General features: G+C 33.9%; 1 pseudogene across 1 annotated transcript; it reads right to left on the bottom strand.

The window, feature by feature from the left end:
* Positions 1-220: 220 nt before the first annotated feature.
* On the bottom strand, positions 221-31,451 carry LOC143233684 (solute carrier family 35 member F3-like; annotated as a pseudogene). Its single transcript, XR_013018273.1, has 8 exons — positions 31,270-31,451; positions 28,000-28,384; positions 17,741-18,119; positions 14,261-14,480; positions 11,524-11,650; positions 4,680-4,869; positions 3,375-3,464; positions 221-2,480 (listed from the first exon to the last, which is right to left on the bottom strand). The product of XR_013018273.1 is annotated as a solute carrier family 35 member F3-like (transcript).
* Between the last annotated feature and the right edge of the window lie 19,305 nt (positions 31,452-50,756).

The raw sequence follows: 50,756 nt of genomic DNA, 5'->3' as shown, positions 1-50,756 counted from the left end.
ATCTCATAGGTACAGCGGATTTAACTTCTGACGGGTTTCTTTCCATAGCATAAAAAGTTATTCCTCAGTCTAAAAATACAAAATTAAGGTGTGATGTTTTATGATTTTTTAAAATTTCAAAAATTAAATCATGTCTTGAGGTGAAAATTATAAACTAAACACTTCATTAAAATTTAAACTGAAAACTGATTTCAAATACTATTTTTGTAATAAAGGGTCTTAGAATTTCTAAAATTTATACTTCCTAAAATTTATTAATGGAAATACATATAAATAAAAATAAATATCTTATACTAAACTGAAATGAATTACATAAATCTTAACTTGTCATTGGTCAACAACATTTATAAAACTCCACCGGTAAATGTAAGGACTTACAACGCTAAAATCTGGGGTTTGATACCCGTAGTAAACAGAGCATATATAGCCCATTGCGTCCCTTTGTGCTTAATTACAAACATACACTAGAAGCAATGTTTTTTTAGGCTTAGTTTAATTAAAAGTAACTTCTAGTGCCACCTAAAAAATACAGAGCATATATAGCCCATTGTGTACCTTTGTGCTTAATTACAAACATACACTAGAAGCAATGTTTTTTAGGCTTAGTTTAATTAAAAGTAACTCCTAGTGCCACCTAAAAAATACAACAATTTAATATTAACAATTTCAATTAAATTCACCATTCAGCATTAAGTTCTGAAATATCCTGTGTTGTTCATTTTCACAAGTTCAGAATAAGAAAGCATAAAAATATAGTACAAGATTTTCGTGGAATTTTCGTTTTAAATACCAAACTGGGAGAGAATGCGGGATCAAATGCTACCCCTAAACTAAACATTACAGCCATACAGTCTGATTTTATCAAAAAAATCAGTTAACGTACATTGTTGGATAGTGTGTTTGTTTCTTGTCGGATTTGAGGATATGTTAGAAGACGACTACTTGCACTCACTGTCAGTAATTTTGAGGTGGTAGATTTGTTTGTTTGTTTTTGAATTTCGAGCAAAGCTACATGAGGGCTATCTGCGCTAGCCGTCCTTAATTTAGCAGTGTAAGACTAATGGAAAGGCAGATGGTCATCAACACCTACCGACATCTCTGGGGTTACATTTTTACCAACGAACAGTGAAATCAACTGACACATTATAACGTCTCTCACGGGTGAAAGGACGAGTATGTTTGATGTGACTGGGATTCGAACCCTCAGATTACGAGTCCACCACCCTAATCACCTAGCCAAGCCGGGCCAAAAACTTAAGTAAATAAGACAGACGTTACCTCTGTAAAATATGGTACAATATTTTCTGATATATATGCAATATATTATAGGTCATATCTGAACAGACCTGGTCGTCAGTACAGCTATGTTGATCGCTTAAACCTCCCAACGAAATTTCAGTTAAAACTGACTCAAGAAAAATCAACCTTTGACATTCTGTTAAGTATGATATTATTAAATATTTTAAAACATATTTCGTAAGGTATAAACCACAGTTCTTATTTTAGTACGAGAACAACTCATTTTCATAAGTATAAAACATGGACACCACTCACACATAACTCAGTTTATCAAAACGACAATGAAATTAAATATATATAAGTGTTCTAAGTTTAGCTGATTTCATTATTGGATACACTGGAATATAAAATGTACAAGGAGAAAAGGACATGGTTTGTTTACGTCCAGTATCCTTCAAGGTTACACAGAGGTTAATTGCACAAGCAATTTCATAAAAGGAAAAGTAGAAGGAACACAGAAATCAACATCATTTTGGGGCTACGATAATGAAAAAGTGAAATTTGACTGTCACTCTTATAACGTAGTCGTAGCCACAGAGTAGAGATTGCTCTATTTTTATTCTTCTTTTTTCCTCTCGCCAACGAGACGCAACGATGGACATCCGTATCGTCAATCCGGAACGTTAGTCATTAGACTACTTGCAAATGGGATATATAAGATTTAGCTAAATGAAATCTCGAATTAAATTTTGTGTAAAACACGAATATTCTCTAAACTGCGATGTGTTACGTCGAGCCTTCCAAAAGCACATCCAAAGACAAGGAGTTTCACACATTTGTCTAGATCGAATTATATTATGAGATATACAAAACCTGTCTTAATCGGCAACTCCTTCCAAGTTTTCCTCTTCGACTTTTATATATTTCTTTAAATAACAACGTGATTTTTGTTGTTTCTTTCAGTATGATAGTAATTTCAAGAACTCTTACATAACGATCTATTTTCTACTTAACCATACCACTAGCAGTTCTAAGTCTGGATTTTTGTCCACTTGAAGATTCAGTGTCTTTTAGTCTCTTGTTGTTCCTTTTCTGATACCTTCCACGCACTTTTAATAGGATGGTGATGTAATCTGGCCAATCATCGGGCAGTAGGACTAGTAAGAAGCCAATAACAATCAATGATATTCCAGCCAATTCCATTCCTTTAAAGACGACTCCGTATATATATATATCGATGACTAAAAACGAAACAAAATGAAATGTACATTATTTTATAATAAGACGTGAGTTTTTATTTCAACAAAATTTAGCATTTTTCTGAAGATTAAAGCACTTCTAAAATGCATGTGCCTTAAAACTAGAATCTTAAGAGAACCGAATTCAGCTAACAATTTACTTATCACAAACTTTTCAAAGGCTTTTCAAGGATAATTACATCTTCATTTTGCTTCTGAACATATATGTTTGTTTTTATAAGACTATTTTTTTATCTACTAGATGCCTAGTACCAATGCATAATTTGTATTTAAACTGTAAATACAGATAAAGATCTTATTAGATGGTTATATCGTGCAACATGTGAGGAATTGTTTCATCCAATATTTTTCTTATTCTTTGATAAATTGTTTAGTGGAAAAAAAATTCTTGTTCAGTAGCTCTAATTAATTATTTATAAATCTTCTAGCCGCTAATTATATATTATATAATTTACGAAAGATTACTAAGAAATTGTTGGCCGTGGTCGATAAGGGCTCGCCTTTCAAGCGCTTAATCAAGTGTTCGCTATTTCACTTGCTGTGTTTACGTTTTGGTGCGACGAATGAGGGCGAAATACAAGGTACTTTAAAAGCTATTTTACAGCAGATTTTACATTTCTTAAATATCATGTTTTAAAAATATTTGCACACCGAACCATCTTCTTCACATTCATAGCACTTAAAAATTACGCCAATTTTGTATACAGTTGGACAAAGTTTCGGTACTTACAATTTTAAGATTTTCTGGAAAATGTCATGCAGCTATAGAATTTAAGGTAGGCAAAGCTAGTGAATGGTATTTTATAAACGTGTATAATATTCAGAATAAACGAAAACATTCACCATTTTTAATTCTGAAATGTGGTAACTTATTACCTGATGAAGCTGGTATCGAGAGGACGAGACCAAACGAAAGAAACACTTCATATGTACAGACTATTCCAAAACTGCCAATTAAGTTGGTCACTGCAAAAACAGAGACAGACTTTAACTTTCTCTACTCATGAGAAGAAACGACTGTCGAAGAAAAAGCAGATGTTTTCTCATTTTAGATATAAGCCCACAAACAGAGAGTATTGATTCGTTTGTTTGCTTTTTAATTTCGCGCAAAGCTACACGAGGGATATTTAAGCTAGCCGTCCATAATTTAGCAGTGTAAGGCTAGAGGGAAGGCAGCTTATCATCACCACCTACCGCCAACTCTTGGGCTACTCTTTTACCAACAAATAGTGGGATTGACCGCACATTTTGACGTCCCACAACTGAAAGGGCGAACATTTTTGGTGTGACGGAAATTCGTCAGCTAATTACAAAATCAATTATTAATTACAAAAAACATAAGTCATAGTTAACTGAGGCATGGATAGATAATAATTAAGATTTTATACTAATTACCAATAATTGCAAAAAAAAGGACAAAATCTTTGAGTGTGTAATACTAGATAAATTAGTTAACTAACAAAAACACGTCAAAATGCATCAAAACATGCGTAATAAAGTAAATAAAGCAGATTCTCTCAAACAATAGGTAGCAACCTGACTCCAAGAAAAGTTCAAAAGAGCTCCAAACGATGGGCGTGAAAGAGGTTGAAACAAAGTTACTTGACCTTCGTTATATGACGGATTATGACTAATATCATTTCTTATAACAGTTAACATGTTTATAATGGAGTATTTTAAGGTTTTCGATTAGATGAAAAATAAACTATACTGTCTGGAATTCTATTACCATATTATTTTTAAGTGGTATTTGCATTTAGTAACGTGTAACCTGAGAAAAAGGGAATCTTAACTGTTAACTCATAAAAACAAGGCCTCGCAGTGGCACAGCGGTACTTCTGCGGACCTATAATGATAGAAACAGGTTTCAATACCCGCGGTAGACTGAGCACAGATATCCCTTTGCGTAGCTTTGTGCTTAATAATAAACTAGAACTCATAAAAAAAGATTTCTGAAGGAAGAGTTTCGAAAACATTTGATAGAAACCACTGAAAATATAACAAATAGTTCCTTTGTTTATAAATAAATGTACTGAATTAGGCAGTTGACAATAACTTAAAATAATTTAAAACATTATTGAATGGAATAGTAAAGATGGCGCCACACTTGTGAAGATTAACGTAAACGAGCACTTACAATCATATTGCTGTTGTTTGTTTGTTTTTTAGTTTCATCATTACCTAAAGACAATATTGCAGCTGCGACTAGTGGCACCCACGGTAACTGGCTCCAATTTATAGCTTCAATATGAGTCAGGTGGAGAAATATAAAAAATGGCCATATAACCAGTAGATTTAAAAGAGCAATCATCGTAAAAAATATGGAAAGCTGTCCGGAAGTGACGTTTCCAATCAATTTCTTGAAGAATACCTGTTAATAAAAAGAACCAAGAAAGTTATCCCTTCATGGAAATATGTCTGCCAAAATCAACCTGTATGGTAATATAGATTAAAAGGGTGATAAAGGTATAGTTTTGTTCGTATAATCAAAGAAGTATAAAACCAATTGCTCCTGGAAATTTCATAGGCAACGAAATATGCAGACTCGGTTTAATAGAAATATTTTTTTTTTAAACCAAACCTTAGGATTTGATTTATCAGATTACCGAGTTACTATCTAATAACACAAAGTAGTGTTGTTATGTGTATAAGCATGAAGGGGTGTGTTTATATGTTTGTTTTATTGTTGTTGTATTTTGTAAGTTTCCTAAGTCTTTTTTCTGTTTTATCTATTCACTTATCTTTTTTTCAAATTTCGGAATATAGATATGTTAAGAAGCAAAGTCCAATGTTAATTTGAGTCATTAAATAAGAAAAAAGAAGATTTTATAGAAAATACAAGTGAGGAATAAGCTACATTTTTTTAATTTCCAGTGATTTCCATGTTAATTCTTTAGATCTAATCTACACAACTGGCTATCTTTATGCTGTCCGACACAGATATGAAACCCGTGTTCGAGCGATACAAGCTATAAGACTCACTGTTAAGTTCCTAGAATGCACACATGCCTTTGTTATTATTGATCAACATTATTTTAAAAAAGATATTTTGTTTTAAAGCTTAATCTCCTAGTAACTAACTATGATACTTTATTTTTTTAAATCTAGCACTTAGCTCTATTTATTTTCAGGTTTGTAGTATATTGTAGTATTAACACAAATTTTGTGAACATAATAACGAATTATTCAGTTTACGAAGTTAAAGCCATAAAATCAGAGGTCAGATTATCCACGATTACGGTCTTCCAATGATATACAGTGTGTCTGTAGACTTATAACGCTAAAAACCGAATGTCGATACCTGCGATGGGCAAAGTACAAAGAGCCCATTATGTATCTTTGCACCAAAACAGCAGCTATAATTTTATTAAATCTTAGCTCTATTTATTTTCAGGTTTGTAGTATATTGTAGTATTAACACAAATTTTGTGAACATAATAACGAATTATTCAGTTTACGAAGTTAAAGCCATAAAATCAGAGGTCAGATTATCCACGATTACGGTCTTCCAATGATATACAGTGTGTCTGTAGACTTATAACGCTAAAAACCGAATGTCGATACCTGCGATGGGCAAAGTACAAAGAGCCCATTATGTATCTTTGCACCAAAACAGCAGCTATAATTTTATTAAATCTTAGCTCTATTTATTTTCAGGTTTGTAGTATATTGTAGTATTAACACAAATTTTGTGAACATAATAACGAATTATTCAGTTTACGAAGTTAAAGCCATAAAATCAGAGGTCAGATTATCCACGATTACGGTCTTCCAATGATATACAGTGTGTCTGTAGACTTATAACGCTAAAAACCGAATGTCGATACCTGCGATGGGCAAAGTACAAAGAGCCCATTATGTATCTTTGCACCAAAACAGCAGCTATAATTATATTAAATCAATCAAATATTATCACAGATACAGTTATCAATGGTGTACTCTAGGATCTACTGGATTAAATCGTCGTGGACTGACTGGGGAGTAAGGTGCCTTTGACAAAGGTGTAAATTGGAAATCGAAAATATTGAAAATTCACCAAACATCCCCCTAACGTCAGTCGTTATATTTTTTTTTTTTTTTCAGTGCTGTATTTATTTTGATATTATACGGGTATGAAAATGGGTCAGCTATTCGGCTGAACAAATGCGGAAGGTAATTAACTTCATGTAGAACAAAATAATAAAAAAGCAAAATTCCATTGTGAATCACTCTTACCTGTATCAACTCGAACGACAAAGGTACCGCGAAATTTCCATTAAAGGAATATCCCTAACAGGACCGCGTTATGATTGTTTTTCGCTCTTCCATTAGAGTCATGCAGTTGACCCGTGTCTTAAGAGAGTATTTTAAATACACAAGCAACAATTGTTCATATAAGCGTTAAACCTTTAAGTATATAATTGTAAAAGAAAACTTCAAGTTAATTTTACATTAATATTTTAGACTACTTTCTTTTAAATCTTAGATATAGCATTTATCGTGAATTAAAGCTAATTGTCTTGAACTCAATAGCACAATTTTATGCGGAAGATGAAAAAGCATTTTGACATATATGTACTTAAAACAGCTTTTTTTAATATATTGAATATTATTATTAATATTATCAGACTTAACAAGAGAATATCATGACATTACATTCCTGTAAAAAAAACACTTTATATTGCCTTTGTGTTACGAGCCTTCTGTCAACACTCTAAATGGTTTTGTAAATGGAATAAAAACCTGTTGTATAAGAAATGTACAATAACTTTAACTTCGAGATTATGGAAATACATTGAACAGAATAAATATGAATAAACTCCCAAACTAAGTTAATCAAATTACTAAGATTGTTACCTTTAACATATATATTTTACCTACAACTTAAATACCTTATACACTACTATTTCATCTGGATTGGCATGGCTAGGTGGTTTGGGGTTCTCAATTCGAAATCTGAGGGTTACGGGATCAAATCCCCGTCACACCAAATATGATCGCCCATTCAGCTGTGGAAGCGTTATAATGTTATTTTCGTTGGTAAAAGAGTAACCCGAGGGTTGGCTGTGGGTGGTTATGGTCAGCTGCCTTCACTCTAGCCTCTCACTTCTAAGTTACTGATAGGTAATGTATATAGCCCTCGTGTAACTTGCACGAAATTAAAAAAACAAACAAAAAACACTGTTATAATCCATTTTCCCATTTATCTTGGAATATATACATTGCTGGCCAAAAAACCTTAAGACCAATGAACTTAAAGAAAAAATATGCATTTTGCTTTGTTAGACTCAACCACTTATTTGAGTAGAGCTTAGGAAGATGAAAATAAGAAAAGGGAAAATAAACAACTTTTTTAGCATTAAATAGGGAAAATGTAAACACAATGAAATTAGCCTCAGTACTAGCTAGTCAAAAGTTTAAGACCATACCAAAAATAAGTCCTAAACAGGATAGGAAGTGCCCAACAAGATATTTCAGTAGTGAGTTGCACGGCCGTCATTGCGAAAAACTTCAAACATTTGCTTTGGCATGGTCGATATAAGCGTTTGCAGAAGGCTGGCTGGACATGGTATTCAATTTGTGAAGATGGCTTCACGAAGATCATGTACTGTTTGGAATTGACGTCCATTTCTATAGACTTCCCTTGCCATCCACTCCCAAACATTTTCAATGGGGTTCAGTTCGGGCGAACACGCTGGATCGTCCAAAAGAATCACGTTATTCGCCATGAAAACGTCCTTTGTCCTGCGGGCTTTGTGGATTGCAGCGTTGTCCTGCTAAATGATCCAGTCATTTCCAAACAAGCAAGGACCTTCAGTCGGGTGTAAAGAGCACATGTGTAGCTTTATGCTTCCTTACAAACAACCACAGCCATGTCTTTTGAACTGAAATATCCCCAAATGTCCAAAGCTAATTCGTGTAAGAAAATCTATGTCCTATTTCAGTACATTAATATAAATTAGTTATGATGTTACATTAGTTCTTATCAGAATGTTATTTTCTTTTACTTAATTAAAGGGATTTAAGTGTGGCCTAGTGTAACTACATAAAAAAATATATGGTAAAAAACAGCTATATTTACCCAAGTGTTTTCGCTGAATTATCTTAGTGAAAATTATACGTTAACCTACTTTCAAAGAGTGGATAAATTGCTCGTTTAAGATTCTCATCTCGTATGTCTCTCGTCCTTTATAAGAAAAGTCACGTATTTCTTTACTTTAATAACCCATCAAAGTGAACTTAACTGTGATACCTGGGTATAATCTTCAAACACCCTGAATTAATCAATTACGGATTTCACAGTGTTCTTGTACCAAATGTGGCTAGCGAAGATAACCCTTGCGTAGCTTTGCGAAAAGTTAAAAAAACAAAACAAAAACACTACTATAACCCATTTTCTCATTTATCTTAGTATATATGTCTTTGTCCTCCAGTGGCGCAGCAGTATGTGTACAGGCTTATAACGCTTGAAACCGGGTTTCGATACCCGTAGTGGACAGAGCACAGATAGCCCATGTGTTGCTCTTACCAATACGTTGTAGTAAAGCCACACATAGCTTTATGAGCATATAAAACTTAAAACTTTCAAAATATTCCTAAGTTTTGTAAAGATATTTCTAATGTAATTTTACCACATTTAATATTCTATATTATTGGTCCTTAAGCGTGCAGAGAACACTAATTATTATTAATACATTAGTATATACTAGTTAAGAACATGTCATATTATTGCCTTATTAGAAAGTTCTAGTCTTTTACTTATTTAATTGGATTAAGCGTAGCCTAGTGGTTAGTGTGCCCGACTGTGAATTTGAAAAACAGTTTTTTCGACTCGTTGCTGCAAAAAGCAATCAGAACTTTAAATCGTGGGTGCGCTATAAATGTGACAGTTAAATTTCTATAATTCGGACAGACAAGAGAAACTTAAACGTCGGCGATGCCTGTCTCTTAAACCTAGTATTTCAACTCAGAATGAGGTGTGTTGGTTATTAGCAGATAGCCCTTGTATAACTTTACGAAAAAGACTTTATAAAAGTACTCATATAATTCATGATATGTTAACGATTGTATGACTGTTATCGCTTTTATAAGTTTTTTTTTATATTCTTAATGGGGTGAGGTATTTATAATTCTTCTTCCATAATTAGGAGTTTGAGACATGTATGGCATAACCTTATGGTTATAGCATTCAATTTGCAATCTTTGTGTCAAAACCTTCCGTCAAATGTGCTCGACCTTGCAGTAGTGAGGACGTTATACTGTTACGGGTAATATAACTATTCAGTCAGGAATGAGTAGCCTAACAGTTGGCGGTGGGCGATCTCGAGTAACTGCCTTTCCTCTACTCTATCACTTCAAAATGAAGTCGGCTAGCACAGGTAGCTATCTATCAAGTAGATTTAAGCGAAACTTGAACAACAAAAACATAAAAAGATGTTCATGGTGTAAGTTGTTATATAGAATATAATAAAAAACAACAGGCGACCACATCGATTGTATCCGACTGATTAACCTATACATCCTAATCATCACAGATATATGATATTACATATTTTTGCTTTGTTTGATACATCAAATTAGTTACATTATTTATCGGGTTCTTAAGTGTCGGTAGTTAAGTTTTATCAGAAATATTATTGATACTGCATGTTGCTGAACTATCAAGTTTGTCTGTTTTGTTTGTTTGTGTATTGAATTTTGCGCAAAACTACACGAGGACTATCTGCGCTAGTCATTTCTAATGGAGCAGTGTAAAACTAGAGGGTAGGGAGCTAGTCATCACCACCCACAGCCAACAACTGGGCTACAATTTTACCAACGAATAATGGTATTAACCGGGACTTTATAACGACCCCACGAATGAAAACGCGAGCATGATTGGTGTGACGGAGATTCGAACTCGTGATCCTAAGATTTTTTGTTTTTAAATGTCATGCAAAGCTACACAAGGGCTATCTGCGCTAGCCGTCCCTAATTTTGCGGTATAAGACTAGAGGGAAGGCAGCTAGTCATCACCACCCACCGCCAACTCTTGGGGTACTCTTTTACCAACGAATAGTGGGATTGACCATTACAATATAACGCCCTCACGCCTAATAGGGCGAGCATGTTTGGTACGAGGGAATTCGAACCCGCGGCCTCGAATTACAGGCACCTGATCATGCCGGGCCGATCCTACGATTACGAGTTCAACGCCCTAACTAGTTGGCCATACAGGTCATCAAGTTTGTCCCTGAAGAAAATAGGCCCATCTTTCGAAAGCTCTAGGGTTATGGGTTTTTACCATATTGTATTAAGACTTATTGAACCAACATACATTTCATACATCATGAATATACACGTTATAATTGTTTGTCTAATTATAAGTTTTCACCAAAATCAGAAAGTTTATTTTTAGTACCATTCCTTTCCACACACATATATATATATATTTATTATTTGTGACTGTTCGTTCACTATCCCGTATTAGTGTTAATCACCATATCAGCCAAAGAAGTGTTTCAGTTCTAGTAGCCGTAACGCCGAAATGTTTTTCTTCAAAGATTGTCTTTTCTTTCTGTTGCAGCAAATTGGTCGTAGAAATATTTGAGTTAAAAATATATGTTATCAATATTTTTCATCTTTACTTTAACAAAGACAAAACAAAAGTTCGCAAAATATTAACGTATATTTTCAAATACTGATCATTAAAGAACGTCATCTGTGACTGAAACAGTTTGAATGTGTCTGTTTTAGGTAAAGATTTAAGTATTTTAGGGTACAAATATATCTGAGATTCAAGACACTATTTTTATCAAGCTAGAAAAATACATTTAACGAATAAACTGGAACAAACATTCATTACTTTCACTATGGCTGGTTGTTTTTGTGACGTAATCTGAAACATTTATCACCTAGACACAACAGTGTCCTCTGCCTTATAATGCTGCGTTAAGTTTTTATATTCCGTGTTTAGAAATTTTCAAATCGTGTAATAACAGATTAGAATTACTGCTGTAATTTTAATTTTTATTATAAGTTAACAAATAAAAACAACAGAACTCACTTTGTATACAGCTGACCCTGCTGCAGCCGCAGAAGCTAAAAAAACCCCCTAGCGTTGGAGATTCGGTAACTCCATCCATATATGCCAAAAGGGCGATTCCAGTGTTACACAAGATGGCTGCAACAATCTATAAATATAATATTTTTAATACACAGAGCTTGGTTATGAAAAAAATAACGTGTTTATTTTTTCATTGATGGAAAGATTTAGTTTTTTAATTTGTTTAGAGACTTCATAACTTAAGTTGAATTACCTAGATTATTATAGGTCTATGAAATAAAATATTTTTTAAAGTTAGACTTTTATTGAGTAAAATTATAGATTTTAGTCTTTAAGAAGATTAGAAATTACCAGCTCTGATTTAAATGTTTTCCATTGTAGTAGCTGATCAAAAGGAAAATGCTGTAAGACGTCATTTTTCATATATACATACTATTTTTATTATTTATCAAAATGGTACGTTTTCACCAAAACCAAAAATTTTAATTGTTTATTTATAGTTAAACACAAGGATACATTATAGGTTATCCGTGCTTCGTCCACCACGGTTATCGAAACCTAGTGTCTAGCGTTGTAAGTCCGCAGACACACCACTGTACCACTAGAGGGCCTTTAATTGTAGTAAAATGGAGTACCACATACATAGTAGTAATATGTGCATATATAAATATGTATTGTGAAAATATGATCTCTATACTATGAGGAAACAGTTTCAGAAGATATTTTTATTTACGTAATAAACATTTTGTGTGTGTGTGTTCGTCCTACGCACAGCTATCACAAATCAATGTTACCTTTTTGGATGTGATAAAAAACAAGAAAACCGATCACCTTTATATTACAATTTGAACCAATATAATAGAAATATCTTCAAATATTTATTAGTAGCTGGTTTTTATTATAAGATATGTTAACTGTTTAGAATATTCCATTCGTAGAGCAGATTACGTGTGGTTTACAGTCAGAAAAATAGTTGATGTTTGTTCCCAAACAGACAAGCTATGCCACAATATTCTCCATATTCACGATTTGATTTACTGAGGCTGAATGTTTAACCCAATTCAGTAAATAAATTATTATTTGATAATCACTGATGAATATATATACACATAGTTATGAATCAAGGAAGTCCTAACCAGGGTTTTAGGAAACCATCTAAGAAGTTTTCAAGAACTCGATGAAACTGACCTCGAATAATTCGTTAAGTTTATTTCACGTACATCTTAACACATCTCCTGAAACATCAAATACGCATAACTGAATTGTTTTTTTAAATATCGGAACATTTTTTAATCTAAGCGTTTTTCTACGAACTTCAATAAATTAACAAGTCGCCGTTGAATCAATGTGTGGTCAGTGAGATCTTTAGAAACGTATAGTTAAGTATACTCTTAGAAAAAATGAGGATTAGAAACTTGTTCCAATAATGAGACAAAGTAAAGAACTTTAGCTAAAAAAATATAATGGATGTTAATTTAACACAAATTACAACACCATTATAAACAACTTACTACTCTTTAGTGATTTTCAATTATTTTCATTACGTTATTATTGATAATAGAAACTCTTAAACTAACTGCCACTATATAAATTCCATTATATTGCGAAATTCCATTTATGGGTCTTATTTTTAACTGTTTTTTCCTGTCGTAGATTTATTTGACATCTCAAAACAAATGAGGTATTTATATGGTTAATATTGAGAGTACATTATATTGAAAGGATTTTAGAGTCTCGCCACGTCGTTATAGTCCATGTCGTATGTTCAGTCGTATTCTACCTGATGTCAAGGCATGTTGACAATAGTTCTGCGACATAGATTTTTGTTGAGCAAGCATCCTCCCTTCAAGATTTCTGTAGTCAATTTACTGTATAAAGACATTGTTTTACAGGATCTATTTCAACAGTCCCATCATACAAGATTCCGATTTTAAAAACGCAAATCAGCAACTTTTATGATAATCACAAATGATATAAAGTCACATTGGAACGGCAACGTTTTCCAACAGGCAAAAAAAAACAATGAATACAAAAATCAATAGATGAAGGTATCAATATTTTATAAAAATAGTATGCAGTATAATCAACAAGTATCTTCATTTTGATGAGTACTCGAACACAGTTTGTTTCCACGATACATCCCGTGATGCGTTGCTTACCTCAATCAGCTGGTGAATAAAACGGCTATTAATGCTATTTCCTACAAATACATATCGGACAACTCGCCAGATTAAGTATCTATGAATTTCTTTGGGGTGAGGCTGTTGAAACTGGTGCTGGGAAACCATTGCTCTCTTACACTACGCGGATTATAGAAAGCTTGCAGGGAGAAATGTACTTTCTAATAACTTACGAAAGAGCCTTTTACAACGGAAACTACACTGAAGGGGTATTGTCAAGATGCACTGTGGCATGGACTGTAACGACAAGTGAATCTCAAAAATAATATTAATATAGCCTACTTAACATTTAATCCATTTTCTTTCTTTCTATATTATTCATGGATAGTTTTAATCAAATGTCTGAACATTTGAGGTAAACCAACCAGTCTGAAAAAAACGAAATGTTTTTCCAATTCTAACATTTGTTGCCATTTTTAAAATATCATCAATTCGGTGAATTGTACGAATGTTTTACAGCAAAGAAAAACTATTAATTTCATTTGAGGCACAATCTAACTTCTGCTTTTATCGTCCACGTTCTTTGAATAATTAAAGTTTATCTTTAACCCACTTACTCTTATCCCAACAAACTGTTGATGAAGGACTACCCAGGAGAGAAGGTAGATAAAAGATACGTTGGACGAGAACAAAGCTATGACATCAGTAGTATTCAGGATACGGAGAGAGCAGACAAACATGTAATTGGTTACTACCCAAAGAAGGCAGAACAGTGAACACCTACCAAGGAACTGCGACGCCGAGAAGCCCATTTCACGGAGCTGGTGGATGCATTCGCTGTAATAAATCATAGTCACTCATACACTTGTTCCTGAGATAAATAATATACAGAAACCTTTCATTAAACAAATTTTAACTCTATAAAAGTATTAATTAATCAGTAGAAGCGTGGAGTTACTAAACGGCACAAGAAAGAGCGAGAGGCGACAATTTTGTGAAATTACAAGAGAGCGTGGAAATTAACACTGTGCTTTGAGAAGTAATCGATCAATTGACCAAGTATTCTTTATAACAACAAGAAAAAAACCTGAAGAACTGGCCAATAAAAATCCACTTTAAAAACTGAGAAAAAACAACACATTCAAAACATACATATGTAGAAGGAAAATAAAAATGCCATTGTTCAAAAACAAACACGTGAGGAATTAAACAAATGGTCAATAACTGAATTGCTATAAGTGACAAATAAAAACTCTGTAACCAGAGCGCTTTCGAAAAGGTGGACCTTTCAAAATCGTTCAGGTTATAGGGTTTTTTATTCATTTCTATAAAGGCATCTTGAGCACACGTGTTTTTCTATCATGAATATGTTGATATAAATATTGTATACATGTTGTTACTGTTAATATTATACAAAACAAGTCAGTAGAATAATATTCTAATGATATAACAATATCCAATTAATTATTCAATCGAAAGCCTGCATTTGTTGTTATTTTCTACAGCTTAAGATATACGGTAGATAGTATAATATTCAAAGTGGTTTTCAATTTCAATCATTCACCACAAAATAATTTTTTCACGAATTGCTTCGACATTCTAATAAAATAGAAAATTAAGTGAAGGTTTGTGTCATAACTTTCAAATATTTGATTTCAGTCTTTATTAAAACAACTAAAAAAGAATAAAAGTGAGGAACGAACAGAACACGAGGTTTCAACGAATTAACTTGTAATTATTAGACGGTTCATAGTAGTTTTTGTTTTACTAAACTCAAGAGTTAATTTATCATACCAGCATAGACATGGACAGGTAGTTAGGACGCTTTACACATAATCTTAGGGCTTCATCAGAACTTTAGTTTTTCTGAAAATTACAGTCCTGATGAAGCCCTACGTTGACCAGAATATTTCTTTGTTATGTGGTAGAGCGAAACTAGGCTGAAATAAAAAGATTTATCTTCTGGTGCTTTCCCCCAGTAGCACATCGGTACATCTGTGGACTTACAATGCTAGAATTCGGATTTCGATGCCCGCGGTAGGCAGAGCTTAACTTCAAACAAACAATCAATTATTTTAGCGGTTAAAACTTGAAATGATATAACAGTTTACTCTTTGCAGTTGAAGGTCAGTTTTGATGGAGCAGTCAGCAAGCCCTTGCTGTTTTGGGCATGAATACACTGCTTATATCCCATAGTATGGATATACTTCCATCATTGGTATTGGTAAAATATCACTTAAAAAGAGCTGATTATTGTATTATTATCAAATATTATAATTTTTACACTACGCTTTTTCCTTGTTATAAAGTAATCACCGATATCAATAGGTTCTTAAACCTACAAATCAACTTTAATTCGTTGAATTGCACTACGTTAATAAACTTATGTTTAGTATCATTTATTATCTGTGTAATGTTTTTTTACTGCGCAATATCGGTAGCGCTCATAAACCATTTAAACAGAGCTGTATGGACAGTCTAATTTTACGTAAGGGGCAACGCGCGGTTGTTTAAGCTATGTTTATTTTCCTGGTCGTGTTTAATCTTTCACATCACTTCTCCCTTCTGACTGTAATATACCTTGTTTGTTTTAAAATTTCGCGTAAAGCTATGCCAGACCTTTTAGAATTGATAGAGTGACTAGAAAAAAAGCATACAATCCACAGTATCATGGATCATTTTTGGGCTGTGCTATTCTTGTCTAATCGAGGACTTGAAATTTACTTTCACGCTTATGACACACCTACAGTGCCCTCCCCCAAAAAAGCGGAGTTTATTTTTCTTTTGTATTAAGGTTTGTTTGTTTTTTAATTTCGCGCAAAGCCAGAAGAGGGCTATCTGCGCTAGCCGCCCCTAGTTTTGCAGTGTAAGACTAGACGGAAGACAGCTAGTCACCACCAACTCTTGGGCTACTCTTTTACCAGCGAATAGTGGAATTGACTGTGACATAATAACCCCCCACGCCTGAAAGAGCGAGCATGTTTGATGTTACGGGAATTTTTGTGTTAAAGCCAGATAATTAACTGTACTGTTTGTAGCATTTACAAAACATGTTTCAACAAATGAGAGAATGTAACATAGCAGCGACCGGTTACTCCTGTTTGTTAAAACAAATAATGTAACAACAAATGTCCAAAATGTTCTACCAAAGAATTTTCAAGTTGGTTTCAAAATCTCTAGACAAGGTGTCAAAGAACAAACTTCCGCCATCAAAATTTTACTCAATTTTTATATCAAATATCAAAACTGCAGATAAACATAGTATTCGGGGAATTTGATTTTTAATATTACTTAGAAGTGAGATGTGAATTTAACATAGAAAACAGAAACAACTAACACAGTAGAAGCTAACAAATTGATCAGTTAAAATGATACGAGAGTTCCCGTCAGAGGGCACTCGACTCGAATCCCGTCACCAAACATGGTGGTCAATCACCAAATAAATAGTTGGTCGTGGGTTATGTTATAAGAGACGGCTAGCTCTTAAGCAGCCACTAAACGTTCACCATCAAACACACTGCTTCAAAACAATACGACCTTTTAGAGGTTAGCTGGTACTTATAACATTTCAGTTACGACAGTTAGTTTGTTTCTAACTAAGCCACACAGTGGGCTATCTGTATGCTGCCCACCATGAATATCGAAACCAGGTCGGTTCCTAGCGTTGTACGTCCGTGAATATACTGCTGTACCACTAACGGCCCAGTTACGACAGCTCAATGTCACTGTTATAGAGCAATGTAAAACACACACACATATCCAATTAATTTCTATTTAAATTAGGATATACAATGGAGAAGCATAACAGTAAAACTGTCGTTGTTGTTGTTTGTTTGTAATTAAGCACAAAACTACGCAATAGGCTACATTTGTGTACTGCCAATCACAGGTATCGAAAACCGGATTCTAGTATCGTGAGTCCGCAGACACAGCGCTGTGCCACTGGGTAGGTGAGCATAGAATTGTTGTCAATAAGCACATTTACACTGAAGTGTTGGTTTAACATGGTTTATGTGTCTTAACAAGTTGGTATTTTTTTCATTTCCGCAACATTAAACTGAACGCATCACTTGATAAGAATTAAAAACAAAACTCACAAAATAACTCTTTTTGTCGTATCTTTTCCTGCTTTTCTTAGTATTCTGAATCCCAGGTAGATGGGAAAACAGAAAATGTTCCAAAGCGTACAAAACCAGATGGTGAACAAAGGAGCATTGTACACAGAGAGAGATAAATGATCGTGTAAACCAACTTTGACTGATGCCGTAGGTTCGATGGTTGAATTCTGTGCAATCTGTGACGGAAACTGAGCGACGTTGGAGAGTGTTAGCTTGAGCATGTGAGCCATTCCGATCCACGAGCCAGCAAGAAGTAATGTTAAGACAATCCCTAACATTGTTCGTTGCAGTTTCTCGGAGCACATTTGGCAATTTGTTGTATTTATCGGTGGTCGTATGTCATTTGTGGTGTCCGCAACTGTAAAATATCACAAAAAATAAAACAAAACTCGTTCATTAAGAGGCATATGCTAGCAATATTTATTCAAACATTTTGTATAAAGTATATATTACCAAACTGTATTGTTTATATGTAATGCTATAATCCTAGCTGGTTTAGTTATTCAGTTACTGACTCTATGAATTGTTCCATGCAGCCTTGAAATAAATCATCGTTGTTTTGATCTTTTCTAGGATGAAATCTACGAACACTAAATTATAGATTTTTGTATTTTTATACACAATAGATATAATCTATGTTCTCCTCCCGGTCTAGCATGGCCTAGTGGTTAGGGCCTCGACTCGTAATCTGAGGGTCATTGGTTGGAATCCCCGTCACACCAAACATGCTCACTCTCTCAGCCATGGGGGCATTATAATGTGGCGGTCAATCCCATTGTTCGTTGGTAAAAGAGTAGCCCAAGAGTTGGCAGAGTGTAGTGATGACCAGCTGCCTTCCCTCTAGTCTTACACTACTAAATTAAGGCAGGTTAGCGCAGATATCCCTCGTGTAGTTTTGCGTGAAATTCCAAAACAAACTCTTCCCACCAAAAAAAAAAGTTTGTTTTTTTCAGATTATGTATGTATGTATAAGAAATTAAAACCTCTGGATGCAGAACAAACAGCCTTAAACTGACGTCGCATTGTTGACTCAGCTTTAGCTGTACATGTCTCGTAAAATTTCAGTTTATGGCTCTTTATAATTTTACTCTTAATAATTTAAATTACGTAAATCTGCATAAGGGCACCCCTCTTTCTAGTAGCTAAAGGTATCTGTTAAATAAACAAAAATTAGATACAGGACTATGTTAGATAACGTTTCTCGATCTTTGTTCTTTTGTTTTTAAATCCCTAATGATGTCATTATAATGAGATAATAATTAACTCACTTTACTGATTAAGTACTCGTGTCTTTAATTTCAAAGGCAAAATTCTGTAAATAATTAAAAACGTGTCTCAGTTCATAGCATTTTTTCTGGTTTTTTTGGGCATATTTCCAAACATGAACTAATCCTTATGTACAGTCGAACGTTTTCCAGCTATTGTACAAATAATATATGGTAATAGAGCTATCCATCTGTGGGTGATGGATACTAACCCACGCAAGTAATGCATCATCTTGATGGTACAATATATTAACTTGAAAGTGCTTATTTTTCGTAATTTGCGCTGTTTTGGTTTGTTCTGATTTGAATTTCGCGCAAAGCTACACGAGGACTATCTACGCCAGCTGTCCTTAATTAAGCAGTGGAAGGCAGCTAGTCATCACCACCCACCGCAAATTCTTGGGCTACTATTTTACCGACGAATAGTGGAACTGACAGTCACATTATAACGTCCTACGGCTGAAAGAGCAAGCATGTCTGGTGTGACGGAAATTCGAACCCGTGACCCTCACATTACGAGTAGAGTGCCTTAACCACCTGGCCATGCCAGGCCTGCGCTGTATTGAAAAATGCTTTGTAACAACGATCGAAGGTCATTTATCGAGTTCATATAAATTTATACATAATAATACTGAAATAATGTAATTTAATTCATATAAAGCCAGTTTAGTAGTAAAACTGACTAAACATTTCTGTGCTACCTATTAATTCTACGAGTTTTCGTCTTTACAAAAAAAAATATATCTAACCCAAGAATTAAAGCAGAGGTTTAGAAACAGCACTGGAAACAAATTTACTGGCTATTATTTCATCAATAATTTCATTCAACTCACATGAAATACAAGTTCATATTTAAACGTCCATGCGTTTTCTTTTATTTGCTTATATATATACAGTTTGGGCAAAATACGTCACAACCATGGAATTATTATTATTACTTCTTCTTCGAAATAATGCTTCAAATAACGAAACTTGCCTTATCATTGACTTAAGGAACATGGGTTATTGTTTAACATCTCGATTGTGACAGACAAGGCCTAAAATATGGAAATTTTAAACGTTAGGTAATAGAGCTAGTTAACTTTGACTTTGCGATGTTATATATTATCATATTACGTCTAGAAACGGAAAAGGAATATTATGTGTGCTATTCTAGCAATGTCATGTTCACAGCAAAAGAAATCTGGAAAAATTATAGTTTGTTATTCTTTTCTGGGGAGAGGATGTCTCCTCCACTGAATTTTTCTATAAGTTTAGGTAAAGCATATATTAATTTATACAAGAAGATTCACGTGCTTCTACTTACGTAATAAAAGTAAATAACGTTTGTTTGGGGTTCGAAACAGTCTTCTTCTTAGTCACGGTGAGTTTCAAGTAATCGTAATGATGTTTATAGATTTATCTAGTTAGTCTAAAAGTTATTTTTATGGAAGTTCAGTTCTACTATTTCGTAAGTAGAAAGGTTATTTTTAATTACCCGTGGTGTCATTGCTTTAGATCCACGTGTGACGTATTCATGACGTCATATATGCAATCTGAGAATGTAGAAGAATAAAGTTCTTTGTGACGAGAAATGGATACGAAATGAGAAAATCGTAACCTCTTTTGTAAATCTACTTGCACACAGAATAAAAATTTCGCGAAGTTCGGGGTTTCACATCGCGTGAAAAAATAGTTTTTTTAGTATCATGTAAGTAAGAGTCCCATTAAAATGTGATAGACAAACGTGGAAACGAGAACCTCATACATGATAAGCGTGTGTAAGTCTATTCTTTATTTGGTCTCTGTTGTCTGATTCTGTTAGAAGTAAATGATAGAGAAACGAGAATCCATCTGATCCCACATTCTATGAGCGTCCTTCCTTGTACGGAAGCTACGTTTCATCTCCTGAATCAAATTGAAACTGTACAGACATCATATACTATATCAAGATACCACCAGATAAACTGGAAGAGCTAAGATATGGAAATGAAGTTTCGGTTACACGAACATTTTATTTCTTTCAAACCTCTTTACACAGAAGTTACTTCCCAACATCCTAAAAAGTATAGCTTTATTTATAAGCTTACCAAAAGAGTGAAGCTTTCTCACACATGAAACACGAGAAACCTTGCAGAATTTGTAGTACATAAACACCTGTTAAATGTTTTGTTATAAGTTAATTTTGAAGCAGACAATGAACTGCTTTTACAAATTCTTAAATAAGCATTACGTATTTTCGTTTCTTAGAATAGGCTAGAGAGAAAACATTTTAAACCTAGTTAAGTGCAGAAAATGTAAAATGCTGAAACATTTTTAATGTAGACGAAACAGTGTCGACTAGTTAAACACAATCAAACAAGTTTATTTAAAGATAAAATACCTTCTAGGTAATTTGTACTGTAAGCAAGATCCATTAAACGCACATTTCTCTTTTGCAATTTTTTTAGACATTGAAAATTAGTAAAAGTTCCTTGTTCCACAGCCTTCCTTGTATTCTGCTTTCTGTTGTATTAATGATAGAAGTAATCGATTAATTGTGGGGGGTGTGAGGTAACTGGTTTCTGAAAATCTCTACTTGTTAGAGTTAAAATTATCCATTTAAAACGTTATTATTGTCCCCTGCTGGTACAGCGGTTAAGTCTACGGATTTAAAACGCTAAAATCAGAGCTTTGCTATAAGAACAACACACACAATACGCGTGTTTCGTTGTTACTGGTTTGCTCTTCCATATAATGGCTTGTTGGAGTAAAGTGTATTTTTAAAGAAAATATATATTGTTGTAAATAAATACATAGGTAAATATACAAATATATCATTGTAAGAAATACGTGACTAAGTATATTATATAAGTAATGTATTTATATGAAGGTAAGAAATACGTGACTAAGTATATTATATAAGTAATGTATTTATATGAAGGTAAGAAATACGTGACTAAGTATATTATATAAGTAATGTATTTATATGAAGGTAAGAAATACGTGTAAATGTGTTATATCAGTAGTGTATTTTATCATTGTAAAGACTACGTAAACTAAATGTGTTATATTAGTAATGTATTTACATTATTATAAAAACTAGTAAACTAAATGTGTTATATCAATAAAGTATTTACATCACTGTAAGAAATACGTGACTGAATGTGATATATCAGTAATGTACTTACATCATTGTAAGAAATACGTGACTAAATGTGTTATATCAGTAATGTATTTACATCATTGTAAGAAATACGTGATTAAATGTGCTGTATCAGTAATGTATTTACATCATTGTAAGAAATATGTGACTAAATTAAATAACCAGTAATGTATTTATATCATTGTAAGAAATACGTGACTAAATGTGTTATATCAGTAATGTATTTACATCATTGTAAAGACTACGTAAACTAAATATGTTATATCAGTAATGTATTTATATCATTGTAAGAAATACGTGACTAAATGCGTTATGTCAGTAATGTATTTACATCATTATAAAACCTACATAAACTAAATATGTTATATCAATAAAGTATTTACATCACTGTAAGAAATATGTGACTGAATGTGATATATCAGTAATGTATTTACATCATTGTAAGAAATACGTGACTAAATGTGTTATATCAGTAATGTATTTACATCATTGTAACAAATACGTGACTAAATGTGTCATATCAGTAATGTATTTACATCATTGTAAAGAATATATAAACTAAATGTGTTATATCAGTAACGTATTTACACCATTGTAAAGAATACATGAACTAAATGTGATAATCAGTAACGTACTTACATCATTGTAAAGAATACATGAACTAAATGTGATATATCAGTAATGTATTTACATCATTGTAAAGACAACGTAAACTAAATGTGTTATATCAGTAATGTATTTATATCATTGTAAGAAATACGTGACTAAACATGTTGTATCAGTAATGTATTTACATCATTGTAAAGAATACATAAACTAAATGTGATATATCAGTAACGTATTTACATCATTGTAAATAATACATGAACTGAGTGTATTATATCATTGTGAAGAATACATGAACTAAATGTGTTATATCAGTAATCTACTTATATTATTGTAAATAAAACGTGATTTAAATTCTAGTTCTATCAATCTTACGTTTTTAGAAAGAAATAAAAGTTAGGTTATGTTTATAAAACACCAAAACTAAATCTACTTCGTTGTCTTTATGCCATTCACGAAACATTTTGAGAGACATGAATCATGTTTAAGACTCAAAAAACACTTCTTTTTGTGGAAAAACACTTTGAAAGAGAAAAATTTATAAAAAAACAAATTCTCATCACTGTTAAAATAATTTAGAAAATGCCAGAAAAAAAGATCTGGAAGCCATGTGTGTTGTACAACGAACCTTAAAAAATTTAATAAGAGAAAAAAAAATCGTACCATTTCAGAATCCTTCGCAGTGTTTCATTTCAACTAAACTTGACTAATAAGATTCACTGAAACCTAAGTTATGGTGGTAAAACAACGAAGCTTGTGGACATTAACGATGTCTGAAATAGCTCTCTTTAGTTACACAGGTTAACCGAAGCCTCTCCTGAACCAGAGTGTCATAAAACTATAACTTTGTTTTTCCTATCGGGTTTCTCCAGCTTGTTACCAAGACGATAAAAATATTGTTTCAACGTCTGTGTACTACGTCTATTTTCGGTTCGGTTAAAACAGAAAATTTATCATGGCGAGAAAGTTTATAATTAATAACAAAAACCAAACAAAAAATACACTGGTGATCATGGAAACGAGCAAGTTTATAATTAATGTGTAACAACAAATGATTTGGTCATTATGGAACGCCACCTAGTAAGTAAAAATGGCGTAAGTCGAGAAATATAATGTTGAAAAACACTCGCGGACATCAGCGCAAGCAACCTTGATATTTACCTTTCATGATTAACTTCGTAATTTCAATCGTTTAAGCCTAGTATTGCTATTCGGTATACTACAAGCTTAGGCCTATCGTTGCTATGAGTGTTAGAACTAGAAGCCTTTACTTGAAGGGAATTGAACTCTGTTTTTATCGTATGAAATCGGAAGTACTGATTCAATTAATTTATATGTCAAGTACGAATGAGGATTGTAATACCCTTATTATTCTTTTATTTTCATAAAATTACATCTATCCTCGTTTTTACTTGTTATATATCTCTCATAAAAAATACAGTAGGAGTTTGGAAGGAGACAGCCTTTAAATGCTATATATAGTTCAAATGGAAAATATTTCAAAGTCCGCGTGCCGTCTGTTGATGGAAGTTAAAGTACACCCATTTGCAATACTGAACACACCTAACATAGAAATATAACTTGCTTGTTACTGGAACTCCTTCGGTTCGAAAGATACTGCCACGTATCTGTTCAACTATATCGGTGAAAAAAATACGATGTAACAAAGCTCTGATTGATTTTGAATAAATACTTGTTTAATTGATATATTTGTGTGTGTGTAAATAAACATTTTCTTTGCTTTTAATTTTAATTACAACTAGTTTTGTTAACCCTAAAGATAAATAAAATATTAACAAATAAATAATACCTATAAAAACAAAAACCTAGTCACTTCTTAAGAATTAAAATTTCCCGCCTGTTTCTTGTTTATGAACGTTTCAGTAGAGAAACAGAAATTAAACATAAACATTAACTTCACATCGTTATTAGGCCCGGCATGGCCAGGAGGTTAAGGCACTCGACTCGTAATCCGAGGGTCGCGGGTTTGAATCCTCGTCACACCAAACATGCTCGCCCTTTCAGCCGTTGGGGCGTTATAATGTGACGATCAATCACACTATTCGTTGGTAAAAGAGTAGGCCAAGAGTTGGCGGTGGGTTGTGATGACTAGTGTCTTCCTTTTAGTCTTACACTGCTAAATTAGGGACGGCTAGAGCAGATAGCCCTCGTGTAGCTTTGGGCGAAATTAAAAATAAACAGAAGCACATCCTTATCTGTGAGATTATAACAGCCAGTTATCTACGATTTTCATACCATATAAAACTAACTGAAGATTTTACAAAACAAGGGGCGTATACATATTCTCGCCTCTTTCATATTTACCTCTTCCTATTCGTCTAATAAGTTTTTCTTGATTATTATATTTATTCTTCAAAACGCTGACTGAAGATCGTTTTGAATGAAACACGTTTCTGCGAAACATAAAAACACTTTCTGAAACAATAGTTATTTATAAAGATTAATAAAGAAATAGTAATGCAATTGTTTCTGTGACAAGCATTGGAAGGACTGTGGTACCACTGATAACCAGTGTGGTAAGAAAAGAATCAAGGCGTCTTCCATTCTTTGTTCGAAACGTTTAACAAGTAGGTTCTGTTTTAAATTTCGCGCAAAGCTACATGAGGGCTATCTGTGCTAGCCGTCCATAATTTAGCAGTAAAAGACTAGAGGGAAGGCAACTAGTCATCGCCACCCACCGCCAACTCTTTGGCTACTATTTTACTAACGAATAGTGGAACTGAACGTCACATTATAACACCCCGACGGCTGAAAGGGCGAGCATATTTCGGGTGACGGGAATTTAAACCCGCGGCCCTCAGATTACAAGTCGAGTGCCTTAACCACCTAGCCATGCTGGGCCTTAACAAGTAGGAAGCTAGGAATAGGTACTAATATTTTGCACGTATTTTACTTTCGTAATTAAAAATAATCCAAATTTATTTATTGTTTATGTTGTGAAGAGGACATTACTCTTAGTGGTTTCTAATTACTGGACGTACATTACGTTTGATAAGAAACACAAAATAAATTAACAATAATTAACATATCGAATGATAAGTTACAAGATTATGAGGGCCGGCATGGTCAGATGGTTAAAGCACTCGACTCGTAACCCGATGGTTGCGGGTTCGAATCCCCGTCACACAAAACATGCTCGCCCTTTCAGCCGTGGTGGCGTTGTAATGGTTCGGTCAATCCCACTATTCGTTGGTAAAAGAGTAGCCCAAAATGTGGCGGTGGGTGGTGATGACTAGCTGCATTCCCTCTAGTTTCACGGTTAAATTAGCGAAGATAGCTCTCGTGCAGCTTTGCGCGAAATTCAAAACAAACCAAGATGAGGAATTTGTTTTAAGTACACAAACCAATAGCATTTTTAATCTTAACTGCACTGTTAGCGAAAGTAACACTGATATTAGGTCAACGAAATTACTTTTTAAACATTTAAGTTATTAATATTTTTAATCTATCGATTTAGAATTCATTTTTATGTTGTGTATATTCTACTTCTTCACAGAACCCTTTCTGACTTTATTACTTAAACTCTTTGTTGTCAATAGAATTTCTTGCAAAGCTGTTTGGCGCTTATTTGTTTGTTTTGAATTTCGCGCAAAGCTACTCAAGGGCTATCTGCGCTAGCCGTCCCTAGTTTTGAAGTGATGCAAGAGAGAAAAAACAGCTAATCAACTATTGTTCTACTCTTTTAATGACGAATAGTGAGATTGACTGTCACATCATAACGCCCCTATGAGTGAAGAGATCGAACCAACGATCTGTATATTGTTATTCGAGTGCCCCAAACGTCACATCATACAAGAGTGTTTACTAGTTAGATCTCACATAATTCAATGCGCTGATTTTAAATACAAAAATTATTTTTCACTACGATGAGTCTTATTTTCTCAAGATATATCCTAAATCAGTTTCGCAAGCTACACACCTGACTATTTTAATTTATAGCCCACTACAAATACAGGTGTAAGTTACTTTAAAATGGGTTTAGTAGTGCATTCGATAAGTAACCTGGCTGTATTTCAGCGACTTTTGCTAGAACACTGTTTGACTTATCTTCGCTCCTGTATGGTTTAATATTGAGAACACTGTTGGACTTATCTTCTCTCCTGTATGGTTTAATGTTGAGAACACTGTTGGACATAACATTTCTCCTGTATGGTTTTGTATTGAGAACACTGTTAGACTTATCTTCTCTCTTGTATGGTTTAATGTTGAGAACACTGTTTGACTTACCTTCTCTCCTGTATGGTTTAATGTTGAGAACACTGTTGGACTTAACTTCTCTCCTGTATGTTTTAATGTTGAGAACACTGTTGGACTTATCTTCTCTGAGAACACTGTTTGACTTATCTTCTCTCCTGTATGATTTAATGTTGAGAACACTGTTGGACTTACCTTCTTTCCTGTATGGTTTAATATTGAGACGTTTCATATCGATAAAAGACTTAAAATGTCTCCTATTTTGCTTTAAATATTGAGAAAACAGATGACAACGTAACTAGTACGTTCTTGATTTAAATAGTGTAACTAGGATATGTTAGATCACAAATCATAATTATAATACTATTGTTTAGTGAGGTTACAAAGGCATGTTACAACAGACAACGTTAAGAGTGTTTTATTGATTTAAATATAGTAACAAGCGCAATGTTAGATCAGGCAACGTAGTTAGTGTATTACTTTAGATAAGGTAATTAAAAGTATGGTTAGATCAGACAAAGTAATTGGTGTATTCTTCATTCAGATATCGTAACAAGCGTATCGTTAGATCAGACAACGCAAATTCTGTATTCTTGATTGAAATATAACTAAATTATATTAGTAACCCTTGGGAATTTTTTATTTCAATGTTTCATTTTGACTCTTATTGCAGTTTTGTTATTTCTATTAATATGCTAATTTCATTGACTTGTTTTCTTTCCAGAAGTGTAAAATATGCAATTTTATGACCAACGGCTTTGGTTTCAATATTTTTGAAACATTTGGTACTCAAAATACCCTAACATTTAGATACTGTAAACAGTTTATATTAGAAAAAAATATATTCGAAGCGATTTATAAGCACTAAAACATGCAAGGATAACATATACAAATATAACATACGGATGGGTAGGGACTTACGGGCCACCCTGTATATTCAAATATAATAAGACTTAGTTCTTCTGGGTCATATCGAATGATTAATGATGTGTAAGTAACTTCCTAACTGTTTAAACTTCAGGACTTACCTAGGGCATGGTTTGACATCTGGTGAATATGAACCTGGGTTTCAGCAGGAAGTTGATTAAGAAGGCCTGGAAACCCTTCCTGAGATAAGGATGTGATGGAACCCGTGTAGGCGCGAAAGAAAGACACGGAGTGGAAGATTCCGTTGATTTTTGAGTTGAAGCTGGAAAACTCCTTGTTAGGGTTAGAAGGTATTGAGTTTGAGAAACTGTGTATTTCCTCTGGCAATTCATCACAAGATGTGGAGTTAATTCCTGGAAAAGTGTCAGAATCATCCGTAATAACCACGGCTGGGGGTAACTTTGAGTTTGTTATTGTCCTTAAAGATTGGAGCCTAGGCCTCGTGTGGACACTTTCATCGCCAATGACCATGACTGGCTTCGTTTTCTGAATTTCGCAAATAATTCTAGTTTACAAAATTTTTCCAGCCGCTCTGGTGTTTAAAAATGCAAAGCTGTTTAATATATTTACCATGTGCGAAATATTGAAATAATAATAATAACAATCTTTATATCAAAAAACGAGATTAAATTAGGTTTTTTTCAACATCTTTTTTTTTTTTTTTAGAACGACACGTTTTGATAATACATTTTCTATCAATAAAATAAAACATTATAGCATTTTACTCTGAAATATCTTAAACAAATTACACAGTGAATCGCTCGAAATAAATATCCCTGGGGTTAGCAGTTAGTTTAGAGTCTTACAACGCTAAACTCTGTAATTAAAATCCCTGACATAGAGCAAATATGCAAATAAAATGAACTGTAAAATGAAACTTCTAAGCTAGAGTTTGTTTTAACTTATTCAAGTAGAATGTGTTTTTGAATTTCGCACAATGCTACACGAGGGCTATCTGCACTAGCCGTCCCTAATTTAGCAGTGTAAGACTAGACGGAAGGCAGCAAGTCATCACCACCCACTGACAACTCTTGAGCTACTCTTTTACCAACGAATAGTGGGACTGGCCGTCGCTTTATAACGCCTCACGGCTGAAAGAGCGAGTATGTTTGGTGCGACGAGAATTCGAACCCATGACTCTCGGATTACGAGTAGAATGCCTTAACCACATGGCCATGCCGGGTCCTCAAGTAGCGTACTGAATTACACTACTTTCCAGAGGAAAGTAACTGTGCTAGGAACGGCTAGCACAGATAGCCGTCTCTAATTTAGCAGTGTAAGACTAGAGGGAAGACAGCTAGTCATCACCACCCACCGCCAACTCTTGGATTACTTTTTTACCAACGAATAGTAGGGTTGACCGTTACATTATAACGCCCCCACGGCTGGGAGGGCAAGCATGTTTGGCGCGACGCGGATGCGAACCCGCGACCCTCAGATTACGAGTCGCACGCCTTAACGCGCTTGGCCATGCCGGGCCATAAAGTACAGAACAATATATCTACCTTCTTAACCCCAATTATAAAGGAACGCAAACTAAAATTGAGCCAATATAAAGGAACATGTTATACATATATTAATTAATTACTTAACATCTAACTGTAACGCCCCTTAAAATTTCGTACCCGCTCACACTCTCGCTCCTAAGACAAGGCACCCAGCACAGTCAGTTTCGAACACTTTATTAACTTGAAAATGACCCGAAAACATTGTTCTGTACATTATTTTAGTTAATCTTTTAATATCCATACCAGTTATTTTTAGAATACAACTGTAAAATCATATTTTAGTTAATAAGGCTCTTCTTGTATTGTGTGGTAATAAAGCTATAATATATTGTTTTGGTGCTAATATTTAAATGCACACAACTAACACTTCCTACTGAACAGCGAGAAAATGGTCTGTTTTAATTTCATTAATCTTTTTGCATTGTGAGCAATTTCATTTGTTTGTAATTAAGCACAAAGCTACACAATGGACTATTTGAGCTCTTCCCATCATAGTTATCGAAACCCTGTTTCTAGCGTTGTGGACCCAACACGGGCAGGTTGTTAGAGCGCTCGACTCGTAATCCGAGCGTCGTGCGTTCGAATCCCTGCCACACTAAACGTGCTCGTACTTTCAGCCGTGGGGGCTTTACAAGTGACGGTCAATTTCATTATTTGTTGGTAAAAAAGCACCCCAAGAGTTGGCGGTGGATGGTGATGACTAGCTGTCTTCCCTCTAGTTTTACACTGCTAAATTAAGGACAGATAGCCCTTGTGTAGCTTTAAGCGAAATCCAAAAACAAACAAACAAATATAGCTTTGTGAATCCGTAGACATACCGCTATATCACTAGGGGCGAGCAATTTGAATTCATGATTACACGTAACGAACGATAATTACTCTGATTAGAAGATTGACAAACACCTTCTATTAAACTTGACTGGACGTCAAAAAGAATTAATTTGGACTGAACGAAACGATTTTTACCATTTTTAAGAACAAAACTATACAGAAGGTTATCTACGTCAAGCCCATTGCGGATATCGAATCACTAATTTTATTCCTATAAATCTTCAAGTTTAACGCTGAGCCACCAGGATGCATTTTAAATAATAATTCTCTGGAGTTTGAAATACTGTTTAACGGACAAAAATAATTATACTTGGTCAGTTTCTGCAAAGATTGAATTTGATTCAAAGAAGAGTCGAAACTAAATAGAAACAACAGAACTACAGCCCAAGTTTTAAACTACGTAACTGAGACGGTTCTTTAGTTTGTCTTTTATCTACAACATATTATTTCACTAAACAATTGGCCAGGTGGGTTAAGGCGTTCGACTCGTAACCTGAGGGTCGCGGGTTAGAATCCTCGTCGCACCAAACATGCTCGCCCTTTCAGCGTTATAATGTGAGAGTCAATCCCACTATTCATTGGTAAAAGAATAGCTAAGAATTGGCAGTGGGTGGTGATGACCAGCTGCCTTCCCTCTAGTCTTGCACTGCTAAATTATGAACGGTTAACGCAGATAGTCCTTGTGTAGCTTTGCGCGAAATTCAAAAACAAACAAACAATAAACAACGTTTTAACACAGCTGGTTAAAATACGTTATTTTTCATGTTAACGTACCACAGTTTCTATGATAAGTTATAGTTTTGAGTATCGACCTACGTATTCTGTGTAGGTGATGCGTTTCCCTAAAAAATATAGATCACAAAGTGTGCTCTTCGAAATCAGTTACTTTGAATTTGTATGGAGAAAATATGTATATATTTCTGATTTTTAAAAACGTAAGGGAAAAAATGAAGGTTTGCTGTAAAGAGCAAAAATTATATAGTTACAACTGCTAATAAACTGCTTGAAATTGAAATCCCAAGTTGGACTTACTTTTGTGGAACTGTTCTTTAATTCACTTACATTGGAACAACATCTCTATCTCAATACATTATACAAGGGAGTTTTCATTGCATCGCATGATCCTAGTCTTGTGCCTTCTGTAACAAGTTTCCATTGACCGTAAGGAGGCGCTGTGGTAGAGCACGTCTTAGAAACTGAAGGATCGATCAACACAGTTTCCTTCGAATACAAATGTCACTGACTGATCGCCTCTCCGAGATGCCTGTACTTCTCTACAGCATTACCCAAGTCTTCCTTACGGTGCAAACATCGATCCGTGACGATAAATAGTGTGCACGCATGCGCCAATTAACTGCTAGAGTTACTTGTATTCTGTTTCTAATACAATGATTTAATACAAAAAGTTTCGTTCTGCTTGCTAATTAACTCCAATGTTTATAACGTAAATTATGTCTTACTTCAATAATTTCTTGTTATCTTCTTACGTTATTCTAGCTTCAACCTCAACGCTATTTAAAATATAAATATTTTATTTCATTATTTGATTAAAACTACTATAAGCATTAACATTTTTCTAATCGAAAAGGTAGTTTTCACATGTCTAATGAGTATAATATTCTATTGTTACTCTTTAGATATTATGAAATATATAATATTGTTGAGTTTTTATATTTTTTTTAGAACTAAGCAAAGTTTTCCTCTACCTTGACCTCTACGAAGTCATCTTCCCAGCAAAGTTTATATATACATATGCGTCTGGGTTAAGGATTCTTTTACAGCAGGTGTCTGTGAGTTGTTGGCGATAAATTTGATAATAAATGAACAGCACGTATTCCACTTGTTTTTAAAATAATATATATACATGCATTCGAAACAATTGAAATGTACGTACAAAACGTTTTCACGCTATGCAGATCACAGTTGTATCTTTAGCTCTATAAACTTCTCTTCTTGTTGTCAAAAGTCCATTAATTTTTATCGCAATAGTGTCCGTGCATAATTCACTTACGCTGTCGCGTGAGTTATCGCATTTGTATCCTGAATTTCCAATAATCATCTGCTTTTCGTACTTCCAATATTCGTCTGTTCTTCATACATTCAACAATCGTCTGATTTTTGTCAAAGCCAACATAGACGAGCTTAGTTTAGGAAACCTATTGACGAGACAACTTCTTTTTATCTCTTCTAACTGTTAATTTCACTCTAACATATCAACTGTTAGGCCTTTCACTCTCACAATGATAAGCTTTACGTTTCTTAACATTTACCTGACTCAAACACTAATTTATCTCTTAATAAATTGTGGTCAATACTTATGTCTCTACTAAAACTAGGCTAAACAATGACTGATATGTAGAGATACTGTGGTTAACACTGATTAATATTTAATAAAATTGTGTTAAACACTGACTAATGTGTATTGAAACTATGTTTTACACTGGCTAATGTGTGCTAAAATTATATTAAACACTTACCAGCTTGCACTAAAACTATGCTAAACAATAAATAACCTCTAATGAAACTATTTTAAAAACTTACTAATAACAATTTACGTTAAACACTGACCGGTACCGAAGTTCTCGTAATCACTAATTAACCTGTATTGAATCTATGCTAAACATTGATTAATCTGCATTTAAATTATGTTAAACCTAATATATCCGGAAATACGACATCCTTCATGCTCTTATTTGTAATATACAAATGAAAATGACTGAACAGAACTAGAAACATAAAAAAAACTGACGCTATGTTTCAAACTAACTGTTTCCCCTGTTTGTTGTTCCATATTTTTAAGCACAAAACTATACAAAGAAATATTCCTGTTCTGCCAAAAATGGGTATCGAAATCTGGATTTTAACAATATAAGTCCGCAGACATATCACTGGGTTTTGTTTGTTTTTTAATTTCGCACAAAGCTACACGAGGGCTATCTGCGTTAGCCGTCCCTCATTTAGCAGTGTAAGACTAGAGGGAAGGCAGCTAGTCATCACCACCCACCGCCAACTCTTGGGCTACTCTTTTACCAATGAAGATTGGGATTGACCCTCACGTTATAATGCCCCCACACGGCTGAAGGGGTGAGCATGTCTGGTGCGATGGGGATTCGAACCTGCGATCCTCAGATTACGAATCGAGTGCCTTAACCACCTGGCTATGCTAAGCCCTGGAGGAGAGGTTCCTCTTTGTTTTCAGTTTTAAATATCCGTTAAATAGACAGCCTTTACAAAAAAGCTCAGATTTTCTCTCTGGTATCTTTTCCAACTAGTTATAAAAAAAAGATTAAACGTTAGCTAGTTGTGTTGAAATAAAACGACTATTATGCAACGTAGCTCCTCTATATTATATCATGACAATATAGATTTTCGCTAAAAGTTCACGCTTTCTTTGTGACTCGTTCGTCCTGTGTAATATGAATAGTTCTAAGGCTTTTATAAAAGAACTGTTCACTAAAAGTTTTCTCTTCATAAGAGAACTGTTCACTAAAAGTTTCCCCTTTTATAAGAGATCTGTTCACTGAAAGTTTCCCCTTTTATAAGAGAACTGTTCACTAAAAGTTTCCCCTTTTATAAGAACTGTTCACTAAAAGTTTCCCCTTTTAAGAGAACTGTTCACTAAAAGTTTCCCCTTTTATAAGAACTGTTCACTAAAAGTTTCCCCTTTTATAAGAGAACTGTTCACTAAACTGTTTCCCCTTTAGACCAATTAAAAACTAAAATTTAATTTTCTCGATAATGGCGAAGCTGCTAAAAAAGAATTTATTGAGAGAAGGCCAAAAGGTGAAAATCTGGGTCAAAAGGTTAGGATCTGTTTTTCGGATATTCAGATTTTAAAACTGAATTTAATTTTTGACATTGAGCGTACAACCAAATATATATGACAGAAAAGTCCCAGGAAGATTTGTGATAAACTTTGATTAAGAACAAAAACTGGTCTAACGCTTCTTAGAAAATATTCTTATTGGATGGTTAAGAAAAGAAAAAAAACCTACTCGACGTAATTCATAAGAAAAGCTGGATTACATTTCACATTAATGGGTCTAGTACCGTCCAGTCCGGAATAATTGGCTGTATGCTCAGATAATAAAGAAGCCAAACAGAAAAGCTATAGTGAAATTACAAATAAGGAAATAACAGATGCGGATATTTCTTTAGATAAATATTAAATTATTTATTTATGCTCAGATATTAAATAAATCCTTAATTTCTTGGAGAGGTTCCATTGAATTTTTTTATCATTCATTTTTTCTTCTCTTAGCTATATATGATTTATATGTAGAAATATAAATATAGTTTTGCAAAAACAATATTATTTATACGGAAAAAAATAATATATATAAAGATAGAACAAATAGTTGTATAAACAAGGGCTACTTATCTCCCGGTGTGACAGCGATACCTTTACGGACTTATAATTTTAAAATCCGGAATTCGATTTCTCGCAGTGGACATAGCCCAAAGCGACTTTGTTTTAAAACGAACAAATGAACAAATAAAGGCTACCTTGTGTAAAATGTGGAACGTGACCAAGTTTTTAATGGTATTTAAATACTAACTACATAGTCGTGGACACACAAACTTATTATCGTAAGGAAACAAAATTAATTACAATTCATAAGTAATAAGTAATAAATGTAATATGTTCACAATTTAATTTCAATGAGAAGTTATATGCCACAGCCCTATGATGATTTTATTGCCTTGAAGTGTTTATACGTTCTACAATAGTTCCTGTACGTATAGCAATTCCTATCTATTTCTTTCATCACGTACATTTTATTTTTCACTAAACGTCATATGTACTTTTACATAAGTGAATCATTTTCATTGAAATCGGATCAAAATTTGTTATTCTAATAATGTCGACAACCATTGGCTATAGATTCCTCTAGACCAATCGTGACGTGAGTATCTTATCGATCGTTCTAGAACTGAAACATAATAATAATAAAAAAAAATCCATTGTGGTAAACGAAATAATAATTTGTTATAACTAAGTAAGGTCCTCCAGTGGGAGAGCGGTCAATATACGGAATTTCAAAGTCAAGGGTTCGAATTCCTTTGGTAACTACAGCAGGTAGCCCGATCTGGCTTTGTTATAAGAAAAACATATTGATATAAGTGTGTTGTTGTTTGTTTTCTTTCACGATTTCGAAGAAATAATATTATTATTTCCAGAACCTGCCTGGCTGAATTATCAAATATTCTCTATTAAAATAATAAAGAAAACTATTATGAAGTTTAAATTCGCAAGTTTGTGTAATTCGTTCAGGTAAAGTATTTCAGAACACCCAAGTTTACCTTTCCAGAGTCTACAAAGTGAACATCGCTCCTACGATTATAAGAAAGTGTGAACCAACTGGACAAAGATCTAAGACGATAATACAGAACCAAACGACTTATCACTTATTACTGAGTTGTACCAACTTATCCAGTTATTAACACTAACCCTGATCTAGGACAAACTGAAAGAATAACAACAGGTTTCATCTACTGGTGAATCTACATCACATGTATCGTGTTTTGAAATGTCTCTTACTCATGCAGTAATCCTACATTTATATCAAAATTTCAAGGGAATTATTTAGTAAGTTGTCTAAAACACTTAAAAATAAATGTGAAGCCTTATTTTTTGTTCGCTTTACCCCCTTGACACTGAGTTAGACCGGTTTTGCAGTATTCCATCCTTTATCAGTAACTCTGAGCAAGGACAACTGAAAGAATTAGATTAGGTTTCATACTGTTGTGGAAAGTATATTACATGTATGGTGTTTATAAAGAAGATTTGTCTTAACCGTTAGCCAGTGGAATGAAACTGACTTATGTCTATTCGACTAATCAAAACAGGTTCCCTTTTTAAAGAGAATGAGCCAACCAGTTCAAAGATCTATTTTTTATACGAAAAATTCGAACAAAAAACACTTTTATATTTTTTTGTGTATGTGACATTTTAAAAACCTCCATTGACGTCAGTCATTGTTCTAGCTTTTCGCGAAGCAAATACAAAAACAAATATTTCTTTTTATTACATATATCATAATGACGTAAATCCAATTTCGGTTAAAAAGCTGTACAAAAACAGCATTTTTTAAAATTATTTAAGAGTATCCGACAATCCAAGAATATTTGTTTCTTTCAGAATTTCGCGTAAACGTACACAAATACCAGGCGAACAAGTCGTCCCTAACTGTGGATTGATAGATTATAATGAAATTAGTTAGTACTTGTACACCAAATGTTGTTATATTTGAGTGACCAAATGGAAGAATTTGATTGTCACTGTTATAGCGCGCACCCCTTGTCCCAAGCTATGGTGAACACTTTTGCAGCAGCTAACTACGAACCATGAACAGCTCGTCTAATTAATTTCCACAGTGGGATAAATTCATAAGGGCTTTGGAATTGTAATAAAATACGTAAATAAGTCAATTAAGTTAAAACAGATTTACAAATATAAATAATCCTGAAGACAATAATAACTGACTTGACTGAAACTAAACTAACAATATATTAATTGATAAAGCTATTAACATATCTTCAGAGCATATGTAACTTCTTAAGAATATTGTTTTCATTCTTAATATTAAAGATATTTAAACCGAAAACTTTATTCCAGTGTATTTTGTTGAATTTTAAAAATATATATAGATATATATATACATACATTTTTGTTAGGAGTGTGGCAGTGCAGCGATATAGTACGAGTGCTGTATGCCATACAGTGTATGGTGAAGCCATGATGCGACTGTTTGTTTGTTTGTTTTTTTAATATCGCACAAAGCTACACGAGGGCTATCTGCACTAGCCGTGCCTAATTTAGCAGTGTAAGACTAAATGGAAGGCATTACCCTTTTACTAAAGATTACTGGGATTGATCGTCACATTATAACGCCCCCACGACTGAAAGGGCGAGCATGTTTGGTGTGACAGAGATTCGAACCCTTGACCCTCAGATTACGAGTCGAACACCTTAACCCACCTGGCCATGCAGGGCCTAATGCGACTGTTTCAATACATCATTCGATTTCTTCACGAAATTTGCCAAGCTTTCAGTAAACATTATAATTTTTTGGTACAGTAACAATCAAAATTTCTAATAAAGTATTGTTGTTAAAAATTAATGTTTTAATATATGAAATCAAAGTAGTCACTGCTCCAAATGTAAAGCAATTTCAATGTTAAGATTAAAAATGCTTTTTCCATATAAAAATTAACTAATTTTTTGGGTACTCTCTTTAACTACGAATAAATTTTAAACTTTTTAAGAATTAACTTTTCATATTTTATCTGTAGTAGGCTAGTTTCACCAGCCTTGTAACCACCATTAAAATATGCAAAATAAATCAAATTATACCTTTTCTTTCTTTCAAGAATTATTTCATGTTGTAACAGAAAACTACATTTTCTCATACTAAATAACTGTAAACTCCTAACATTATACACCTGGTTCTAATTAAATTTTAGTGTCCAGACTGTCAAATGTTGTTACAAACCGTTGATAAAACTTTTGTATGTATATTATTGTTGAAACGACTTGTATTGTCTCTTATCAGCCATAACACACGTACTAAATATATATATATATTATTGAAACATTTTGGTAAATATAAACTCCTTGCTAGACTAAAAGAATCAATTGTATGACATCAAGCAATACCCTTGACCGTATGCTCTATCAAGCGATAAAACGATCGTCGTTCTATTTCTGTTAATATCAAGGTTTTTAAGTAATAACTGGTACGTGTACAAAAAAACAAAAGATAGGCGGATTGATATTGGAATCAGTTTTGGTCAGTAGCGTAAGAATATAAAATTTGGTAGAAGAACCCAGATTCATATTTCAAATACCGTAGTTACAAATCGGTCGAATGGGTCGAGTTTCGTAACCATTTCAATTTTTACTACGTGAAGCCGGCACAAAAGAAAAGTGGTAATTATCAATTGGTATTTGCTGATATTCTACTTTCCGCAGACCTTCATAACGAATGGTATCATTGCAAGACAAGAGAAACAAATGCCGCACGAGGCGACGCAAGAACATTTGTAGGTCTACATACAAAGCTATAACTTTAAGCGAATGTGAAATGATTGACGTATCTTATGTACACGGAAAAGGTGTTTCTATATATTTCGTACCCGTCCTCTGTTCCTAACTAGCCATGTAATTCAACTCTTGTTATAATTATTCTAACGACAGTGGAATAACTGGACTTGATTACAAGCAAACTGCATATAAATATGTAAAAAATTCAATGTATGGAATTTTAACGCTTTGGTTTATTAATAACATCACATGAAAATAAAGTTGCTTTGGTGTTATTTTTTTTAATTTCTCGCAAAGCTACACGATAGATATCTGTGTTAGCCGTCCCATATTTAGGAATGAAAGACTAGAGAAAAGGCAACTAGTCATCGCCATTCACCGCCCACTCTTGGGCTACTCTTTTACTAACGAATAGTGGAAATGACCGTCACATTACATAACGCCCCCACAGCTGAAAGGGCGAGAATGTTTGGTAAGACGAAGATTCGAACTCGAGATCATCAAATTACGAGTCGAGTGCCCTATCGACCTGGCCATGCCGGACCAACGAAAATACAAATCGTAAGACCTAGTTAGATACTGTGTTAACGGTTCTAGTCATGACTAACATACATGGGCTTGTCGTTATTATTATAACTAAATGGGAGAGTTGCGAATGGCCACGATGAACTTAATTAATAATATTCCAAAAAATCGTTGAAAGAAGGTAAACAACAGTTGCAAACACGAAGCTAATTATTATTTCAATTTATTGTGCAAATGATTTACTAGCACATAAAAAATTTAAGATCCATAAACTAAAAGAACAAAATGAATAATTAAGGTTGTCGATTAGAAGTTTGTAAATCTAGATTATTGGATTTTGTTATATGGATAACTTACTATAACCGGGAATTTTAGGGAAACACACATTTTGAGCTATATTTTCAAATTCCGTTACATATGAAGCACAAATAAGTTGAATTGTATTACCTCGCTAGCAAATGTCCCCTTGTCTCAAACATAAGCCTAAGGGATTATAATGTTAAAAATCTGGTGCTAAATCCCTGCGGTCTGCAGAGCACAGATAGCCGGCTCATTGTGCAGAGATTTGTCCTTAAGAACACAAAACTACGGCCCGGCATGGCCATGTAGTTAAGGCATTTGACTTGTAATCTGAGGGTTGCAGGTGTGAATCCCTGTCACACCAAACGTGTTCGCCCTTTCAGTCATGGAGGCGTTATTATGTGATGGTCAATCCCATTAGTCATTGGTAAAAGAGTAGCCCAAGAGGTGGTTGTAGGTGGTGATGACCAGCTCCCTTCTCTCTAGTCTTACGCTGCTAAATTAGGGACGGCTAACGCAGATAGCCCTTGTGTAACTTTGCTCGAAATACAAAACAAAAACCAAACAAAACTATAGAAATTATTGTTCTGGTAATCTTTTCATTTTGTTATTTATACAGTTAGGGAGCCGTCCTTGAGAGTTACAGGCCAATATCAGAAGATATATATAAGAGTCAACTACCAGTCATAATGACCTTTAATTTAAAATATTGTATATTCATATTTGGTATAAATAACATTATTATTAATCTAGCAACATTAACCTAACCTGTTGTTGTAGCTTCATCTATGCGTGATCTAACAAACTATTATAAAATAATAATATTATATTTTCCTGCTGACCAAAATCTTAAGGCCAATGAACATAAAGAAAATATATTCATTTTACATTGTTGGACTCAACCACTTATTTGAGTAGAGCTTTGAAAGATGAAAATAAGAATAGGGAAAATAAAAATAAAACACTGTTTTAGCATTTAATAGGGAAAATGTGAACACTATGAAATTAGCCTAAATACAAGCTGGTCAAAAGTTTAAATCCATACCAAAAGAAGTCCCAAACATGATAGGAAATGCCCAACAAGAGGTCTCAGTAGAATGTTGCGCGGCCGTCATTGTGAATATCTGTAAACATTCGCTTTGGCATGGTCGATATAAGCGTTTGCAAAAGCTGGATGGAATGTTATTCCAAGTGGTTAAGATGGCTTCACGAAGATCATACACTGTTTGGAATTGACGTCCATTTCTATATACTTCCCTTGCCATCCACCCCCAAACATTTTCAATGGGGTTCAGTTCGGTCGAACACGCTGGATAGTCCAAAAGAATCACGTTATTCGCCATGAAAAAGTCCTTTGTCCTGCGGTCATTGTGGATTGCAGCGTTGTCCTGCTAAACGATCCAGTAATTTCCACACAATCGAGGGCCTTCAGTCAATAAGGATGCTCTCTTTAACATGCCAGTGTAGCCAGCTGCTGTTTGACGCCTCTGTATAACCTGAAGCTACATTGTTCCATGGAAGGAGGAAGCACGTCAGATCATGATGGAACCTTTTCAACTATGTCATGCAAAAAATGTCTCCGGTGGAATATCCTTATCGTGCCAGTAACGTTGGAAGCCATCTGGACCATCTGGGTTAAATTTTTTCTCATCAGAAAACAAAACCTTCGTTCACTTTTCTACGTTCCATGTTTGTGCTTCTCAGCAAAATTTAAAAGAGCTGTTTCATAGTGTGGAAAGAGGCGTGGCCTTTGAAGACATTTACGGTTTTTAAAGCCTTTCTCTCGTAGATACCGTTTTATTGTTCTTAAGCTGCAATCTGCGTCCGTAAGGGCCTTAATCTGGTTCGATGAACTGTTGGTATCTTGCCGGACAACCTGTCGGATCCTCCTGCTCAACGCCGGCAACATTTTCTAGAGCCGACCATTTGAAATTCTCGTTCCGTATCCCTCAGGGTCTTTTAAGAAATTTGCAACAGCAGTTTTACTATGCCCAATCTCACCAGCGATGACACATTGAGAGAGACCTTGCTCTTGCAACTCGACAATTCTGCCACGTTCAAACTCTGTCAACTTTTCAGCCTTTGCCATGTTTTTACCCAATGTAATACAGGAGATGTCAGTGGGAGATGTTGACAACGCTAATACTTGAACACAAATGACTAAATTTCGTTACGAGTTTATCGATTAACGCTTCGTTTCAGTATGGTCTTAAACTTTTGACCAGCTAGTATTTAGGCTAATTTCATAGTGTTCACAGTTTTCCTATTAAATGCTAAAAAGTTTTTTTTATTTTCCCTTTTCTCATTTTCATCTTTTGAAGCTCAAATAACTGATTGAGTCTAGCAACGCAAAATGCATAGTGCATATTTGAAACTTAATAAATGTACTAAAATGGCATTTTCAATGAAAGATAATTTTTACATATTACTCAAGCCTGTTTATTTGCCAGCAGTTTGAGAAATTTTTGTTTTCAAGAAAAGATTAATTAAATTACAAGAATAAAATAATTCTGCCAATGCCAATAACGTTATTACAGTAATAACAACTCACATTTAACTACATCCCACCCAATATTACGTGAACAAGAATGGTAAATGAATCCATTGTGATACCGCAGAAGTCTGTAAAATGTTTCCTGAAGTCTAAATACGTTTAATTTCTCTGCAGTTATGCCAGATATCGACTCAGTTAAGTCTTCACGAGGTAAAGTATCATTCTTGGAATCTGCACAAAGATAAGAATCGTCTCTATTGTATACCCAAATTAATAACTATTCGGATTCCGTTTCGTACTAATTATCAAATAATTACTTGTTAATAATAATTAATTATCATATGATAACTGATTAATAATTAATTATCAAATAATTACTGGTTAATAATTATTTGTCGAATAATTACCGACTAATAATAATTAATCATCTAATAATCACTGATTAATTATAATTAATTATCAAATAATTACTGATACATACTCTTTCAAGACGTTGAAACTGTGTTCTCAAACACGAAGCACAAGTAACTTAGTTTGGATTACCTCACTAGTAAATGTCCCCGTTGTCTTAGAGATAAGACTGATAATTACTGATAAATAATAGTTCATTATCAAATAATTATAGATTAAAAATAATTAATCATTACATAATTACTCGTTAATAATAATTAATCATAAAATAAGTACTGATTAAAATAATTAATCATAAAATAAGTACTGATTAAAATAATTAATCATCAAATAATAGCTGATTAATAATAATTAATTATCGTATCGTTTTTTTTAACTAATTACGAAACTCTTATTTCGAAACGGCGACTACATAAATAAACTTAACTACAGCAGACAGGTGGTGAGACATATAAGAACAGTAGTATACATATTTACCCCATTACATTTTGCTTCTAGTTAAGATGTCACACAATAAATGACTGCATTTTTTCATTTCTTTTCTTATTTATTGAAAACATTCTTACTTTGTTATTTCAAATAACAATTATTTAGATATAATTAATGATTATTTCCTCGAGGTTTTCAGGATGGAAGTCATGTTTTATAAATTTATTTTGTTAAATCGTTTCCAAATAAACTTCATTTGCTCAATGAGCTGTTTGCGAATATTCTGCAGCAGGGATCGAATCGTAGATTTTAGCGTTGAAAACATCAGGAAGAAACATGGTTTTAACCAATCAATCGTTCTAATAGTTTGTGTGAATTCTGTGGAAAATAAAATCACAAACTGATCAAACACATTTAAAACAATTTAATCTGATAAAAACACTAAACGATCAAACAGATTTCAAACTGTTTAATCGATCAAACAGATTTCAAACTGTTTAATCCGATAAAAACACTAACCAAAACAACAGATTTAAAACTGTTTAATCTCAAAAACACTGAACGATCAAACAAATTTCAAACTGTTTAATCTGATAAAAACACTGAACGATCAAACAGATTTAAAGCTATATAATCTAATAAAAACACTGAACGATCAAATAGATTTAAAACTGTTTAATGTGATGAAAACACTGAACTATTAAGTAGGTTTAAAACTCTTTAGTCTTATAAATAGCTAAGATATAACTAATACCCACTTTGTTAAATGATCAGTATAATATAACACCCACTCCTTTAAGTGATTAATGCAGGCTAACCCTCACTGCTAATCTTTTCAATGGTCTAAAAGACAAACATTTCAAACAGCTTCTGACAAGCCTCTATGGAAATTGTTAATAAAATAGTCTTAGTACAAAATCAAATTAGGATCTTCGAATTAATTAATGAATCACAAAATGTTGACACTTCTAGCTTTAATAGAATGTTTGTTTCTTTGTTTTTGAATTTTGCGCAAAGGTACACGAAAGCTATCTGCGCTAGCAGTCCCTAACTTAGCAGCGTAAGACTAGAGGGAAGGCAGCTAATCATCACCACCCACTCCCAACTCTTAGACTACCGTTTTACTAATGAATAGTGGAATAACCGTCACATTATAACGCCCCCACGGCTGAAAGAGCGAGCATGTTTGGTGCGACGAGGATTCGAACCCGTGATTAATAAAGTGATAACAAGCTATTAGCAAACAGCGTCTCATGCGACAATTATTCTGTTGGCTTAACAGGAATGACGGGACGGGCCTGTTTCATTCGTCACGCAGGCCTACTGGATACGTGTGGTTAGCAAAGCTGCCTGTAATAGGCGGAGAATTAAATGTCACATTCGTATACTGTCGGCTTCACGTGACAAACATTGAAAAGAATATGAAACTTATTGTACCTGTTCATTCGATTGATTATCATTGGATAAACTCGATATGTCTTTTTTATTTTTTAACTTTCCCATACAGCAACATCTGACAGTAAACATAAAGATGGACAACATTTATTGTTAATTTTTATTCAGTGTATGTTAACTGAATGAGAAAACAAATTAAACACTTCATTTGATTTTATTCAAAGCATATTTACTTCCAACTTTAGCTTGTAATGTGATATATTCAGGTAAAACTGAGTTCACCTTTGAGCTATGAAATGGGTCTGTTTAATAACAGGAAGCTGTAAAAGATATGAAGTAATTTCGAGTTTGAAAAAAAAAGAGACTGGACACAAATATACAAAGATAGAATGAAAATTCTTTATTGAAACTCACAAACACAATCAAAATAATATGTGTATATAAAAAAACAGTATGTTTACTTTATCTATTTAAATTAGTTATAAAGATGTTTATTAAGAGTTAATTAGCTTACAGGTTAAACTTTAGGAGGGTATTGCTACTTAGAGAGAAATGACTTAAGCAAGCTTCACTGACTATCTTAAAGGTTTGAGCTTGAAACAGAGCTACTAAGAGACACGATATTATAAACCAAATCACATAATAGTAAATTTACTGGACACGTACGCCATCTATGTCACTGTTGGTTATTCCATTTTATATAATATTGTTTATTTGTTTGTTTGTGAATTTCGCGCAAAGCTATACGAGGGCTATCTGCGTTAGCCGTCCATAATTTAGCAGTATAAGACTAGTGGGAAGACACCTAGTCATCACCATCCACCGCCAACTCTTGGGCTACTTTTTTACCAACGAATAGTGGGATTGACCGTCACTTATAACGCCCCCACGGCTGAAAAGGCGAGCATCTTTGATGCGACGGGGATGCGAACCCGCGACCCTCAGATTACGAGTTGCACGCGTTAACCCACCTGGCCATGCCGAGCCGTTATATAATATTAACGAAGTTTTAAGCTCGATATATCACCTGACTTGTGATTGGAGAACACAGTTGTCGACATTCTTGCACAATATACAACATTACAACCATATCTTCCATGAGCAAAACAGTTGATAATTCCGGAGTATGACAAAGGAACCAAGGCAGTTAGAACAAAATAAAATTAATGACTTTCTTTACCACGTGCTCGGCAAGAGCTGCACATAATCAGAAATAGCCAATATATGTATATAATATATAAGATACAAATGTATGATACACATATATATTAAGTTGTCCAGAAATAAATGTCTTTTTTGAACTGCAAAGTTTGGAAAAGTATAAGCCAGTGTTGTAAAATATGCTTTAATCAAGTAAGCACAATTTGCTTTCATACACTTTTGCCAACGTGTAACTATGCTGTTTATGCCCCTGCTGTAGAAATCAGAATTTCTATGTTCAATGAACTCTGTGAAAGCTTCTTCTGCAGCTCTCTGGTTTTGAAAGCGTTTATGGTTCAAAAAGTTGTCAAAGTGCTTGAAAAAATGAAAATATGTAATGGGAAAGGTCTGGGAAATAAGATGGATGAGACAGAACCTCGATTTTCAATTCGTTCAATTTTTGGAGCGTCATCCTTGACAGGTCTCATATTGCCGATTTTGTTGATCTTCAGTCAGCTCATGCGGAACCCACTTATCCAACTTTTTTTTTTCCAATCGCACTCAGTGCTCGATTTGCCGGTGCCTAGCTTTTCTGCAAGCTCACGTACAACAGAGAGTCTGTCTCAACTGCTAATGTGTATTCATTTAAGGGTAGCTTCCTTCCACGACCTTCGTGGTCTTCAAGACTTTCATCTCCATGTAAAAACCTTTGGAACCAACGCTAAACTGTACGCTCAGTCACAGATCCATGACCCAAATTCCTTGTTGATATTCCATGTTGTTTTGGTAGCTTTTCGTCCAACTTTGAAGTCGTAGAAGAAAATAAAACAAAAGTCCTTCTTGTTCATGCTGCCTTGGGGGTTGCGAAACTTTCTCTGAGTACAGTTAAAACAGCAGACAATTAAGACACCTTCTGAGCGACAAATGTTGGATTAAACCAACCAACGATAAGTTACTCAACATTCAGCTTGTAAATGTCATCGTAAGAACTCCGACATATATTTCTGGATAATCAAATACCACAGTAACATGGATTCTGTTTTTAACATTATCCTAAAATTTCAAAAGTTTAGATTCAAGAAACAGAAATCTTCAGAACTACATCTTAAGAAGTTGTTATTCCATTCTGAGTTCACTAAAACCTCGTGGGAGCTTATTAAACAGTTAATGTTGAAACATCAATCACTTTAATAACAAAAAACTAAGTTCTACCACAAAGAAATACTATTTTAAACTTCGGTGAAATTATTTCTCTTTCCTAGAATCTTATCATCGCAAATTCTTCCTTCATTTCTAAGCGCGCTCACGTGACCTCATTCTTCTACAAAGAGAAGAAACAACAAGTGATATTTCAGAACGTCACTGTGAGATGACTTTCACAGTCTTGTAAGTGTTGAAAATAAATGTTAGTTCTTAACGAGCACCTACTTCATTCTTGAGTGAAAGTAGTTTTAACGCTTTTCTTTTCACGTTCACGTTCACCTTCAATGCGTGCATCTGCAATTAGATGAAGATGACAAAATCCCTAATTACTTTCTCAAGCAACCGGTATCATAGTTTTAGTGGTATAAACAGTCTCGTTAGCTGAACAACAAGCAACAATTAGGCCGCAAGTGCTGATCCAGGAACTAGAGAGTGAAGAGATTTGTCCTATTTTTTTCCTGCCAGACTTAGAAAGATGGTTACTGTTTTTTTTTAATCAAGGATGCAAACACCGCGTTTTCACTTGCCATAGTGCTATCTCTTACCCTTAAGATTGTTTGATTTGATCTTAGTCGTAGCTGTAATCATTGAAAATTTGATAAATGAGTTACCATCACAGACAGATAATGCCACACCACAGTCTGTGTAATGCTAAGTAATAACCTACTTACTCTTTTCTTTACCTATTATAAAGTTTGTTAAGAAAATCGAATGTTTATTTGTCTTCAGACATTCACACAAAGCTATACACAGGCGATCTGCGATAGTCGACCCCAATTGTTTTACTGGCAGACTAGAATGAAGACAGTTGATTAGCTGGCCAGATGTCAGTGAGGTCTGATGGTTACACTTATAATGCATCACAGTCTCAAAGTCCAGAGTGCGATTTTTGGGAGTTGTAAAGAGACCTGAGCGCAGTTCCGAAGTCTGGCACGATAACCGCTGGACTAGGCTTAGCCCACGAAAGTTAAATAGCTGAGACTTTCTTTTTTCGAGATGTTAAAGTTATTAGAAGTTAAACAACTCATTTATAGAACTGTAAGCTTATAAAGAGCAATGAAGTCAGTTATGGTGTTAAAAACGTTTTTTTTTAATGTTTCCAGCGAACCTGTCGAATCAACCTATTTTAGAAAACAAAACACCAGATGGATTTTAGAAATTTTGAATCGAAAGAGGCAAAAAGAGTAAGAGAGAATATAGATGCGTATCATAGATCAGGTTATAGATCAAAATATCATGCGTATTATAGATCAAGTTATAGATCAAAATATCATGCGTATTATAGATCAAGTTATAGATGAAAATGTCATGCGTATTATAGATCAAGTTATAGATGAAAATGTCATGCGTATTATAAATCAAGTTATAGATGAAAATGTCATGCGTATTATAGATCAGGTTATAGATCAAAATGTCATGCGTTTCATAGATCAGGTTATAGACCTGATGTCACGCGTATTATAGATCAGGTTATAGACCAAATGTCATGCGTGTTATAGATCAGGCTACAGATCAAAATGTCATTTCTATTAAGCAATGAACAATGGATTACGGAAATAACTCATAAAGGATTTGGCACAATGGAGCATTAGCTGTTCCAGCCGAAATTTGATTCTCAACTAGAGAAAAGTGAAAAGGAAGAAAAGTGAATGCTCGGCAACTCTCTGTGCAAGGCTCACGAGAAAGCTTGGTTTAATGCGCAGCACGCGCCAATCGTTCCGGTGAATCTAGTTTTCTGAAAGTACACACTCTAGTTCTCCATTCTTAAAGCAGCCGTCTAAACGGTGAATCCAACTCTGAACACGAGTTGATGATGGCAACACCTATCTCACAAACTGAGAAAGACTGCTTAAGAAGATATCCACATCTAAATACTACAACGCAAGGTGAGAAATAGGTATCTAATAGGTAATTTTATAATAAAATAGCATATCTGATTTAATAATATAAGGAGAAAGATTAATGCATGGATTAAATTGAACGTTTTTCATTAATAACTATTTTAAAACATTTTATTCGTCATTAGTTAATCACTAGCAGTTCACCATAAGCTAACGAGGATGTTTCCAATTTTTTGTACTGGATTCTATGTATTGTTTTAGCCAATGAAACAGCGCTATATGTGTGCAGGTTTACATCGCTAGAATCTGCGTTTCGATACCCGCCGTAGGAAGAGCATCAATAACCCATTACGCAATAATTAACTATAAACAAACTTTTTCTTAAAATAAAAACTGTAACTTGGAAAATATTAACTTACACTTAAGGAAAATATATTTATTTTGTTCGATTTAAATTTGACACGATTGTAGTTTCTGGAATTATTAAGTTCTCTAGTGTCGAAAGAGTTTGTTTCTTGCTGAGATTCTGTTTCCGGTATATCATTATTCGTGATTTGTTTCCGGTATACCATTATTCATGTTTCATTTCCGGTATATTATTATTCGTGTTTTATTTCCGGTATACCATTATTCATGTTTCATTTCCGGTATATTATTATTCGTGTTTTATTTCCGGTATACCATTATTCATGTTTCATTTCCGGTATATCATTATTCGTGTTTTGTTTCCGGTATATCATTATTCATGTTTTGCTTTCGGTATATCATTATTCATGTTTCGTTTCTGGTATAGCTTTGTTTTGCTTCTTTATTTTCTAATATTCGTCTGTCCTAGCTTTAAATATGAACTGACAGACTATAAGGAAGGGAAGTAATCAACACAAACCTTTGATTACTCTTCTCAGTTTGAATGGTGAGATTTGACAGTCTTATAAAGCATTATTGTTTAAAGTTTAACAGAAAGTGTATAATAATGTAATTCATCCAGCAAGGAGTTGTTAAGTTTAATTCACTTGACATGTTTTATTTAAACCAACAGTTATGATATGGCGTCAAACACTTCTTACAACATAATAAATTATATTAGGGATAAATTTTATGTGATTTCTTTGTTCATGGAGATGATTCTAAACTTCAAGTAAAAACTGATGTTTTAAATCTGGTAGTAACTGGTAACTGTCTGGTAAAAATTAATGTTATAAATCTAGTAGGAAGTGGTTACCTTCAAGTGAAAACTGATGTTTTAAACCCGGTAAAATCATTTAAACGGTTATTTTCAAGTACAAACAGATCTTTCAAAACCAGATAGTAACCGGTTGTTTGTTTTAAAATTTTGGACTTCAAGCTTCAGCTTACCAAAAGCTAATATTGAAGAACTGTACTAATTTTGGAACAGAGAGACAAGAGGAAAGTCCAGTAAAACACTCCCGCCAACTTACGAGCTACTGTTGTAATCGAATGCTGTGATTTAGACCATTACTCTTATAACACACACATAACGTACAGATTACATTATTGCGGCAATAGGACGCGAACCGTAAAACCACGAATTAACAATGAAGAATTTTTAATCAAAGGATGGGCCATATTGACGTAGAAGTATTTTTCTTCAAGCGTGAGTATCTGCGACTTTATAATAATAGTTGATTCAATGATGTTCATATCAAACAGTTGGGAAATTATACTGTTTGCTATGATGTATACATAATACTAGAATGTTTCTATTTGTCCACAATGTATATATGCTACTTAGCATTACTCACATTTCTTTACTGATCCTCCTTAAATTTATTACTTTTATAACAGTCACGAAACAAGCAATTGAACTCCTTATACCAGTGTTAATCATTGAATCTATAATGCCAAAAAAACTATTGTATAGTATTTTTATGTTAAGTTTCTCTTTTAAAGAAACAATTATAAGATATGAAAGTTACGTTTAGGATACCTGTTAGGCAGACGTCTTATTCAGGATAAGAAATATGTTGACATAATCAGTACCGAGCATCAATAGTGGAAGGATATTTTGTGAGTATGAATACTGATTAAATTTTTGATATCTCATAATGATATGGACTAAACTTTAGCTACCTCCACTATATTAACTTCAGCAGAAATGGGGAAAAGTTAAGGATCTATTTGACGTATTAAGTTGGGATTGGTTATACTCAGTTAACTACAGTTGTAGTGGTGTTATCAGTTATTTAGTATCTGGGTTGACCAGCAACTCTGTAATCTATCAGCTCTTGAAATAACGATTAACGTTAGTGCTAAGTGTATAACAGGTTAATAACTAAGAAAATAGTTTAATATCGTTCTAAAGAGTACTGATGTTAAACATGGTTCTAAATAGTACTGATATTAAACATGGTTCTAAAAAGTATTAATGTTAACATGGTTCTAAATAGTACTGATGCTAAACATGGTTATATGTGGAATCGATGTTTAACATGGTTCTACACGGTATTGATATTTAACATGATTCTACATTGTATCTTAGTTTCTAAGTTATAAAACGAGAACAGAATATTGAATTGGCTATAAACGTAAGGACATTTATTTGTAGTTATGACTTACGTAAAGGGTTCGCTTTGATGAAGTTCGCCGAGGGATCAGTTGTAGGTTTTCGTACTTACAACACTAATATCGGGGATTTGATTTCTCGCTGTAAACAGGGTGCGGATAGCCTATTTTGGGGCTTTTCGCTAAAAGCAAGCAGACAGGCAAGATCCTT

The sequence above is a fragment of the Tachypleus tridentatus genome, chromosome 12 (assembly GCF_004210375.1).
Source record: "Tachypleus tridentatus isolate NWPU-2018 chromosome 12, ASM421037v1, whole genome shotgun sequence".
NCBI classification, from domain to species: domain Eukaryota; kingdom Metazoa; phylum Arthropoda; class Merostomata; order Xiphosura; family Limulidae; genus Tachypleus; species Tachypleus tridentatus.
Note: the sequence above shows the minus strand (reverse complement) of the source record. Positions and strands in the feature narration are given on the sequence as shown.